Source organism: Pristis pectinata, chromosome 26 (genome assembly GCF_009764475.1).
Source record: "Pristis pectinata isolate sPriPec2 chromosome 26, sPriPec2.1.pri, whole genome shotgun sequence".
NCBI classification, from domain to species: Eukaryota; Metazoa; Chordata; class Chondrichthyes; order Rhinopristiformes; family Pristidae; genus Pristis; species Pristis pectinata.
The window spans coordinates 11,185,816-11,247,528 of record NC_067430.1 but is presented as its reverse complement, the minus strand read 5'-3'; the positions used below and the strand labels follow the sequence as shown (position 1 = coordinate 11,247,528).

General features: G+C 41.3%; 2 protein-coding genes across 2 annotated transcripts; one reads left to right on the top strand and one right to left on the bottom strand.

The window, feature by feature from the left end:
- Nucleotides 1-1,251: 1,251 nt before the first annotated feature.
- Nucleotides 1,252-41,227, top strand: rcc2 (regulator of chromosome condensation 2). Its single transcript, XM_052039205.1, has 12 exons — nt 1,252-2,015; nt 12,229-12,322; nt 15,188-15,331; nt 17,963-18,094; nt 20,258-20,346; nt 21,473-21,587; nt 27,150-27,316; nt 30,190-30,370; nt 31,919-32,024; nt 33,273-33,345; nt 35,770-35,847; nt 36,890-41,227. The coding sequence occupies exons 1-12, from the start codon at nt 1,854-1,856 to the stop codon at nt 36,992-36,994; spliced, it is 1,446 nt and encodes a 481-aa protein (XP_051895165.1). The 5' UTR covers nt 1,252-1,853; the 3' UTR covers nt 36,995-41,227.
- A 2,364-nt stretch (nt 41,228-43,591) lies between these two features.
- Nucleotides 43,592-59,521, bottom strand: LOC127583210 (chymotrypsin-like elastase family member 2A). The gene is made up of 8 exons (XM_052038979.1): nt 59,482-59,521; nt 57,460-57,548; nt 50,513-50,610; nt 49,752-49,880; nt 48,815-48,951; nt 45,707-45,852; nt 44,675-44,862; nt 43,592-43,724 (listed from the first exon to the last, which is right to left on the bottom strand). The coding sequence occupies exons 1-8, from the start codon at nt 59,519-59,521 to the stop codon at nt 43,592-43,594; spliced, it is 960 nt and encodes a 319-aa protein (XP_051894939.1).
- Nucleotides 59,522-61,713: the final 2,192 nt, after the last annotated feature.

Genomic DNA, 61,713 nt, shown 5'->3' with positions numbered 1-61,713 from the left:
CCTCTTGAACAATGCAAAGCCACAATAGTAATGCCTGAACTAATAATATAAAGGCATTTAACAAGTGAAGGAGCCGAAGAAATAAAACGTCATGTCACAAAAAAATGTCAAATTGTTAAAAGTATAAGCTTGGGTGTTTTTTCTTTTCAGATTAAAACCATGTTGTATAGGTTAGGTCTTGTTACCAGGATTTGGCATGTACCATAACTAGATTGCAGAAAGCAAAGATCCAACAGGTGAAACCACAATCATACAGTATTTGTCTCTAGATGATTCCATTCCGCAATTAACAGTTTTTTGGTGTGCAATGCTATTTATAATGTTGCATGAGAAGAATTCATAGTATGTATTGCTCACTTACTCAAGGGTCAAATATAATTTATCTGAAGACTAACTGAATGAGTACAGGGTAAGTGGGCAAACTGGCATCAATAAAACTAAATTTGATGAACTTAAGCAGCATAATTATTTCCAACTCCATATCTCCAAAACACTTTATTCCTCTCAATCTATCTTTGTAGGCCCTAACAACTGTGCGCTATCATTGATGGGAAAGCCTTTAATCACCTGGTCACATGCTGAAATCTTAACCTTAAATTCCTCCATTTCCTTTCTTATTTTTCAAATCTTTCTCAAAACCAATCTCTTCAACCAAGCCCAAGTCTCTCCTCCTAATCTCTGCCTTCCTGGTTTGGCATTTGTTTCCCTTTTGCCTAGCTGGGAAGTCCATCGGAAATATTTTTATATTTAAAAAGTACTATTTAATGCAAGCTACTACAGTCAGGAAGTGCCAAAAGATATCCTGCTGATATCCACTTCATTCAGAAGTTCTGATTGCAAGCTCTGCAACCTAAGTTGAATATGCTCTTCCCCTGACCCAGTTTTCCAATGCATCATAATCACCAATGTCATGTAAAAATCAGCAAAAAAAATAAAAGGAAGATGTTAGAAATCTGAAGTTAAAGCAGAAAATGCTGGAAATACTCTCGGGGTATTTGTATACAGAAACACAAGAGTTCAAATTCAGGGCCATAATCTTTCATCAGAAGTGCAAAATTCTGACCTTTCCACTGAGATAAAAGTAACTTTTCACTCTGAATTAACTATCATAAGACGGAGTTTAAAAGGTCCTCTCCCAGCCAGCAGATGTCAATGTCTGAGGAGCTTTCGGGATTTCTTTTGTAAAAGCTGGTTTTCCTTCCTGAGTTGTGTGTCCATGACTGATTGTGAATAGAGGGCTGTCACATCATGTCACAGACTCAGGGGCAGATTTACATTTTAACCTAACGGCGGGTGGGCTGGAATATAAAAAAAACCTACAGAAAATAACCCAGTCTCCCTCCCCCATAACACATTTGCAACAACACCATCATTTCTTCCCAATTAAACGAATCCAGGTACTTAAAGTTGATCTGCGAACGGGGCAAAGAGAAAAAAGAAACAAGGCACTTTGGTGCAGGGTTTGGAGAGAGGAAGAAAAGGCGGAAGTTTGATGCTTTAATTATTTAGAAAAAATATATATAAAAGAGGCAGACAGATGTGAGGCGGGTCCACGTGGTTTTTTTTCAGACACAGAGATCTATTGTTCAGATCAATAAAAAGGCAGAGTCTGAGGGAAAAAAGGAGACAAATCTTTGGATTTAAAACCCGGCAGAGAGAAAAAGAAAACAAAAAAAAGAATTATATTTTGCGACTTTCAATCAAGTTGGTGGATATTTAATCACCTAGAGAAAGAGCTGAATTTGCTTTTTAAAAAAAAAGCACTCAAGAAACGAATTTTTTTTGTTCAAAGGGGGGAAAAAAGAATTGGGGATTTTTTTTTGTTTGTTGTTGTTGTTGCTGCCTGAGACAAGATGCCTCGCAAGAAGGTGGAGAAGAAGAAAATAAAAGGTGGAAGGAAAAGGGAAAGGGACTTCAGCGATGAAGAGGAGCTGGAACTGGAGAACTCGGGCAAGAAGATGGGCAAGCCGGCCCTGCAGACCGTCAACGAGCCCGAGGAGACCAAGGAGAAAATAGTAAGCAAGCCCGGGGCTCGGCGGGCCGCTCGGGCTGGGGGGGAAGTAACTAGTTTAAAATAAAATTCTCGCCACCCCTGACTTAAAATAGCCCCTTTAAAACTCCCCTCAAAGTCGTTATAGGGTGGAGGGGAAGAGTTTTATTTTTAAATTTAAAGTATAAAAGTTTAAAGTGTGAGGGGAGAGGGAAGGAGAAGCAACTTTTTAAAAAAAAATATTTTCTCCCGGAGCAACAAAGGCGACTTTTGTGCGAAATGTGTTGGTTGTTGAGGGGAGGATTTGTTTTAATTTTCGGGGGATTTGGTGGAAGTTTTGAGGTCCGGGCCGAGCCCGGGGATGGGGGTTCGGGGAGGACTGTTTAATGGGAGGCTCCGAGCCGGCTGCCGTTCCGACTCGATCGGTTGTCCGGAGTCGGGGGAGAAGCGGCGCGATGGTGGTTTTATTTTGATTTGGATGATTTATTCTTTCTTTTTATTATTTTGCTGATGGGTTGCGGCCGGGTTGTTTGCGCTCCGCCGCCCGGCCCCGCGCACCTCCAGACAAAGAGACGCCCGAGGCCGGGGAAGGGAAGGGAAAGGGTGGGGGGGGGGGCGGTGGTGGTGGTGGACGGCGAGAGGCGGACAACAAGGCGGCCCGACTCGTAACCCGCTGCTCTTCCAGCCCGCTCCCGGAGGGCTGCGGGCTCTTCCACGGGCGGGAGAAGGCGCCGGATGTCGGCCGGCCCGAGGCTTGGGCTTCTCGCCTGACTAGGCCGCACGCCGGCCGGGGTGGTGGTGGGGGGCAACCCCGACCACCGCACTTTCCCCGCTGTTTAATTAAATCCCCTCCGCTTTTATTTGCACAAATCCACTCCCATTTTATTTTTATTAAAACTTTCATGTTTCCTTAACATTGTCTGGGTTTTTCTTTAAACTCCGTCTTTGCAACTTATTTGTCTTTTTGTGCGTTTACCTTTATTGTATTTTGCCCGAAGTCGTTAGAGATGGTTAATATTAACTTTTCCCATATTAAAAAATATATATTTTTTTGTCCGTTTCCGCTGCTCTAATTTCCCGCCATTTCCCCGGTGCGGGAGATGGGGGCGTGCGCATGCGCGACCCTCGCCTGTCAATCACCGGAGAGTCCCGGGCAGCTCTGTGCTGCAACCGGAGGTGAAAGCTTGCATGCTGCAAATCAGGAGGGGAGAGAGAAGGTTGAACGTCAGTACTCACAGTGAGACTGTCGTTGTGTTGCGTAGTGTGAGAAGATGGGTCGTATTTTCCGCTGGCGACTCTGAGTCAGAACTTTTACTGGCAATGTTAATCATAATACGTATTTAGTCATATTGCACGGGGTGAGTGTTTAATGTGCATCTCATACATGCAGACACTCAATTTTGTTTCAAACAAGAATTTTGGGTGCTATTGAAAGAAATCGAAACACCAGCGCGAGTATTGAACTTGGGTTTGTATTTGTTAATGCGTTTTGATGTCAGCTCGAAGGGAGGAAGAGAAGGTGGGTGATGGTGTGGAGGGCCAGTTTTGGAGCCGTGTAATTGAGTGGGCGTCACCCGAATGGGAATTTCTGTGTTTAGGTTAAGTATAGGTTGGGGGAGGAATTAGGGTGTGTTAGGATGCCAATTAGCAGCATCAAGCCGGAGTGGAGGAAAGCTTAGAAACGCGCATCAGACAGGAAAACAAAACGCATACTGGAAATACGTTGCCAGTCGGGCAACGTCTGTTGAGAGAGAACCAGACAACATTTTGGGTTGATGACCTGCGTCACAGCTGACAAAACGGGCACATTGGTTCATCATTAGAGAATTTGCATCCTTCCAGTTTATAATTTGCGTGTTGAGAATCTTTTTTTGTTAGGAACCATAGACTTAATGTGGTCCGAAACAGCAGCATTTGCCGTAGTGTGCAGGGTTCCTCTTGCATTGAATTTGAGCAGGGAGTTGGGTTGGGGGAGAAGGGTGAAAGAGATGTAATTTTTTTTGTCTTGGACACTTAAATCTTGAGTGTTTACGTCCTGAAACTCTGGATCTGTTGTCTGAGAAGCCGGAAGAAGCAGCTCCTTGTGCTTCTGGTGGAGCTATGATGGAAAGCCATTCTTCAGTCATGACACGTGTGTAAAAGGAGGAAATTTGCTGAAAATAATTTCAGATAATTCTGGATTTCATTTCTGTATTTAATAAAGGTGCAGTGCATGAAACAAAATGGGTACCTCTGTACTTTTTTAAAATTTTTGTGAATTTGCAAAAGGGCATAATAAAACGCAGGTGTGCTAAGTGCAGACTCGTGCCTCCTTCCCACTTCAGCTGAGACTTGCCTGCCATTTAATAATATTACAGCAGATCTTGCATCTTGGTTTCACTTTTCCATCACTGCCCCATCAGCATATTCTCTCCAAATGTCCAAAAGTCTCTCCATCTCAGCCATGAAAATGCACTGAGTGCCCATGTCCTACCCTGTACTACTGAGCTCCTGTGGCTCTGAAATTTCATGCAAAATGGTTGACTGCTTTAGGGTGGCACAATGGTGCAGCAGTTAGTGCTGCATAGGCGGCTGAGGCCTTGCAGAAGTTTATAAGATCATCAGGGGCACAAGATGAATAGTCACTGTCTTTTCCCTAGGGTAGGGGAGTTGAAAACTAGATTTAGAAGGAACTGGAGGGGTAACTGTTTCTCACAAGAGTGTGTATATGGAATGAGCTGCCAGAGGAAGTGGTAGAGGTGGGTACAATTACAACATTCAAAATATATTTGGACTGGTATGTGGATAGGAATGGTTTAGAAGGACATGGGCCAAACGCTGGCAAATGGAACGAGCTCAGTTAGGCAAATAGGTCAGCATGGATGAGTTGGTTCAAAGGGTCTGTTTTCCATGTTGTATAGCTCTGACTATATTTTTGGTCCTGATCTTGGGTGTTGTCTGTATGGAGTTGATATGTTTTGCCTGTGTCTGTAGGCTTCCATGAGGTATTCCAGTTTCCTCCCACATCGTAAAGAGATACTGGTAATTGGCTACTATAAATTATCCCTAGTATCAAAACAAAGGAGTGTTGGTGGACACATGAGGAAGAATAACTTGCAAAGATCAAGTAAAATCAGGAGAGGGAGGGGGGAAACTGATAGGATTGATCTGGCATGGAATCCATGGGCAAAATTGCTGTTTGTGTCATGTTAATTAGAGGGCATACTTTGCTAAGGCCTTACATTATGCAGAAGTTTCAAAAGTGGTGAACTTTCAATAAAATCTTTGGGTGAGCATCAGTAGGATATTCAACTATCAGCCTAATTGCCTGCAGGAGGGCTCTATGAACAAATGTGCATGTGGTTTTTCTGTGTCTTGTATTGTTAGGTATATACTTAAATGTGGCCCAACATAACAGAAGGCCCTGTTCCTCTGAAGTAAGCAAAATGAATGGATCTTTGTAGCAATGACCTTCAACGTGATTCTATTTAAGTTGCTGATAGTTCAGCCGTCAAAAATTGTAGTTTTATTTAAAGCTGCCTCTTATCAGTTTCTTCCACTGATGTTTTTTCTGTTATAAGCCTTCTGTACTCAAACCTGCCTTTTGCGTTGCATCTTGGAAATCATAGCAATTTTGGATTCTTAGTACTTTTGCAGATGTTCCTTGAATTTATTGTTTTTGAAGTGCTGTGTGATTAAACTGGTTTGAACAGGGTAGGAGTGAACTCTTGGCTTGTAGCAATGTGGAGTCTTTGTATGTGGTTGGGGAGAGATTTGTGCTGAAGATTCGAGGCTGACTGTCCTTGGTTGTGCTGCAGTTTGGGGAACAGGTTTGCACCTGGGGACCTGGAGCTTTTGGTGTAGAGCAGTGGTTCCCAACCTTTACCAGTCCTGCTTGCCTGCTGGTGACTTCAACAGATTGCTTTTAAGCATTTGAGCTGACCTGGGGGTTCCTGGGAAATGCAGCCCCCACAACCAAGGCAGCTTGTTTGTTAGGACACAGGAGGAGACCATTCAGCCCATCAGCTACATGAAGAAATGTAAACTTTACATGTACCTGAGGTCAGGATCAATCTGGGCTCCCTGGAACTATGAGGCAACAGAATTAACTTGCTGTGCCATCCATGTGTACATGTGCCTTATGTGAACTTTTAAATTGTAGAAGTAATTTTATATCCTCAATTTGGGATCCACAGGTACAGACCAGTATCATTTTGTAGAGGTTTTGTGGAACTGTGGTGCAATTTTCCTCCTGTGGGCAATCAGTTATGAAGGGATTGGTCTTTGTTAGATTTTATGGGTCATCCCAAGGTAGGGTCTTGGAAGTATTGTTGATTCCAGAAGTACTGGAAGAAGTTTCATTGGCAGAAATAGCCTAGCTTTTCTGTATCCAGTTTTCAGTGGGTTAAGGAATTTGAGCCATTCAAGGGCTTGGGCACATCATGCATCACCATGTACTGCAACTGGGGTCAATTTATGGCAACATGTACTTTGCCTAACGTTAAATAATGCACATTGATCGGTATCAGTGTACAGTAAAACTCCAACAATCTAGTAGGCCCAGGAATATAGAAGATTTTCTGTACTATTGGATGTTGTTCATACTAATACCAACCCAATTTTAGTCATTTGTCAGATGTTATGCTGTATTATAATGAATTTCCCAGTTTAATCATCATAGGTAATGAGACCCTGCTCAGTGTAAAAAAGAGTGCAGGAACCAGGGCCCCCAGTAAGTTGAAAGGGAGAACAGCAAACATCACCTGGTGAGCCAGCTTCCAAACCATCAGATAGCAGGTTATCGATGGGGGAACCTTTCCCCAGAAAACTCTATCAAGCCACCAGCTTGACTTTTAAAAATTCATTTTGGTGATCAGGCCAATGCTGGTAAGGCCAGCATTTAATGTCTCCTTAATTGCCCTTGACAGCTGCACATCACCACCTTCTCTTGAACTGCTGGCCCTTGTTCCCCCACAGTGCTGTTGAGGAGGAAGTGTCAGAAATTCGACCCAGCAATGAAGAACCAGCATTATGTTTCCAAGTCAGGCTGCCTTGGAGAGTAACTGGAGTGTACCTGCTGCCACTTTTGGTAGTAGAAGTCAGTGGTTTGGGAGGTGCTGTTGGAAATGCCTGGGTGAATAACTAATGCATTTCATAAATGGTAGACATTGCAGAAACTGTGTTGGAAAGGATGAATATTTAGAGTGGTAGATGGGGTGCCAATCAATTGGGCTGCCTTATGCTGGATAGTGTTAGGCTTGAGAGTTGATGCAGCACACAGCTAGGTGTAGAGTGTATGTATATTCGATATACATGGGAGGAGGAGTTGGCATTCCTCCCCTGGAGCTCTGCTATTCAATGTGATCATAGCTGATCATGTATCTCAAACCATATGCTTCCTTGGTCTTCACCCTGCCAAACACCCCCCCCCTCCCCCAAATACTTGATGTCTTTTCTCTATCTCCTTGGTATTCAGCAACTTAGCAGCTGCAGCCATCTGGTAGCAAATGATCTGGGCCATCATCTGTCCTCATTTGAGCCCTGTGTTCTTTGACCTGTAACATGAGACTGTGACCCCTCTTTCCAGGGACCCTAGTTGGGTCTAGGACATCTCCCTGAGGAGTTCCTGCAATGATGTTCTGAACCTGGGATGATTGACCCCCTGCACCACAGCAATTGTGTGAGGCAGGATTCCAGCTACTGGAGTGCTTTCGCTTTACCCATTGACTTTGATGTGACCTTGATGCCACATTAGGTCCCATACTGCCTTGACATCAAGAACAGTCACTCTCACTCAGCTTTTACAATTCTGCTCTTTGGATTACAAACTGACCAGTGATATTGTACTGCTGCTTCAATCCAATACCTCTACCACCCCCCTCCCCTCATAAACTTGAAATGTCAGCCTGTTTGTTGTCATCAAGTAATTTAATCATTTTTTTCTTTCATGCATTCACAAACTGTATGTAACTAAATCTGTTAATTGCTGTTTCCAAATTACTCTTGAATGACTTGTGTGGCCATTTTGGAGAGCAATTGAACAGTAATTATGTTGGTGTAGATTTGCTGTCACTGGTATTTTAAATTCCTGACTTACCATGGAGAATTTGAATTTGTATCTCCAAGTCATCAGTCCATTAAGATGACTATTAAGCTTTTATACATCTAATGAAGAACTGTATTTGCAAATATTGAGTAGTTTCTGATAAGGTATGTTCTCCAAACACATGTTAGCAGTCATTGTTCAAAAGCTGGCTTTGGAAAAGGAATAACTAAATTAACGTCTTTTTAAATGTAGGTGATGTTTTCATTCTACATGTGTATTAATGTTGAACAGTGTAATTCCATCATGTCAAGCATTACTGCAGTCATTTGTTTTTTTAAATGTGGTTGAAACTTGGCAACAAATTCCCTTCCACTGTGATAGTTTATAAAAGAACCAATTTGGTATAGGATTTTTTTTGGGCCAGAATATTTTAAATCTGATAGCATAATTTAGAGTAACTGGTCTTGGAAGCCTGCAGGAGATGGAAAGACCTGTCAAAGACTTCTATTTGGATGAATAGTTGCATTCCCCACAGTAGAATGGCTAACGGTGTGGGTCACAATGTTAGAAGCTGGTGACGTGAACATTGAAAATGCTTTAAATGTAAAGTATAGATCCCTGTTCAACATGTTCACTCCAAGGTCATCTACACCACTTTTGGATAGGTTTAAGACTTGCCTGTGTGGTTTAGTCAGAACAAATTAGACTCGTCATTCATCACGTTACAGTTGTTGGAAATGAAGTGAACATAACTTCAACAAAAAAAAAGTTTAAAATATTTATCTTTTGGAAGATGTTTAGAAAGAAGTGAATGTTATGGGTTTTGGCATGCAAGTGAAGTTGTAAGCAGGAGGCTTGGGAAGGTTCTCATGGCAATTTTTCTTTTAAAGCATGCTAATGTAATTAATTTCAATTTGTTATATTTTAATCCCCAAGTTTGGTCAGTATACAGTGCTACAATGGTATGTGCATTGTTCATTTTGAATTCTCTCAAATAGCAGCAGCTTCATGGTGTGACTTAAATTTCTGGCCTGTTCATAAAAAGACATACAGGTGCACCCCCACATCCCTTCTCTCCCCCCCCCCCCCCCCCCCCCCCCCCCCCACCCACCCTGCAATTTCAGAACAGACCTTTTGGCAGTTCTTGTCTCAGATTTCCAGTATAAAGTTGTTTTCTGTGCTATCTGTAGTAGTGCTGTGAGGGAGAAGATTTTTGGAATATAAACACTAGCATGTTTAGTGGTCTGTTTCTTAAGTTCTTTGTAATTCTATATTCAATCTCTCTCGCTCTCACTCTCTCTCCCCTCCTTTAATCCCTTCCTTTTAATAGTCTTTGCTTGCATCTTGCTTTTCCCCCTGCATCCCTGTTTCTATGCCTACCTTGGTGAAATTGCAACTCTCGTATTCAGATGCTAATCTTCTCACCTTGTAGGTTTCTTGCAGTTGTTGATCTACCCAACCATGTGCTCAAATGCAACTTTTGGGGTGCATCTCCACTTGCATGTGCTAAGGATGTAGTTTTGAAATGCTGTGGCATGCAGCTGATTTAACCAGATCTGGCTGGGCAATGCAAACCATTATTGGGGCCCTAGTTTAAATAAAATGATAACTTTCGTTTAAGTTGCATGTTTGATGTGATGGCAACATTATCAAAGAAAAATTGTAAACAAACTATGCAAGGAGATATCAGGATAAATTACAAAAATGTAGTCGGGGGGTAGGCTTCAATGACCACATAAGGAGGGTGGCTGGGCAAAATGTTTTAGGAGGCAATACCAGATTTTAGGTCCTTGGTAAATGAAGGTATGTCTGCCAGTGGTGGTGTGACTAAACTCAGATAAGTGAGTCCAGAACTCAAGGGGTCCATGTATCTCAGGATTGAAACGAGAGGAGATTATGAAGATGGGGGTGCTGATGAGACCATGGAGAGATTTGAAAATAAGAAAGAGAATTTTTTAAATTTTACTTAATTCAGAGCCATTGTGGGTTAGAAAGCAGAAGGGTGAAGGGAAACAGGACTTGGTACAAGTTTAGAATGTGGGCAGCAGAGATTTGCAGACTGCAGAACCAGGGGTGCAGGAATTATAATAGTCGAGCAGAAGTGACACATGAAGATTTTTGGCAGCAGAGGAGTTGAGGCAAGATCAGAGTTTGGCAATGTCAAATGGAGGTGCAAATTGGTGGTCTTGGCAATGGCATGGATTTCCACTCTGGAGAGTCTGGTTCAATTTAGGAGCTCTGTCAAGAAGGGGATGGAGTCGATGGCTTGGTAAGTTTGAGAGGTTTTAACAGTGTTTAATTGGAGGAAGTTTTCTGCTCATCTGCTCTTGGATGTTAGACAGACTGTCTGCCGATATAGTGAAAGTTGGAATGAGGACAGCAGTGAAATAAGACTGGGTATCATCAGGACCATCCTGGAACGGAAAACTAAATAAGAAAACCTCTTCCTGGCTCCACCACACCTCTGTCAGGAAGTGAGAGGAGCTTGGTCTTGATCATTAATGTAGATACTGGTCCATTGGCTGCCTCTGTTACTTCATTCATTTCCCTTATCGTGACAGACCAAACTTCCTCAAAAGATTTTTGTCCTGGCCTTGGTCCTGAATTTGCATCTTTCTCTGACTTTATCTTTTTCCGCTCATGCCCTTGAAACCTTCCTTAACTCTATGCTGATAAGCTACTGACCCCTTCCTGCCACCTCAATCTTCCCTTCCTTGGTCCCACATTAGCTGAATTGGTTCTCTCTCCTCGGGTATTTTTTCTCCTCTCCTTCAAATCTGCAGGTAGTTTCCCTCAAAATCTTTGACATTTTGTTCTTGTAAATTATATACCATATGTAGTTGCCTTTGCAAGTTGTCATGTCAAATATGTTTCTTTCCTGGAGGACTCCCTTAATTAAGTTTTCACACTTGCCACAGTACTGAAGCGACTTAGCAGTGACACCTAACTTCCTGCAGCCTCCCCCCCCACCCCCAATCTTGAACTGATAACAGCTTTGCACACTATCCTCCTCCAATGTCTCTGCATTGACATTGAACTGGTTGGAACTGCCTGTTACTGCAGCATTGCATCTGAAGGCTTCTGCTCCTCCAGAATCTATCCTGTTTGTAGATGGAACCTAGCTTTCCCCCGGGCACTACTTCTCACTGCCTCTAATATTTCTAAATTGCCTGCTTTTCTGAACACAGTTTTCCTCCAACTTAACACGTAACGACCAAAGACGTTGCCCTCAGACCCTGCCATAAGCCCCATTTCCTAGCTACTGACTTCATCCATTCCCCTTGTAGCTTTCTGAGGCAAAATTTGACTGGTTGCAGCTTTGAAGTGGTGTTTGACCTTTTGAGAAGTTCTGGTCCACATGCCGTGGCATCCCAGCAAATGCCTATTTTCACCTCCTGTAATGTCACCCATCCTTTCCCCTGAATCTTTTGCTGAAACCCTAATCTAACCTCCAATCTTAAACTTTTCTGGGTGACCTTCAACATTCTTCCCTTAAACTTGAGGTCGTCAAATTCTGCTGCTCACATCCTCCAACTCATACCAAATCTTTGCTCACCATCCCTGTGCTCACTGGCCTGTATTGGCTCCTGGTTGTGTTTAATATGCTTTCCCTATTTTCCATAGTCTTCATGGCTTTTATATTCTTACTCGTCTCTGTGAATTCCTCCAGGCCTGTGCTCAATCTGGCTTTTCAAGCATCATTATAAGAGTTACTGCACAGAGGTGGCTCTACCTATTCAGCTGGCAAGGCCTGAAACTTTAGAATTACCTCTCGAAGCTCTTTCCTCTAAGTATACTTTAACTGCAAAGTTAATCGCCTGCCATGCTACTTCCTTGTGTGGCTCAATGTCGGTTTTTTTTTGGTGACAGCAAAGAAACAGCTTGAGGCCATGTTTTTGCTGTATAAATAATGCTCTGTTTATGTGTACCGTGCTGTATAAATGCAACTTTGCTCTTCTGGGTATTTTTAGGTTCTGGAGGAGGTACCAAATGAGCCTTTGGTAAAACTGTCTTTGTCAGAGTTGTTGCATCTATATGCATCATGTGCTCTCCATACGCAGTCTTTATTATTGAAACCTAACATTATCTAATCACTAAAACCTGAGGGATGTAGTGCAACCTGCTTCTGTATCCCTGCAACTTATCTCTGTGACTGGCTTGTGAAATCTTGTAAACTGAATGTTTCTCTTTTGTTTTCAATGCTTTCTCACAGAAACTCGAAGGATCCAAGCACAAAGGTCAGCTTCTTATCTGTGGAGCCACAAACTGGGACCTGATTGGTCGTAAAGAAGTTCCCAAGCAACAAGGTAGGCCCTGCTGCTTCCTGGGATGCAGTCTTGCCCATGCCTTTCTGATCTTGAGTTACTCCCAAATATTATTGAATGAAATTGCAACTCGGCATGACAAAACATCTTGGGAACTCTTCTGCTCAACAGTTCCAGCACAGATGCTTGTGTGCAAGTTACCTTGCTGCACAATTGTGGTCTTATCCGATCAGGGTGTTGCATCATTACATTTCATCACTGTGATGTGCATTTCTTTTTAAAAGCACAGCATCTTAAAAATGAGTGTTTTCACCATAGAACAGTACAGCACAAGAACAGGTTCTTCAGCTCGCTATGTCTGTGTCAACCATAATGCCAGTTTAAACTGCACATCTGCCTGCAAGTGGTCTATTTTTCTCAATTCCCTGCCTATTCACATGCCTGTCTAACTGGCCTCTTAAACCTTGCTATTGTATTTGCTTCCACCATCTCCCCTGGCAGAGCATTCCAGGTGCCTACCAGTCTCCCTGTGTAACCTGCTATGTAAATTTCCTTTAAACTACCACCCCCCCCCCCCACCTTAAAATTATGCCCTCTAGTATGTGACATTTCCATCCTGTGGAAAAAGACTCTATCAAACCTCTCTATGCCTCTCATAATTTTATATACTTCTATCGGGTTGCCCCTCAGCCTTCCACACTCCAGAGAAATCAATCCAAGTTTGTCTAACCTGTCTAAACCAGCCACCATCCTGGTAAACCTTTTCTGCACCCTCTGCAAAGCCTCCACATGTCTTCTGTAATGCAGTGACCAGGACTGCACATAATACTCCAAATGTGGACTAATCAAGGTTTTATACAGCTATAACGTGACTTCCTGGCTTTTATACTCTACACCCTGACTGAGGAATGCAAGTGTACTGCCTTTACCACCCTGTCTACTTGTGTTACCACTTTCAGGGAGCTACAGGCTTGTACCCCAAGATCCCTCTACATCAATGCTCCTAAGGGTCCTGCCATTTAATGTATACTTTCCTATTAAATCTGACCTCCCCAAAGTGCAATACCTCACACTTGTGCAGATTAAACTCCATCTTCCATTTCTCTGCCCACATTTCCAGCTGACTCACTGGCCTGTATTTTCCTGGTTTGTCTCTAAAGCCCTTCTTAAACAAAGGAACAACATGGGCTATTCCCAGTCCTCTGGAACCTTGCCTGTGTCTAGAGAGGATACAAAGATCTCTGTCAAGGCCCCAGCAATCTCCTCTTGCCTCTCTCAATAAGCTGGGATAGATTCCATCAGGCCCTGGGGATGTTCAACTTAATGGTCTACAAGTGCCCCAACATCACCACCACCTTGATATCAATATGCTCTAGAATATCAGCATACCCCTTCCTGATCTAACTATCCTCCCTGTCCTTCTAGGTGAATACTGATGAAAATATAGTACCTCACAGACTTCTTCTGGCTTTTGGTATAAATTCCCTCCTTTTGTCCTTGAGTGGTTCTACACTCCCTCGTTACCCTTTTGTTTTTAATGTATGTATAAAATGCCTTGGGCTTCTCTTTAATCCTACTCGCTGAAGAAGTTTTCTGGCCCATTTTTAGTCGTAATTCCCTGTTCAAGTACTCTCCTACTACCTTTATGTTCAAAAGCCCTGTCCAGTTTTAGCTTCCTAAATCTTAACGAATGCTTTCTTTTTCTTTTTAACTAAATTTGCAACATCTCTTGAGATCCAAGGTTTCAAAACCTTTCCATCCTTGTCGGTCTTCCTCACAGGAATGTGTTGGTCCTGAATTCTAACCAGCTGACCTTTTAAACAACTTCCACATGTCAGATGCCCAATAATAGTCTCTCCCAATCTACTCTCCCCAGCTCCTGCCCAATACTTTTGTAATTACCCTTCTCTTCCCCCCCCCCACCCTCCAAATTTAGCACTTTCCCCAAGCTCTAGTCTTATCCTTGTCCATAACAGTTAACATCCATGCATTTAAGTACTCCATCAAATTAGTGACTTCCAGTTGTGTAATTTGTGTACTAAAGTATGGGTATGTGGGTAGCACCATATACTCTAATGCAGAATTATTAACTTGCAATCTGAACTCTGACTCCTGGGCAATTGGTCCCATTTCTAATACATAAAGATGCATTCCAACCTCTCCCTGCTCTCACCTTCTACTTCCCCTTCCAACCCACTGCTGATTGGATATGGGTAAAGCAAACATAGTTAAGAAATCAAATTTGACCTTCCTAATCTGCATGATATCTTAATTACTATCAAACTATTGAGTAACCAAGTCGACTTTTAATATTAGACCCGTGTATAATATTTTTTTGTACAAGTCATGATGTGGCCTTAAGCAGTGTTTGAGGGAAAATGCTGAGAGGCCTGTCTTGCTGTCAGCCATGTAGCTAGTCTAGTGTCCAGAGTCCAACTTGCTGTTAGCCCTATAGGTACCCCCAAAAAATTGGTTAAAAGATGGAGAAAGGTGGGCCACTTTCACAGTGTATTTGCATTTTACCTGTGTACTCTAGGACAGAATTCTGTTTAAAAGTGAATTCAAGCTGTGTTTTTTATTCTATGGATAATTTAAGTTGAAAGTATATATTAACTGCTACCAGGGGTAATAAATGAAAATGCCCTCCCATTTGGCATTTAGTAGTGGTTCAGCTGTATTACTTTTACCTGTAGCTTACATTAACTGAATAAGTCAATAGCAATAAGTTTTGATAATATTAAACTGACCTTGAAGAGTTTACATAAGTCTGTTAATTACTGAATAGTGCCAGCAATTTTGTGTTGTGATAAGGAAGTAATGGAATGCCAGCCAGGCAGTTACGTAATTTTATTATCTCGTTTTCTGCAATGACTTGCCAATAATTTATCAATCTCTTAATTCTTTCAGCTGCATATCGCAACCTGGGACAGAATCTGTGGGGCCCAAATCGCTATGGCTGCCTTTCAGGAATACGTGTGCGGACAGTGTCATCAGGATCCTGTGCTGCTCACAATCTCATCATTACTACAGAAGGAAAGATCTGGAGCTGGGGTGAGTGGCTGGAAACTGAACAAGAGTTTGACAGCATTGTGCACTCTGGCTTTCAGTTTTTAATGGTTAGGTTGGCTTAATAGCCAGTTACTGGCAGAACTTTGCTTATCAATTTTGCATATAGGTTTGATTCTATGCTTCCAGCTTGATATTTTAAAAAAAACCTTAGGGTGATTTTCACTATTACAGTGCAGAGAGCAGGAAGAAAACTGGGGAGTTTGTTTCTTCCTCATGCCTTTCTCTGAACTGTTTTTGCTTCTATCTGGTTGTGCAGTCTAGTTTTATAGAATCTGAATATCACTGTTCATTCCCAACTCTATCTACTTGTTGCATTTTGTTTAAAAAAAATCCTTGCTAATTGCTTTAAATCTGTTCCCTGATTATTGATCTTTAAGCTGTTGGAAACATTTTTGCTGTCTAAATCCTTCATAATTTCATAACCACCTCCACTCCCAGGAGAACAACTGCATCCTCTCTGGTCTACTCAGGAATGTAGTCCTTTCCTGGAAATATTCTAGTAAACTTCTGTACCTTCTGCAAAGTTTTCCTCTCAAAGTGTGCCATCCAGAATTGTATAGTATTCCAACTGTGATCAGTTAGTGGTGTGTAACGATTTGCCTTAGTTTGCTTTTGTGCTGTATGGTCATAGAATGCAGGACCACATGTGCTTTATTAATTCTTTTACTAACCTCTCCTGCCACCTTTGAAGGTTGGTGTACAAACACCACCATCTTCCTCATGTCTGTTCTTGTGTTCTCTTTCCACATTGTTATCAAAAGGATTTACCTCGCTCTCTTACTAGTCTGAATTTTACCTATTTTTGCACTCATTTCATTAGCTGATTATTGCATAATACTTTGTTATAATTGTGCTGTACATTCTTCAAGTCATGAATACAGATTGGCCAGTTGTTGTTTGTGCTGCATGTGATTTGGAACTGGCATCCATTTGGTTTAGTTGTTCACCATCACATCTGGCTGGCTGACACACAACACCTTCAGGCCCTACTTCAACAAAACAACTACTTCCATGTATTTGGTGTCTTCGATGTTCCCAGGCATTATCAGAGAACATAGTGCTTCAATCTATATGTGGTAACGTAAAAATAGATGATGAAAAGGCTGAGTTTTAAGGAACTTTTAAAAAAATAAGCTGAGTGGTTTGGGGGCCAAATGTATAGGGAGGCCTTGACCCCTAAAGGTACAGGTGCTCAACAAAGTGGTCACCTGGTCTACGCTTGGTCTTGCCAATGTAGATAAGGCCACGTTATGAACACCGAATGCAATAGACAAGGCTGGATGAGGTGTATGTGAATTTCTTCCTCACCTGCAAGGGCTCTAAGTCCCTGGATAGTGATGAGGGAGGAGGTGTAGGTACAGATATTGCACCTCCTATAGTTGCAGAGGAAAGTGCCTGTCGATGGTGTGGGAGGGGGTGGAGGTTGGTGGGGAGGGATGTGCAAACCAGGCTCTCACAAAGAGATTGGTCCCTGCAGAAAGGGGTAGGGAGGGGAAGATGTCACCTTCCGGTCTCTGTCTCTACCTCCATCCTTTCCTGCCCATCATCCCCCTCCTCGCCTCGTTCCACCTAGCACCTTTCAGCTTCTGCCTCACCCCTCCCCCTCACTTCTTTATATTGGCTATCTTCCCTCTACACTCTCAGTCCTGATGTAGGTCTTGACCCGAAATATTGGCTATCCTTCTACCTCCACAGATGCTGCCTGATTTGCTGAGTTCCCCCTGCAGTTTATTCTATGCTCAGCAAAGTTTTAGATGATTTGAAATGTGCAAAGAGTGGAATGAAACAGGCCAGTCAGAGGTGCTTGCAGTGCTGACGAAGATCTACGTGAGTGTTTTGATGGCAGATGAGCTGAGGCAAGGTTGGAATCTGATGTAACAGATGGAAATAGGTGGTCTAGAAGGTGGCTTGGATTGCCACGATGGGTTGGGTATGATGCCTGGTTGCAGTCTGTTTCAGTTATTAGGGGGAAGGATGTAGCCAGTGACTCCAGATTCTGATACATTTAGAGGTTAGAGTTTTTCCATGATTGTGCTGTAACTAATGCATAGATGTAAATGATACACATGCAGCCTGTATTCCACATGCATCTTCTCCTTCCGTCCATTTTAATCTAGTCTCAACAGCATAACCTTCTATTCCTTTCTCCCACGTCTTTATCTATGCTATTCTTGCCCTGAAGTATCGAGTTCCACATTGTAACTAATCTCTCAAGAAATTTCTGAATTCTTTATTGGCTACAATTGTGACTTGCATTTATTTTCATCTATTTTTCCTTTGTCCTCCCTTTCCTGCTATTTATGATTAACCTGAATAGGGTTGCCATCTTGGATACTGCTGTCATACTTGTAATTAAGCTGCAGGTTTTGGTACTGCCTTATCAGTTCTATTCATTCAAACAGTCAACTTGCATACCTTGAGTGCAAACTGTAATGTTTTGATGGAAGACAATTTTAGGACAAACCACTCAATGCATCAAATCAGGAAAGGCACCTGCAAATCTTGCCCATATCAGCTCCAGTGTGATTCATGTAACATTTACTGCATATTGTAAGGCTTTTATTTTAACTGATTTTTAAAATATATTTCCTTGTTTGTTTTCTTGCTGCTCAGGTCGAGGTGAGAAAGGACAGCTTGGACATGGAGACACAAAGCGAGGAGAGGTCCCCAAACTTATTGATGCTCTCAAAGATCAGACAATAGTCGCAGGAGCTTGTGGACGTAATCACAGTCTCTGTTTAACAGGTAGCCTTTGGATTGTATGGAAAACTCTTCTGTTGTCTTTGTAACTTTTTATACTGAGAAGGTGCTCTATTTTTCTATGTGGGCAGAACTGGGCTAGTTGGTTTTTAAGGCCGGAGTGCCATATTCTACCTCAAATTAGCATTTAACATTTTTCCAAAAACTACCATTGTGAAGAATTTTAATGTTTTTTTTTCCAAATGAGTTCTGTACTTAACAATATGAAGGATTATAGTTTTGCAGTAAGCTACAAATGTCTATTTCTATGTATAATATAGCATAAAAAGAACAAATGTAATTTCAGGACACTACTTTGTTATCTAGACAGTTGACACCTGCACCACCTTGCATTGATGAGTGCAGTAAAAATGCACATGCAGTATATTCTGGGGAAGGGATGTTGGGCCAGATACTTTTGCTCACTAAATGTAGTAATAATAATACCCTGCTCAAGATGGGAGAGGGGAAAATGTTGAAACAAAACACCACATCCTAGCCCTGGCTCACAATTTTTCAATTGGAAGACCTAATAAGTCTGAGTTTGTGGGAGAAAATTCTGTTAAGGTCATTCTAAATATAATTCTAATTGAGTCTCCTGATGTGTTCCATTGTTTGCTGGAACTTTTGGACTTCTGCATGGCAAACTGCTGTCTAATCCCTGATTTTTTTTTGAATTAATCTAAATCTTGTGAGTTTTAAGATCTTCAAGAAGAGTTTATAGGTGAATGACTTCTATGTTTAGCACTGATCTTCATGTCATTGAAGAGGAAGTGAAGCAGAGCCTTTGATTGGGGGGGGGGGGGGGGGGGGTTCCTTTGGCTGATTGTTGACAGGGACTGCTTTAATTTCCTGCTTATTTGAAGTGACTGGCTGTTTTTTTGGTGCCACAATACAATTCTCTGACTATAAATTTCCAAACAAAAAATGGTTTAGTTGTCTGATGAAGAACACACAAGTCTTGCCTATTAATTCATGAGCTGTGCTTCAAGTTTTTGTTCATGTGTCTGGCCTTTAGCTTCCAGTTTGTAGATCTCAGTGCAGGTTAAACCATTCCAGTCCAATTGGCCCAAGAGATTGCAGCTCTTGCTTCTCTGCTTTCATTTGGCAAGGTTTGTAGGATTGCTGTGTTTTCCCTCCCTGCTTGGGTGTGGTAATGGAAATGTTTGCAGTTGCTCACTAATGTTCAGTGATTTTTCTACTGAAAAGTGGTTTAGTGGTGCAAAGGTGGGTTTGTGGCCACCTGACAATATGCTGGAGATGGAGAGAGTTCAGATCAGAAACAGCAAATGGTTTCCTGTGGAACAGCTGTATTTAGTATAACACCAGCACCCTAATGAAGTTATTGTGAGAGCTTTGAATCTATTAAACCATATGCAACTTCTGAACATTTCTTAAATGCATGCCATTTGTCATTGTTGCATAAATTGTTATCTGACTAACTTAAATCAAAATGTCTAATTACATAAGAATCCCATCTGGCTACACTGGAGTATAATCAAAAAAATAATTTCCCTCCTGCAAAAACAACTTTATTTTTTTCATCTCTCCTGCTGAGCCTGGTTGGTGGCGAGGCTACAGTTCCACTGTAGATAAGTGTTGCTCTTCATTAGTGTCCTGACATGCTGCTGAGGATAGGTTGTCAACTTGTCAAGTGTACATCTGATCTGTCATCTCTGTTAATTCCAAATAGCTGAAGTTACTGGACAGACTATTAAAATGGTGAACTTGTCTGCTTGTCTTTCACATTGCTTGGCAATGTGTAAGTCAGTTGTTCTAACTCGAGCAGATTTATCTAATTGACTCATCCCAGTCCTTTAAACCCAGGACCAGAGCCCCAGTTTTAACCTGAAATGGATCAAGTGCTGAATGTGCACCAACTTCAACGTGAAGCTGTGTAGCAGAGCAGAATTCTGCTCTCTGCTTGGTTAACTGCGGGCCAGTGGCTGGCAACTTCATGGTTTGGAGCCAGAGAGCAGTTTGCCAGCAAGAAGATATGCTGCAGGCATTGGGTGATATCAGTCACAATTTTAATACTGAAATTCCAAGCGAGTGTCATGAAAAGCAGTAGTTCTTTTGCTCCCATTTGTTGTAGAGTGGTTTGAAGGCTATGGTACTTCTATAATTAACAAAATGAGTTACTAGTTGTCCTACTTGTTTAATGTTTAGAAAATGGAACAGTTTATGCATTTGGTGAGAACAAAATGGGACAACTTGGCCTTGGAAACCAGACCGAAGCAGAGCCCTGCCCTGCACAGGTAAAGATTCTGATGTACTTTTTCTGACAGATACTTCCCATCCACCTTGCCCACTTCAATTTTTTTTCCTCTCTCTGTCATAATTGCTTGGTACAGTGGATCACGTTTCACAGATTCTTACACGTGTGGCACACTCTGCCATGCACGTGATAAGAGCCTGTGAAATGTGATCCAATGGCACACTGTGCACATGAACCTGTCTTCACGTGTGTTTATTGAATGTTTAGCTGTTTACATATGATGGAGATTGAGGGTTGAAAGGGGTACATTGCATCCTGGTTTCTGTGTTCATGTCTTCATAATTTAGCAGAGGCACTGAATAATCAGAATCCGGATATCTTGGTCCTTTTGCCTCTGTCTTATTCACCTTCTCCCCTCCTTCTGTTGCATGTAGATTTTGTATAGTTGTTTAAAAGTGTATACTTGTTTGTAACCAAGTATCTAAGATAAATTTATGCTAAACTAGTGCTCTGTCATGTGATATTAACAAAGTGTAGAGCCATTGGCATTAATTATTTTCTGACTTTGCTGGTGATACCCACCTATATTAAAATGCTGTTAAATTGGAAGTACACAGCTGGTTGCAGATTTCTGTATTTACAAAGGTTGGAACAGTGCATTCCTAAAATGTACATTCTTTGTAAAGAACTTGAGTTGCATAATACTGATGGTGTTTGGAGAAGTGTCTTCTAAACCACATTGCGCAGTAGTCCTACATTAATTTTAATAGATTTTGCTTTGGCTTTTCCATGCTGCTTTTGACTTTCCAGTGGATTTTGCAATAAGTATATTTTCCCACAATATTTATGTTTTGCTTGTTCATAGGGCTGAGGGTGGGGTGCACGAGAAAAGGTTTGCAGAAGTCTGTAGTGCACAGTCAGTTATGGTCACAAGAGGGTGACTGAAGATGTCACTAAATTTATATTTGTCAGCAGATAAAATATGCATGCTCAACAAGGCAACTGATCCACACCACAGAAAGATATGTTTAGACTATTGTGGCTGTAGAAAGGAAAATAAATCTTGTGCAATTTAAAATGGTAATAATTTTAATACTAGAGGTTGTCTAACTGTCCAGTGGACTGATCAATTAGTTTGATTATTCTTGTCATTTTTCTTTCTTCAGATTATGTACAATGGCCAGCCAATTGTGAAAATAGCCTGCGGTGCAGAATTCAGTATGATCGCTGACTGCAAAGGGAACCTTTATTCTTTTGGTCATCCAGAATACGGACAGCTTGGTATGTCTGTGCATTTGTAAAATTCAGTGTTTTTTTTAAATACTTTTCCAAAGCTCCCATTTTACCACATGTTCAAGTTAGGAACTTGAGTGAACAAGATAAGTTGCTGCACATGACCTAAAAGAAATCCCCACATATTGAACATGCAGAATTGTTCATTAGATTTCGCTGTGTGCAATTAACTGTTCATTTGGCAACATGTTTTCCAAATTTAAGTGTTTAATTGATTATGAAGTGTTTTGAGATGTCCTGATGGAATGAGTGTTTGAAAATGCTTTTATTTCCCCATGATGCCTCAGTGCTGAATGTCCCATGGAAATTGACACATTGTCGCATGATGCATTGCATTGCATTCTTGTTGACTGATGGAATATAAAACAAATGCAATGGCAATCTGAAATAAAACCAGTGTTCAGGAAATTTTTAGTGGTCAGGAAGTATTTATGGACAGCAAAGTGAAGTTTCAGATCCATAATCTTTTGTCTGAATCAAGAAGGGTGTTCTGATGAAAGGGTGTTGACTTTAAATGCTAGCTTTGTTTCTTTCTCTATGGATGCTGCCTGAATTGCTAGCATGTCCAATTCCTTTTTGATTTTTCTGCATTTTCTGACTTCTGAGCATTTTTCTCAGTGAAAATTAATAAATTGCCTACCCTAAAACAGGGTGGCTGACACTATCTCTAGGAAGATGATGTGGGAGATTTTGGGGAGTTGAAGGTTCAGGAATGTAAATGTTGAGAAACTGATATCTCATAGTCTTTCTGTCAGTCTTGGCTTAGTGATGCAAGTCTTACTTGGCAGGTTCCAGGTTCAAACCACTTGATTATGCATGTAGGTCTCCAAGATTAGCACAGTTTTGCAGAAGAGTCATAGATTGATACATGCCAGAAATAAGCCTGTCTACCCAATGAGATCAAGCTAACCATCAATCATCCATTTGCAGTAATCCCATTTTATTCCCCCTATATTCCCATAAACATCTTGAGATTCCATCACTTATCTACACACCAGGGACAATTTACAATGGCCAATTATTCTAACCCACATGTATTCGGGATATGCAAAAAAGCTGGAGCACCTAGAGGAAACCCATGAGGTCACAGGGACAATAGTCGGCATTCAAAAACTTGCAAAGAAATCATTGCTTTTTGTAAGTGCTTCATACATGATCAATGGCACATTATGGCATTTGAAGTCATTAGCTGGTGTTAATGTTCAATTTCCTTGTGTTGGTAAGGCATTTTTGAACTGTAGTTTGAACTGGAAAAGGATTTGCTGAGTTTCAATTTACTGTGTTAATGGTTATCACTTTCATCTTTCAGCCTCTCCTAGTCCTTTTAAATATTTTTTCCCATCCTGTATTTATTGTGTTTTCAGGCATTGTAATGTAAATGAGAGGGTGTTGATGTCTGCTAGTTCATACCTTCTGGTATTTTTTTCCCCCACCTGTTTTGTTTTAATGCATTGCTGTTGCTGGGCTGAACTTTCTAATCGTACAAACTTAGAATTGGGTTTCATATCATTGCTGTAATTCAGGAAGTGCAGTGGCCATATTGGACATCCAAGATCCCACAAACAGTACTGTGACGACCAGATGATCTGTTTTTGGGAATGTAGACTTTAACAAATGAAAATGTACTAGAACACAAGGGATAAGTCAAAATAGTGTCATCTCGACGGAAAAGCAGCACATCAGTACTGCCTGTAATAGATGGGCTGAATGGCATTTTTCTGTGGTGTAGTTTTCTACATTTCTGCTTTGTGCCAGTTTGTATTTGATGTTCATCATAAGCTGCTTAAGATCTCTTTTTTTGCTAGATCATTGAATTCTGCTTCAACTGAGCAGTTTCAGATCCTGACCAGAGAGGAAGCAACATCAGAAAAAGTGAACTGGGCAGAGACTTGTGTGAAGGATAAATAGCACCAAATGGCCTGGAGGGAGGGAGGGAGAGAGATTGGGGAGAAAGAGAAGGGCTGATTTCTAGATGGTCCGCCTAACATTAGTGGGATAATTATCGTAAAGAAAAATAGGACAATTTAATTCCTCATTCCACAGAGGAGAGATTTGTATAGGAAAAGATGAATTTCAACAAATTAAGACTGAATCTTCTTGAAGTGCCATTGGTTAGTGTAGTGTACTCGGAGACTGTAGGGAGTTGATTGAGCTTTTTGACGAGAATCCACGTGGTAGACTGATCAGTAAAATAAAAGCCCATGGGATCCAAGGGAAAGTGGCATTTGATCCAAAATTGGCTTAGTGGCAAGAACAAAAGGGCAATGGTCAGCAGATATTTTGACTAGCTGTTGGCAGTGAAATTCCATACTCTGCTCATTTGCTGCTTCCAGTGTATTTTTGTATTTTGGATTTGAATATAGAGGCCATGATGAATGATACAAAAATCAGTAGTTGGGTTTATGGTGAGGGGGAAAATGTTTTGGGCTGCAGAAATCTTATCAAATGCTGGCAAATATGTGGCTAATGGAATTCAATCTGGAGCATTGTAAGGTGTTTTACAAGGTCAAATGAGCTGCGGAAATTCCTGATAAATTAGGTTTTTGAGAAGTATGGAGGAACAGTGGGTAATTGGAGTGCATGTTTGCATTTCACTGAGGTAACTGGACTGGTAGATAAGTATTCTGTATGGCTTTTGAAAAAAAATCTTGTTTTTGGCTGGAGCATTAGAGTAGAAGAGCATGGAGTTCATGCCAGAATTGTCCAAAATGCTAGTTATGGTAGAGACTATTGTGTAAAGGATCCCATCAGATTATGAGAAGGATCTGACTGTACTGGAGGAGCTGCAGAAGAGATTTGCAAAGCTGTCATCAGGGCTAGTGAAAATTGGTTAGAGGAGAGATAAGAATAGGCTTTAGTTGATTTCTCTGGAACAAAGGAAATTTGTGTGAGATTTAATCAAGATGTATTTTTTTTAAAAAATGAGAGGCTCAGAGGGAATAAACAGGCAGGACCTATTTCCCTGGGTACAGTCAATGACTAGGGGATATAGATTGGCAGAGGGATTAGAGAGGAGTTGAAGAAAAACTTCACCCAAAGGGTGATGAGGTGAATCCTTCTCGTATTTAAATTTAGCATCCATTAGGATCTGGATGAGTACTTGAAATGATGTGCCTTATGGGGATGCAGACGAGTGTTGTGAAATGCCCTTACTTGGCTGCAAGGGCATTGGGCCGTGAGATGTAGGAACAGGAGTAAGAAATCCAGTCTCTCAAGCTTGCTCTGCCATTCAGTAGGAATGGCTGATCTGACATTGCTCATCCACTTTTCTGCTCTTTCCCTATAACAAAAATGTATCAACCTGAGCCTTAAATATACCAGAGTGCTCTGCCCCCACCGCTTCCTCTGTTTAGGAGTTCCAGGACTTGCAAACCTCCAAAGAAGAGATTCTTCCTCATCTCAGCCTTCAGTGAGCAGCCCCTTGAATCCATTTCCTCTGGTTTCAGACTCTCTCTTATGAGATAGGATATCCTCTCAGCAGTTGCCCTCTCTAGCCCCCAAATAATTTTCTGTTTTAATAACATTTGCATCATATTTCTTCTGAACTCCAATGCATAGAGACTCAAACTGTTTAACCTTTCCTCGTAAAGCAATCACTCCATACCCAGTATCATTCTAAGGAACCTTCTCTGAACTACCTAGAATAAAATGGTATCTTTCCTTTTATAGTGGAACTAAAATCTTTCCCAATACTATAGATGTAGTTTGTATGGTGCGGTAAGATTTCACAACTTGTATACTCCCAACCCCATTGAAATAATGGTCCACATTTCATTAGTCTTCCCGATTTACTGCTGCACTTGTGAGCTGGCTTTTCTTGTTTCTTGCTTGAGGACCCCAAATCCCTTGTGCTTAAGCTTTCTGCAGTTTTTCTCCATTTAAATAATTCTGTCCTGCCTTCCAAAATGAACAATTTCATAATTTTACCACATTATATTCCATTTGCCAGCTTCTTGCCCACTCACTTAACCTATCAATATATCTCTATAAAGTGTTATTCTCCTCGCAACTTGCCTTCCTGCCTATTTTTGTGTTGTCTACAAAGTCAGTTACCATATTTTGCTTCCTCCCCCAGTTATTTTTTTTTAAAACATTTGTGGTCCTGACACTGCCTGTGGCACCCCACAAGTTTCCCACCCTGAAAGTGATGCTCTTATCCCTACTTGCTGTTTCCTGTCTGTTAGCTGATCTTTTATTCATATCAATGTGTAGCTTACTGTCTTTTCTGCAAACCTACTCACCCAGTGCACATTAGTCAGGTTTATCCTAATTCCATTGAAATTCCCTTTTTTTTATTTAAGCAGAACACATATATTTCTGACAGCTTTCTGCCCCTCAAACTGAATATAATATTCTCTCATATTATGGTCACTTCTTCCTTGGGGATCTTTTACTCCAAAGTCATTTATTAAACCTGTTAACGTATTTAGGATGGCCTGTTTCCTGGTTGGCTCTATGATGTATTGCTGTAGGAAATTATCCTGAATGCACTCCATGAACTCATTGTCGTAGTTGCCCAACTTGATTAACCCATTCTACATGAAGATTAAAATCTCCCATATTCATTGAAATTTACTGCACTACTTTTTGCACAACCACCCTCCCCACATTCTTGTTTTTTAACTCCTACTACCATAGTCTTCTTGCTCTTGGCTGTTTAGTTAACTTCCACCTGTGCATATCATCTCTCTCAGCTGTATCAATTTCATCTGTTATAAATGGTGCTATTCCGCCGTCCTTTCCTTCCTACAAACTCTTCCTAAAACTCATATCCCTAAATGTTTAGTTCCCATTTCTGATCCTCTTGCAACCATATTTCCATAATGGCCATCAGCTCATGTCTGTTCACCTCCTATCTGTGCTGTTAGATCACATACTCTGTTACGAATGCTTTATGTGTTAAGGTTGAAAGCCATTGGGCTTGCTTCTCTCCACCACTTTTAATCATACTTTTTTTTTTGCACTGTTCTATTTGCTCCTCTTCCTTCATGATGGGCCAAATGTTTGCCTCCTATGGCATATATTTTAATGATTCCAAAGTGGTGAGCATTCAAGTGTATGTGGATAAGACTTTGTTGTGAAGAAAATCTTTGATATGAGTGCTGGCAAGTAGTCTTGAATTCTAAGTATATCCACAACCCAGGGATATTTTATCTGGGATTTGGCTTAACTGTTTTACTTGCCTTCCATTGGAGGTGGAGTAGCAACTAAAACTACCAGTTATTCTAGGTCTGAAGTGCTTTTCCTTGTTGGTAATGTGTTGGGTAGCTTGTGCTGATTATCCTTGCAAAATATTTTAGGGAACTCATCAAAGCTTTTGCTAACATATAAAGCTTAACTTTTTGTATACAGTTGATCTTGTGTATGTATGTGTGTGTCTATATATATATATAGAGAGAGAGAGAGAGATAAAAAATATGGCCATTGGTACTAAATGATTATTACTAAATGATTATTACTAAATGAATTCCTGAAAAAATCATCTTTACTTGGAATGTAGTTTCTTTTTTTTCTTCTAGTAAAATTCTGTCATTTACTATTTCCAAACAGGTCACAACTCTGATGGAAAATTCATTGCTCGGGCCCAGAGAATTGAGTTTGACTGCGAGGTGGTGCCACGGCGGGTAGCCATCTTCCTGGAGAAGACTAAAGATGGTCAAATCTTACCAGTGCCAAACGTTGTTGTCCGTGAAGTGGCCTGCGGAGCAAATCATACGGTATGTATTTGAGATTGTCCTGCTAAACAAACTTGAACAATATGCCCATGCATTGGGAATTCATTTTCCCTAGCAATAATGGCATCACTTTGAGGTGCCTATCAATAAGCCCTTTTATTTGGCATAATCTGTCTTGTAGATTTAGTCCAGGAAAATAATTTAAGTGGAAATTGTGATTAAGGGACTATTTCTTGTTTTCTGTCCCTGAGGCAAGAACAAACTAGGATTTGAATTCATTGTTTTTATTTCTTCTGCAAGGGTACATATGAATTAGGTGCAGGAATAGGCCACTTGACCTCCACGCTTGCTCCACCATTTAATAAGATCATGGATGATTTGATTGTAACCACTTTCCCATCTACCCACTGTAACATTTCAACTTGCTTTTCAAATATGTTTATCTGCCTTAAAATATCCCAAGACTCTGCTTCCTTTGAGGAAGATTATTTCTAAAAACCATCAACCCCTGAAAGAGAAAATGTTACCACTGTTTTTAATGGGCAAGCCGTTATTTTTATTCAGTGACCCCTAGTCTAGATTCTCATGCAGCACATCCTCTCCTCATTGACAGTAACGTCTCCTTGGGATCTTGTGTTTCAATTGAGTCCCCTTTCACTCTTCCAAATGCCAGTTGAAATAAGTTAAAACTTTCCTTAAAGATAACCTGCCCATTCCAGGTCTTAGTATACTGAACTTTCTCATAGCTGCTTCTAATGCACTTGTATCCTTAGAGATCGATAATCTCCTAATTTTGCATTCAAGTCCCCTCTCAATAATATTCTATTGGTTTTCCTAATTACTTGCTGCACCTGCATATAACTTTTCTGAGAATCCTACACTTGGGTATCCAGATCCCTCTGCATCTGAGAGCTCTGCAGTCTCTCACCAGTTAGATACTATACTTTTCCTGCCAAAGGGGGCATTTTCACTCTTCCCACATTATACTCCCATATTCCAGATCTTTGTCCACTTGTATAAACTATTTGTCTCCCTTTTTTTTTATAGCCTCCTTGTCATCTACACAACTTATTCTAGCTTGTGTCATCAGCCAATTTAGGCACGACATCTTTAGTGCCTTAAGTCATTTGTATAAATTGTAACAAGCTTTGGTGCTAATTCCTGTGGCACATCACTAATTACACCTTGCCAACCAGAAAATAGCCCATTGTGCTGCTTACTGTTTCCTTTTAGCCAGCCAATCCTGTATCTAAGACAGAAGATTGCCTCTGACACTGAGTTATTATTTTTTTTGCCCTTTTTGAACCAGCACCTTATCAAATGTCTTTTTGGAAATCAAAGTCTAATACAACCACTTGCTCTTCTATTACTACTTCAAGGAGTTCCAATAAATTGGTCAAACACTAATTCCCTTTCACAACCATGGTGACTATGTCTAATTACATTTTTCCAAATGCCCAGACGCAAAGTCTTTAACAATAGCTTGTAATGTTTCTCCTTTGATGCCTGTTGCTAATTGGCCTTCGGTTTTCTAGTTCCTGCCTCCCCTTTTGAATAAAGAGGTTATTAGTACCTTTCCTGAATCCATGGAATTTTGGAAAATTAAAATCATTGCATCAGCCGTCTCACTGAGACACTAGGGAAAATTCCATCCGGACCCAGGGACTCGTCTGCCCACATCTTAACAATTTGCTCAGCAGCATTCCCTTGGTGATTTGTAATTTTTGAGTTCCTCCCTCCCTTTCAATTCCTGTTTTTTTTTCACATATATCTGTGATGTTAGTGGAAGTATCTAAATTTTTGAAAGATCATTTAATTGAGGACCAGTCAGAACTGGCACAGAAGAGGAAATGAAAGCTGGGGCAAATCGATCGTGATCAGATTCTGTGATGAGGTAGGCTTCAGGGGCCGAGTGCTTGCTCCTGCTTATGTTGTCTTGTGTTCTTGTATAACTTTATTATTTTGAAGACTGATGCAAATATCTGTTTAATTCACCTGCAGTTGCCTTATTTTCCATTATTAATTTACTGATACATTTTCCATAGGGTCATTGCTCACTTTAACTTCTAAATATCTGTGGCAACTCTACCTGGCTTGCTATCCTGACTACAGGATTCACTATTGGGCAGGACCTCCACCACGTCGATGAACAAGTACAGCAACAAGAAAACGCTATTCTGAGTCAAACATGTATTGACATTCATTCCCTCAGCATTGCTGGGTCAAAATCCAGGTCAAATTATCATTGTGGGGAAAAGCAGCACATAGACTGCAGCAGTTCCAAAAGGCCTTTTGCCATTTAAGCAGTGATGGACATTAAATTGCCATGGAATGCTATTCAGCCCTAGCTCTTGATGTCCTGCAGCCAACCGGACAATATATTCCTTGCCTGCCCCATTACTATTCATCTACCTGAAGAGAGTTTCTTTTTTAGTTTCTCTTTCGTGCAGATTTTGGCCAGCCTTGATGTTTTGGGGAGAAAGCTGTCTGCTTTTCCATAGGCTCATTCAGCAGGCAGCTGTTTTTTTTTCAAGTGACTTCTGGTCAAGAGGTTGCTCCTGAAATGTTAACGAGTCTTTTCTTCCTTTGTTCCCAGCTGCTGACACACCTGCTGTGTCTGCTCAGCGTTTTGTATTTATGTTAAGTACGTTTTTTTTGGGTCGCTGCTCTGTTCTATCCCGTGCTAATTTTAATCACAGTTCATGTAGCCTTCTCCGTGGTTGATGGCACCTGGCCTTTTCTCACTGCCACTGTGAAGTCAGATTGGCTGCTCCCCTGTCAGTCCTCATTGCACATGCCTTTGAAGGTTGTTCTGGTGTAATCCTTGGGTGAATTAACAAGTGTGCAGCTGCTACTGCAGCCTCTCAAAGATAGAAGAATGGTTCCTTTTACTAATCAAGATGTGTGTTCCTTAGATTGCTCTTGATTCTCAGAAGAGGGTGTTCACTTGGGGCTTTGGAGGGTACGGTCGCCTTGGGCACTCCGAACAGAAGGATGAGATGGTCCCACGCCTTGTTAAACTGTTTGACTTCCCTGGTCGTGGTGCTGTACAGATCTGCGCAGGAAACACCTGTTCATTTGCAGTAAATGAAATGGGTTCGTAATGTACATTGTCTTCAGTTTATTTTTATGGACTAGTTGTAAAGTGTCTATTGCCTCTGTATGTAATGTTATTTAACTGGTGCCACAAGGCCATTTCTACCACACTATCACCCCTGTGGATCTCGAGACGTGTTGTTCCATGTGGCTTGCTAATCTCGTTGGCTTTTTTTTTCTACAACTAAAGATGTGTTTTTGGTTGGAGTTACCCAGTTTCCACTTAAGAAGTGAAAGGGGCTTAATTTTTTTTTTAGAAAACACTTTTAGTCCTGTGTGGTTGCTTTTCTTTGAACACAATGTCTTGTGTCCATTTGTAAGTGAAATAAAGTACTTGGATTTCTAGTGCAGACTTGAATTCCTGACTATGCCCTTGAGAAATTTAGTAAATTGTGGCATTTAACAATAGTGAATAATGTGTGAAAACCCTATGTTAGCATTTTGCCCTGTAGTGTGTGCCTGCATAGGCTTTGTGCTTTGTTTCCATTAAGATGTAAGTGGTTGCCATATTAGTTGTGCACTTTAAGCTTTCAATGTGATGAGGGCGACATGTTTTGGATTTTTATCTTCTTGCTGAAGGTGCAAACTTGGGCATATGTTTCTACTCGGCCTTGCGGCTTTGTACTGTTAATTGGTGTACTACATCAGTTAGTGTGGAGCGCCTGAGTGATGAGCTGCATTGTTTTAGCTGATCCAATCCAGTCAGGGCATTACTGTCAGTTTCCTTTGCAAAGAGATGTCATAATTGAGTACTGCTAATTATATTGACTCCTCCTATGTGTGACTGGCTGCAATGTTTGCCCACATACCAGGGACTACAGCTCAGAAGTAATTCTTGTGGTATGATGTGCTTTGAGATGGTCAATGAATGCAAGTGGTCCTATAAAAGCTAGTTTACACTTTGACCAATTGTGATAATCTAACACTGCATCGGAGATTGCAGGCTTTCAGATTAGCACTTTGGTCAGGATGTGTAAGAAGGTTTGTTATTTACAACATCCCATCTCCTCCCTCCCCAACAGTTGGAGGGACACAGGTAACATTCAGCCACTTTTTGAACACTCCTAAGTTACACTGATGCCTCTGTGCTTTACAAAGTAATACTGCATTCTTGAATGCCTAATCATTTGAGATATTGAAGGAACATCTCTTTTGTTGCACTTGGTAGCTGTGAATAATTCCACAATGTTATTTGAAGAGCATTGAATTCTGGGACCAGTATCAGTTAAATAATACCAGATCAATTCACCTGGCTTCATTGCATTTAGTGTTCAGAGCTCTTCCTTTGTATAAATGTATTGCATTGTTTGCCTACATAGAAGTGATTACAGTTCGAGAGTAATTTGTTTGGCTTTAAATGGCCCAATATTACAAATTTTCAACCCCATTGCCATATTTTGGCAAAAGCTGTCCTCTTGGACGCACACGAACTTTTCCCGACTCCTGTAACTCTGTGGCCTGTTTAACAAGATTGGAATAAACTACTAGGAAGGTTGGATTCACTTAATGTTAATCTTTCTTGTATTTACTTTTTTCTTTCCCCCATAGGTGGCTTGTTCTTCTGGGGTGCAACCAACACCTCTCGTGATTCCACAATGTATCCCAAAGTGGTGCAGGACCTTTGTGGGTGGAAGGTTCGAAGCCTTTCCAGTGGGTGAGTAGGTGGCTGCAGAGCAGCCAAATCTCAGTGAAATGTGGATTCTCACTTGTAGCTTCTTGTGTATGTGGAGTAAAATCATTTTTTTAGCCACTGACCCAGAAGTTGTAGCTGAATGTTGAATCTGGAACCTGATGGGTTGGGAGACAAGGACCAGGAAAGCACTGTTTTTGCCCTGTCCAAGAGCAGACACAAGTGTGGAAAATAGACAAGATACAGTCGGGTGCTCTGTTCACAGTAGTAGAGTGGAAGCCAGGGTTGAGGAAGAAGGGAGACTTTTTTTGAAGGTGCCTGTGTGGAATGTTTTGTCATCTGAGAACATGTGATGAAGATGGAGAAACTGGATGGGAGGAAGTATAATCAAGGTAACTGGGAGTCTGGTTTTGTGGTGGATATTTGGGGCTGGTTATCCCCTGAGAGGGAGGCAGAGAGATGGACCATGTGAAGGAGCAAGCAGCATGGAAATTAGCAGCAAAAGTGAAATTTTTGTTTTCTACTTGAGTTGCTGGAAGAAGAGTTGGAGTACATCTCTGTGACGCCCCCACCCCCGAAGTCTGGAGCATCTGTTATACTATAAGGGCACCCAGTGAGAATATTCTCCTCCGTGGCTGTTGGTGCACATAGGCCATAAGTGTCCTGGAAACAGTGAAAGAATGCGTGAGTTTTTCTGTGTAGGTAGAATTTAATTTCCAGCTAATAAGGATGTGACAAATCACAAAAAAAAAAGGAAATTTGGGAAGAAGACAAATGGGTGGCACAGTACTACAGCAGTGGAGCTGCTGCCTCTTGGCTCCAGTAACCTGGGTTCAATCCTGACGTCTGGCGCTGCTTGGGAGGAGACTTCGTGTTTTCCTTTGGCCATCTGGGTCTCTGCCAGGTGCTCTGGTTTCCTCCCATATCCCAAAGACATGCTGGTCAGTAAATGGACTATTGCAAGTTGCCCCATGTGTGGGTGGGTGGTAGGAAAATGGAGGGGAGTTGATTATCAGGTGAGTGTGTGTTGCAGGGAAATGAGTGGGGGAATGGGATTGCTCTTGTGAGCTGGGATAGACTCAGTGAGCTGAATGGCCACGCTATGACAGAATGTGAAATGTGTTTAAGGCAGAACTTGGTCAAGTAGCATCTGTAAAATGAAAAGACTGTCATGCTTCACCTTCTGGGTTGGTTAATATTGCTTGATAAGGGGCTAGCAATGGAATGTTTTGAATACTGTGGACTCTGTTGTTTTATCTTTTTTGTTTTCAGGAAAAGCAGCATCATTGTGGCAGCTGATGAGAGCACAATCAGCTGGGGACCGTCACCTACCTTTGGAGAACTGGTAAGAACCGTGGTGGCAGGAAGGTAACTGTAGCTTGAAAACCTGAGCTTCATTCCAAGCTCATCACACACAAGAAACTTGTCGCCCTCTGTTTTGAACTCTTAATTGCCAAAACTGAGGTTCGAGTTCAGTGAGAACAGGAGGGAGAAATGTATCTATTAAATGTTCATTGAAAATGAAATAAGATTGGTGATTGAATATGTATAATCATTTTTCAGTTTACTCCATTTAGGTCCCATTGATTGTGGAACATGTAAATGGGAACTTTGTGCAGGAGAAAGGACTTGAATCGTGAATCAGTTATACCAGTGCGGTATTTATTGGAGGCTTTACACTTGGTTCGAAGTGGTTTTAACTCTCCACCTAATGTGGAGTTGAGGTTTAAGCTGATTGTAGAGTGGGGCTGAGCCTCTGTACTGCAGGGAGGCTGGACTTGGTTCTGGAATCTGGCTGAGACTCTAGGCTTATTTGTCCTTTACCTTTCACCACAATGTTAGTGTAAAACTATTATGCCAGTATTGCAGTGTCTGGTGTAAGTGTTTCCATTTTCTGATACAAAATGTTAATTCAAGGCCATGGTATAATCTAAATGTTTGCAATGAGCTTAATGTGAATCCTTGGAGTTCTACTGTCTGATCCTTATAGGGAAATGTTTCTCAGTCTCCCTTTAGAACAAGTTTCTTTCTTGGATTTCGCTGTTACTTGCTATAAATGATGCTAGCACCTTTAATGCAGAGTCAACCTTTATGGTTGTCACTGTGGAGGTTTCAAATTAAGCAGGGACATTGATTGAGGGGATCGTTTGACTTGGGAGAATGATCCTGGCCCAAAAATCAGTGCCACTGCAGGGTGGGGTGTGTGCAGAGGTGCTTGGTGTTGTGTTAGTGAGGGAAGGATAGACCACTGTACCAGTGTTGGGTGCAATGAGACAGGTGGTTTGTAAACAGAAAATGCTCAAAGTACTCAGGTGATTGGGCACCATATCCTGAGAGAGTTGTTTTAGCTTGTTGAGCTCCTGAGGAAAGATTATTGCCCTGAACTGTTAACTCTGTGATTCTAACCGTAATGCTCGAATTGCTGAGAATTTCCAACATTTTCTGTTTTGATTTTGGCTTTCCTACATGTATTCATTTTTGCTTTTGTAAGAGAGGATGGCAAGATTATTTGCTGGTCAGTGCAGGGAAAGGAGGAGAATAGCGAGAGCATGTGCAGGTGTGAGGTCGTTGTGTGCATCTTTTGTGTCCTACGGTGGAAGTTTTCAAACTGTGGTAACTTTTCCCAGGTGGTTTGTGAGGGTTCAGTTATGTGGGACAAATTGTAGACGGAGAGCTTTCACATTGTGCAAGGCCACTGATGTGGGTACTGAGCGACTGGGTGGTGTCTTGCCAGAGTCGCATCCACTGCTTCTGCTGGCCCTCTTGGATTTTGTCAGTGTGGCCAGAAGCTCTGTACTGGGCTCGTAGGTAATGCTTTGCATAGTACACGAGGCCTCAGCTTGACAAGGCAAGGTTGACTTGGAAGGTTAAAGGGAAAGGAGTCCCCTAATCTCATCTTGCTTCAGACAGAGTTAACTTTTTATAGTGGCCTACAGGTTAATGTACTGCAGGGCAGAGAGTTGCTGGGTGTAAAAGGAGGGGTGGTTGAGTGGGGAGCAGTGACCCTGGAGGATTGTCTCCCCGGGCATCCTCTGGTGCCTCTTGCCTTGGCTTCCAAGTGCTAGCAGTAATAGTGAGAGTTTGGAGTTGGTAAATCTGGAAGGGGAGATGAAACAAGAAATTTGCCAACCTCTGCACTGTATTATATTTGAAGCAGGGTTGGTAATCATCTCCAAGTATCCTGTATTATTTGTAAATTTTGAAATAACTTTACCTTCGGTGCTACAGCAGCCAAAAGGTGTTTGAATAGTTTGAAGAATTTGATGGAGATAATTTTAAATTGACCTAGCAATAATGCTATGTTGATGGCAAAGGAAGAAGCTAAATGTTGAGCTATGTTCACTTACAATAGAATAGGGGATATTGCAGCTTTGGAGACCTCCCAGTTTGTTGCTTTTCAGGAGCCATCTGGTGGCAGATGTCTGAAAAGGCATAACAATTCTCATTTTCAAACTAATCTCCATGATAGAAATGTGATTGTAATGTACCATTTTAAATCTCTTACAGCCATTACTGATGCTACAGCCAATTACTACCCTCCTTAAAATGGATTTTTTTTTTGCGACGACTCAAGCTAATAGAATTCTTCATTAGATTTGGCAATGGATGTTAAGTGTGTTGAGGATGGACCACTTTAATATGCAATGGGTGTTTTTATTTGACGTCAGATATGCCCTGTTTATAAACAAATGTCTTGGTAAGGTACCCTTCCTGGTGGGGCGACATGTGATGGTCCTAGTATAATTTTAAACCATAACTAATGTTGCAGGGCTATGGAGACAACAAACCCAAATCCTCCACTACTGCACAGGAGATAAAGACCTTGGATGGTGTTTATATTGAGCAGGTGAGAGAGTCTCTTTTTATTTTCATCTTAAACCATCAGGAGTACTAGGGTACATCACTTAAACTGTCTAGAATGAAGAGTAGGAACTTTTAAGGAGCGCCTGCGATCTTCCCACTCGTAAAGAAGCTCCAGTGAAGTTGAAAGTGCATCTTTCACCACAAGGTGATTGATGTATACAAACTTCTAGAAAATGTTTGCTTCTGTATTGTTGACATTGCTTTTTTTTAAAAAAAAGGATTTGCTCTTTACCTGTTGGAAAACCTCATGGGTGTAGGGTGGGGATCTGAAGGTAAGTGTTTTTTTTTCCCCCACACAGAGTTCTGGTTATCTAGAATGAGCTGCCATAGGTGACAGAGGCAGATACAATTACGATGTTCAAAAGATACTTGGACAGGTACGTAGATAGGAAAGGCGCAGAGTGAAACAGGCCTAATGCAGGCAAATGGGATCACGGTCGGCATAGACTAGGTGGGTCAAAAGGGCCTGTTTCTGTGCTGTATTGTTCTGATTCTATTGTTTGAGTCACATGGGTACCAACCGAAGAATTTAGCATTAATCATGGCTCATTACATAGCACTCTTGACCACTGTGTCAGAAAGTTGTGGGCTCAAGTCCCATCGCAGAAACTAAGTAGTACACAACCTGGTCTGACACCCTGTTATAGTATGTTGCATTCTTGGGTGCCATTTCTCTGATCAGACTTCAAATCGAGGTCCCATCTGCTTTCTCCATTTACATAAAAATTACCTAGAGCTATTTTGGAGAAGATTAGTGGACTGTTTATCCCTCTGCCAACAATTTTTTTTTAAATTTAATTATCTCATTGCTGTTTCTGGGGTGCTTGCTGTGTGCAAATTGGCTGCAGCATTACCTGCATTATGTGACTGCACTTCAGAAGTACTGAATTGTCTTTGGGACAGCCTCAGGTGAAAGGTGCAGTATAAGTGCAAGTCTTTCTTTCTGGAGATCTTTGCCAGTCACCACCTTGTGCCCAGTGGCACTTTATGGGGAATACATTTTCATTTACTTTTTCTTCCTGCAGGTTGCTATGGGCCATGCTCATTCACTGATGATAGCAAGAGATGAAAGTGATGCAGAAAAAGAGAGGATTAAGAAGTTGCCTGAATATAACCCACGGATTATCTGATGTAGCCTGAGCAGCCACACATGAAAGCTTCACTTGAACAAAGGCAGCTGAAGTTTACAGTGCACTGGTCAATGAGATAAAAATCCACACTGAACAGGGAGCCAGGCAATGGACAACATCTTAGAAAGAGATTTTCCAATTCATAAAAATATTAGTGGTACTTACACGATCACGATTACAAACGCAGCTATGTAGTGTTTCCAGAGCAACTGATTTAACAATGCACGCAGATAGTTAATTTTACTTGTGTTCTTTGGCCAATGTGTTGCCATTGGTTTGGTAATGGCCAATTCCTATTGATGTGTTGGAACTCCTTGTATTTTTTTTAAACCCAGGTTTGGCTCTTTTAATTGGCCAGTAAGAGTGGCGTAAACAAGCTGAAACATTTGGAACCATGACCTTCAATTGGCTGCACTAAATTTAATCAAGCTGGCAAGTTGTATTTTCTACCGTTTTAACTCTGGGCTGGCCAGATGTAATGGCTGATGGTGATATATTGGTCATTTACTAAATTTCTTCCTCATTATTTTTGGTGGGTGCAGGAATTCTTCAACAATTCAGCGAACTACTGTAGTCTAAAAATGCAAGTCCATGTTTTCTAACAGCATTTCTGTAGGGCAAGACAAGACCTGGGTAGTTAAGTTGAGATTTGGTGTTTTTTTAAAAAAAAGGGCACTTCTGCACTGCCCATGAAGTTTTTTTGGAGGAGCTGTGCTCCAGCAAAGACCCCTGATCACTTTGAAAACCACTTGCTCTATTTTGATAAACTGCATTTTGATGAGTTCTGAAGAGAAAAGTTTGCATTCCATGCTTCTGACTGCTATACTTGGGCTTCTGTTTTCATTGAGATCATGGGTCATGTTGTATTGCTGCTGAAGGCAGGAGCACAACATGCTTGTTGTCAACAGCACATAGTGTGAAGCTGCCTTATTGTTCCCAACTCTGGCGGATTCATTACCAATAAAGATTTAATTTGGATTTGGTGATTTGCTTAGTACAACACCAAGTAAAGTTATTTCTCTTCCCATTCCTGGTCTATTTAATTAAACCTCGTGTTCGGTTACAGTTCTATTTCTGATAAGCTAATGGTACAGTTTTTCTACCTTAGGCCATTTCCCATATTTTTCCCCTTTAAGGGGAATGGTGGGGTATCTAGGTCAAATCTTTGTGCACTAACTTTATCAGCTCAGATCCCCACTGTTTAGGATATTTTTGTTAAGTCATTAGAGCTTGTTTGAGACTTTTCAATCTGTCATTTATATATGCTGGGATTAAACCATTCCTTGGCTGTTTTCCCCATTGGGGGATGGAGTGAAATTGACACTACAGTCAGCAAGAGTTGGAAGGTCCCGAGGAACACAAAGCAAGGAAACTGCCAAGATGATGAAGAAGTGGGGTCCCATTTTATATTGAGTACTAGTGGCTTAACAACTTCATTATCTGATATCTTTGCTGTTCAGAGATTGGATTGGAGCATTTTTTTAAATAAAGATGTTTTTATTAGATACAGAACAGTTTGTTCAACTACAGGCTGTTTTGAGAATGTATCTGTATTCTCTGAATTCAGCCTATACACTTAATGGCAAGGCTTATATGGACGTGTTGGGTATTATAAACATGTTGACTTTCTTGTAGCATTAGTCAGCAATTTTCATGTTAAAATTTGAATGCTGCAGCCGTGTTACTTTGTTCTAAATTCCAGTGTCCTTGGTTTGTCAGAGGGATTTCTCATCCATTAGTACTGTGCTGCACGAATGAGACCAAACAAATAGATGAACCTTGTACAGTAAATGCAAAATGGCTTTCTCATTTCTCTCTATTAATTACCAGAGTTTCAACACTTGTCCTCCATTGGCAACCCTTCCATTACTTTGTGGCCTGACCAGCTGTAATGTGTGCAATATTGATCATTTCTCAGTGGTGCCAATGCACTGAAGTTACAGCATGGCTGTATATAAAATCTCTTAATAGTGTGGCTCTTGCTCGGGTCATTCAGAAAACCATGCATCTGACTCCACCTATGCAAAACTGTGACTCTGAGATTTTAAATCTGGTTCTTGCAGCCTTCTTTGAACAGGATAAAAAGTATTCCCCATAAAGCATTCTTTTTGGAGATGATACTAGAAAAATGGGGTTACTGCACAAGATCTTTCCAGCATTTGGTTCAGCTGCTGCAGATCTAAAATGACTAGTAGTTTCCCTATTTTTCGTCTTGTAACCCTTAAAATACATTAAGATAAATTTTAACTGATTTGGTATTCTGATGCCCAAGATGAATGTGCTGGAAGAACCTTAATAGTTTGGTTATATCACTCTATAAGCAGAGCTGGCAAGATGAAGGATTCAGACGTGAGTAAACCAATATATTTAACAATTTGTGGTTTAACTGATCCACAACTTAGTCACCATTTTGTACTACTGTTAATGCCCCATGATCTCTGGGGCAGTGGTGGTGGATCCTCCTTTTATGTGCAGCCTCTGATTTGGAGGTGGTAAGACATCTCGGTGCTAGCAATGCTGATATGATGTCTTGCGTTACCTTTAGCATTGGGTGTGCTTCAAGCTGCACAACCTTCCTTTGAAGAAGCTGAAAATTGGCTGCCACAATAACCAAGAATCTAAACTTGCACCAATGTGAAAGTCGTGCTCAAACAATCGCATATTTAAATCTGATGTAAAACGCATCTGTTTACAAGTTTCCTAATTTCAGCCCTTGCAGGAGTGGAACAGAATTCTGTCCTGTGAAATGTTGAATACATTTTCCTAATCACTTATTAATTATTTTTTCCTCCCCAGTTTTAATTTGCCAGCTATTTTGTCCACCTTCATGCTGGACTGTCTGACTTTAGTTGTCCCTGTCTTGGGATTGTGAAACCCTGCTAAGCCTCTGTGCTGAAAGCTGATCGTGCGGTAATGGGGACTGTGTATTTTTTTATATTGATCCTTTTTCTACAGTGGGATTTAATGACCCTGTGTGACTCTATTATGTTCATGTCTTCCTGTAGCAGCCAATGTTTAAATATCCAAGATGGCAAATGTGAAAAGTTGGCCCAAATTTCACTCTTCTTTTTCTTCTGGTTTCAAAGGTCCAGGCTTTATAGCATTGGGTATAGATGTACCACAGAACTTTGCAGGTGCAAGTTGCACAGACAGTGTATTGCACCAGTAGCTGTGAGTATGCACTCTTTTCTGTAAGTGTTGCATGGTATTCCACCAGACTATCTCAAAAATAAAGTAACTTGATTAATTTCGGAGTCGCTGCTATCTTTCGAATGCTGAGCTGGCTGGAATTTGGGTATAAAATGATTAGCATAGTTAGACTTAGTACAAGATAACAGTGCTGTCCTCTGGGAAGTTTGAACCTGGTTGTTTTGTTCTCTTAAATGTTTCTCCTTGGGGTAAACGGCAAGCTGTTGGTGCTGTTCAGTGTCTTATGCCAAATGGCCTGTAATCAGCTGCACTTGTATTACTGAACGTGAGTATTTCTTGTGCTTGTACAGATTATTTCTAGTTATTCACTCCAGATATCTACAACATGATTGTGTCCATTTAATTTTTAATACTGTAGATGGGAGTCCAGCTGGACTTTAAACAAGACTCTTGTCAATTTCAAATTTCCAAATTTGGAAAGGCATATATTCAGGTAAAGTAGTAAGTTGTTCATCTTACTTTTTAAAAACAAAATGTTTGTGGAAAAATGTGTTGACCAAGACTTGAAGCTATTGTAGTTTAAACTCTTCTCACTAAACTTCACAACAGCATAAAACCCTTTTCAGGGGAGGGGAGGGGGGAAAGAATTGTTGGGGGGAGTAGGTGCTAGAATTTTGCTGTCCTCCATCAGCTAAGTTACCCCAAAGGAGAACGATTCAGAATTGTTCATTGTGTAACTATTGTGCCTAGGGAAACAATTCCACTGCAAACAGAAAGAACATCTATTTGTTGTGTTAATGGTTTCCCTGTCATCTCAAAACTAATAATAGAATTGAACATCTGCAAATTTTTGACATTTTCCAAGTAGAGGTGAACTGTCAGCTTGTTTTAGTAAGATGGGTGGAGAGGGAGCATCTCCTTTTAATGCTGGTTAATAGTGACTAGCTTCTTGGCATCATTAGGTTAGGAAGTGAATTTTGTAGTTAATTAGTTGCCTGTTCAGTGCTGTAAACCTTTTTTCTTTTTTTTACTTTTGTATTTCCTGCAATAAATTGAATAAATTTTGCCTTGTGTTTCCTTCCACTGTGTGAGACTGTGGATTTAGTTCTTGAACTGGTTGATCCATTTGCAGCTGGTGAATTTGGAAGGAGTACTGGTTTATCACTTCATGAATCATCATCCTTTATCTGATTATTGTGCAGTGGAAACACCTAGTATATGTTAATATGCAGATGTTGCTGTCTCGATTTGTGCTCCAAAGATGGTTGAGGATTTTTACGATTTTCTAAAATCTAAAGTATGAAGGACATTTTTGTGTAATGTTGTCCTGAACTTCTGACTCGATTGGAAATATTGGCCCACATGTTGTTATGGAATAAGAGAATCCAAACACTTGAGTGCTTATCTAATATTGTCTTCAATCATTGCAGGTTTTAAAAAAAAATACATGTTCATCAACTTGTGAAAGCTGAGCCCAATTTGGCTGCTGTGTTTGAACAGGAAATGTTTTAATTGATTGTAATGCAATTTGAGACATCCTGAAGATCTTCTGCACCATCTCCAATGTTATCTTCAGTTGATTGATCACCTTATTGCAGAACAAACAGTCACACGGTTTTCATTTTTCTCTGGCTCTAAATTTTCATAAAGCGAATGGGCAAAACCAATATTGACAGTGTGCTAAAGAATCAACATGAGGTTTGTTTTTGGATGGGGGAAAGACTGAGGTGGCCAACCCTGAGAAAGTCTAATACTGTACCAGAAAAACTGTTCTAGGACTTGGTGGTTTTAGGTAAGAACATGCCAGATGTACAAGCTTGGTAGAAATGATTTTTGGGTGGGCTAATTATGGAAGGTCACTTTGTATGCACCCAAGGTGTCGTTGTGGGTCACCCCTGGGATATCAATGCTGTGCAATGAAGTGAACTGAAGGAGACTTGCAAACCAGCTGTTGTGATCTGCAGGACAGCAAATCAGTCAATGGGTGATGGTTTGAGAGATTGTGGCTCAGCATGAGATTCGTGTGGGTGTTTGATGGAGAAGAGCCAATGTAATTGGGTCATTGCTATGAAGAAAATAATGCTGTAGTGGGTAAGCAATTCTGGTGATGGAACAGAGGGGGCTGTGAGTACCTCCAAAGATTTTGTATTTTTTCATGGGATATAATATAGTTATCAAGGCAGGCATTTACCCATCTCACTTGGCATTTGGAACTGAGTGGCTTGCTAGGTAATTTCAGAAGGCATTTAAGAATCAACAACATTGCTTTGGATCTGGAATGATGGTTGGACCAGACTAGGTGAGAATTGCAAATGACCTTAAAGGACATTAGTGAACTTGAAGTTTTCCTGGTAACTTGGGGAAAGTGTGTAGAAATTGTTGGGGAGCAACTTTGGATAGTAAACAAAGGAAGATGGGGGGAGGGGGGTGGTGGGGAGATGGTGCAGTTTGGGTGACTGAGGTTTGAGATGGGAATTGAAATGCCAAAGGTTGAGGAAGATAAAATACCAGTGAGGGAGGTTCAGGGCTGTCAGTTGCATGTGGCCATTCTGAGATTTTAAGGGGGAAATGAAAGAATTGTGTGCTGTCTCTTGCAATACAATCTTTCCTACCAGGCATCTGAATAATGAATGGAATTTGAAAAAAAAAATCCCTGGCTACCTTCTCTCCTAATTGTAAAAATAGTGAATTGCAACTGTTTTATTAAACCAATCAACAATAACTGATTTGAATGTGAAGGTGGTGTGTTTTGATACTTATGAGTTCCTGAAGCTGTACACGCTACATGTTCTAAATTTAGCCTGTTTACAGATCTGCACCTGGTTGGATTAAAGAAATTCCCTGAATTATTTCCAGTCTATTGGATATGAAAGCTGACTAAATGTTAACCGGTGAGACTATCTCCCTGTAGTTCAGATCTATCTGCATATTATCATGATGTGTGTGACCAATGTCTATCAATGCATAAACTATGAATAAAAAAAAAGGACTAAAAAAAAGTACAAGCAAATGTTTTTATTGACTTCTGGCAGAAAGCCTGTTTGAATAATATATTTCATCCTCGTGGACTTCAGTTGTTTGCCATAATCTGTGGAATAAAACAGATGATTACTTTGAGGTGGCTAATGAAATGCAGCTCGTTCCCTGAACAGTCAGTTGCTACAGAATTTAGATCGCCACAGAATTTTGAGTCTCCTGCATCTGGAAAATGAGAAACAGAATGGGCATTCATTCTGTCAGCAATCCATTTTGGAAACTAGGAGCAAACTCCCAAACCCTAATGAATAATTCCATGTCTGAACTTTACAGACACTATAATTGTGCTTGGTTTGGCTTCTGAACTGCATTAGCTGATTGATGTTGTGCCTTTAATTGCTGCGAGCCATCAACCAAGGGTTCTGCTCCTGGTCAGTGATGCCTGCTGATTAGTGAGTGGGACTGCTGCATTTAGCTAGGCTGCAATGTGCTTTGTGGTTGAATCCACTGCCACTTGCTCAATGACTTAACCAGTGCATGAAGGGTGAACACAGGGCTGTCTTCCATTTGTGAAACTGTACTTGAGCAAGAATCTGGTTCACAGCTATGACAAAGGGAACAGGAATAAACATGACTGAGAATCGTGACATATTTAGGTTGGGAAACTTTAATTAGCTTGAGACTTGAAATGATGACTAAATAAAAGCAGAGATAACATTCCCAGAACTAATTTTCTATACTGGCACGTTTATTTTTCCAGGCCATCCTGCTTGAGTCTGTGATTTTCATAATGTATTTTATCGTAGTTAATGTTTGAGTTACAGTATTTAATTTGCATATTGCTGTCATCAAGTAAAAAATAGATGGAGCTTAAAATTTGGAGCTGCAGATTCCTGGGTTGCATTTAACTTTACAATATTTCTACCTTGATTGGACCATATACCCTGATAGTCTGCAGACTTTTTGTCCATGTTGGAAGTGGCTTAAAGTAAGCAAGTGCAATTGTGTATTGCATAGGGTTATGTACATGGATGGAAGTTTACTCTGGCACACTATCCTCAATGACACATGACTAAATTTGTCAGTAATGTTTTAACATAGAACAGTATAAATTAGTTGCAGATGAATTTACTTGGGAACACTATAGTTGCACAAAAGATTCCTGATAATTCTCTGCCTATTTTCCATCTTCTACCTATTCCTACAAATCTCAAACGTGACAGATAGTATAACAAGCTACAGACCATCTTATTGAAAGAAAAGCACTTAACTGTTCTGTGAATGCACCCTATGTAATAAAATTGTGGTTTATCCTGGACCGCCCTACTTTTTAAAAGAGATTCTGGTGAATCTTGTTATAGGTGGTTTAAAAACTATTCTGGTTGTCTCATACAGCTACATATCATTGTGGGTTAGTGGGCAGAGGAAAGGTATCATTCAGTCCACATTCTCTTATACAATATGACTGGAATTGGATGAATGAAATAGGGTAAATTAAAGCAACCATGGATATTCAGTTTATTATGGTGGCATCCAAAACTGGTGTATTTGTGCCTCTTATAATGGCTATTCATTAAGTGGCAACGTACCTGTGCAATCCAGTTATTGTAGGCAGATACACGGGTGAAGACTGTGGGCTTTCTCTTAACGTTGCAACCCATTTTGGAGACAAAGCTGGTAAGACCATGCACTTCCCAGGTTCCATCAGCAGCCTGGCAGTTCAGGGGTCCACCAGAGTCCCCCTGTTAAGAAAAGATGAGCTTCTTAAGAATCATATCTGAACTTGCCAGCCATTCAGCTGTTTAAATGACAACTGAGGCCACCTCATCCCACAAGCTCATGACAAAGATGGATTGGTGTTGTGTTAGTTATTCCATTCAAACCTACCACTTGAGTTTGATAGCTGCTTCTGTGTCCCTGCAATGACTTTTTTGGTGGTCTTCGAGGTTCCTTGGTAGTAAATGCACAAAATCTGGTCTTGGAATAGCTTTTAGTTTTTATTTACTGGTAGGTAAAAATCTACAAATGACCAGTTTGTGTTCTGATTATGGTAAATGCATTTTCACATGAGTGGAGGGGGGAGTAATATAATCCAGCTGTGACAAACCTTGTCAGAGCAACAACTTGATGGAATATATTTCATGTTTACCACTTCCAGGTGAGATGTGATGGATCAAATGGCACCCTTCTGTGTTGTAACGTTCTGATTCCACAGTGACAACGTGCCTGTCTTCTCTCTGGGGACTATTTTGGATCCTGCCTTAATGTTAATTTCACTTCAACCCGAAGCAGTGTTCCATGGGCACTTTGATTAACTTGACATCAATACTCAGTACAAAACATTACCATTTTAGCTCTTCCTTCCCTGGAGCTAAAAATTAGATTTTTTTTTTTGTCCTCGTCTCCCATTGCCCTCAGTTTTAAAAACCAAGCAGCATGCATTTTGTGTTCCAGTCCTTGCTTTTTTTTTTGGCTGTGTGTGTTTGTCATTTTGGGAGCTGGACTTTAGGCTCCCATCACTTTAATAAAAAGCTATTTCTAAATTGTCCAAACATGCAGTTAAAATTTTCACTTCAAATTACTCACATTGCATCCGGCAACACTACCATCTCCACCAGCACACACCATTGTCTTTTTCACAGTTGAGCCCCACCAGTCACCTTGGGAACATGTTGCATAGCCAACGACAGGCATAAGTGCCTGCTGGAGTTTGTCGGCAATGGGGCCATTTGCTGGGTTGAGAATGAAACAGACAAGTGAATTAAGTTTAACGATTTGGAAGAGGAGACCAAGGGTAGCATATCTAAGTTTGCAGATGACACTAAATTGAGTGGAAAAGCAAATTGCACAGAGGATGCGGAGAGACTGCAGAGGGATATAGATAGGTTAAGTGAGTGGGCAAGGGTCTGGCAGATGGAGTACAATGTTGGTAAAGGTGAGGTCATCCACTTTGGAGGGAAAGATCAGATTTTTAAATGGTGAAAGATTGCAGCATGCTGTTGTGCAGAGGGACTTGGGAGTGCTTGGGCATGAATCGCAAATGGAATGCTGGCCTTCATTGCTAGAGGGATTGATTTTAAGAGCAGGGAGGTTACTGTACAGGGTACTGGTGAGGCTGCACCTGGAGCACTGCATGCAGTTCTGGTCTCCTTACTTGAGAAGAGAGAAACTTTGGAGATGGAGGTTCACCGGGTTGATTCTAGAGATGAGGGGGTTAGCCTATGAGGAGAGATTGAGTTGCCTGAGACTATACTTGCTGGAATTCAGAAGAAAGGATCTTCTAGAAACATAATTAGGAAAGGAGGAGGCAGGAAAGTTTTCACTGGTGGGTGAGACTAGAACTAGGGGACAAAGCCTCAAGATTCAGGGGAGTAGATTTAGGATGGAGAAAATGCTTTTCCCAGAGAGGAGTGAATTTATGGAATTCTGTACCCAGGGAAACAGTAGAGGCTACCTCATTAAATGTACTTAAGACAGTTAGATTTTTGCATAGGAGGGGAATTAATGGTTATGGGGAAAAGGTAGGTAGATGGAGCTGACTCCACAACCAGATCAGCCATTATCTAGATGAATGGTGGAGCAGGCTTGACAGGCCAGCTAGTCTACTCCTGCTCCTATTTCTTATGTTCTAAATTTTAGGATAAATTTACTCATTCTCACTCACTGCTAAAAGGTTTCCTCTGGATATAGTTTTTGGTTTCAATGACAATCTTGCCTGTGAGTATTGGTGGTGTATTTTATAGTGATACAAGGGGAGTTCTTCACCTCCACAGTGGAATGAAGAATCCTTGACACCACTGCCCCCCCCCCCCCAACCCTGCCAATTCACTAGCTTGTACCACATGATGTAATCTTGCTTTCAACAGGTGGGGGAATATGAACGTCAAAGTGTGGGCAGCACTGGCACAGATGATAGAGCTGCCGCCTCGCAGATCCAGCAACTTGGGTCTGTGTGTAGTTCACGTTTTCCCTGTGACCACATGCGTTTCCTCCCAAAGAGATGCGAGTTGGTAGGTAAATTGGCAGTTGTGTGTAGCTGAGTGGTAGAATGTGGGATGTGGCTGGGAATGTGGGGGGAACAAGTTACAGGGAAAATTAGTGGTAAATAAGATTGCTCCTTGAGTTGGCATAGACTTGATTGGGAATGAAATGGTCTATGTTGTAAGGAAATAAGGGGCTTTTCCTGTGGGGCTTTAGCTGTAATCCATTAGGCAAAAATAGATTTGTTGTTCACTTTTTGGGATCTGGGCATCCCTGGCAAGATAGCATTTTTCCTCTCATGGGTAGTGCCCTTGAAAAGTTGATAGTGAGCAAGCACCCTGACTCACTGCTGTCCTCGAAGTTACTCCTACGTTGTTATTGGGTAGGGAGTTCCAGGACTCCCATCTACGGAGGATGAAGGAATAGCAACATAATTTCCAAATCTGGTTGGTTTGTGACTTGGGAAACACATATGGGATGTTGAATCTGATGCCCTTGGGTGTTGAACTTGAGTGTTCTTGGAGCCTGAAGAAGGGTCTTGACCCAAAATATTGACTGCCTGCTCTTCATGGATGCTGCCTGGCCTGCTGAGTTCCTCCAACATCAGTGTTTTTCAAGAAGAATTTATTTCCTGACTGATCCAATGTAAGAGGAAGATATGAGATAATTTTATCGTTCTGGCTTTGGGATTTTGGGAGGGGTGTCATTTGTTGCAAGGTATCCAGCCTCTGAGTTATAAAAGGTTCTGCATATTCAGTGTGAGGCTCTAGACACTAAGAAGCAGAACCTCAGAAGGTGATAATCTGTAGATTGTGTTGCAAATTGGCAAAGGTCCCAACCTGGCACCAACCTGTCACTAATTGATTGAATGTGTGGCTCAAAGACTGGTGTTAGAAGTTGGTTTGGGCTGTTGAGCTTTGCCACCAATGCTGGGAAAAGTGGAAGCTATCTTTTGGGGCAACCTCCACTGGTTCAAACAGGGGGTCAGCTGTTCTAGCAAGCCACATACTTAGCGAAGTAGAGAGGATTTTGAACTAATGTGGGAAATGTAAATCAAAAAGCAAAGGCTTGGCAAGAGTTAATGGGAAATGATAGACTCTGACAAGGGACGGTGAGTATAAGTAGACAAATAAGCCATCAGATAAAGCCAGAGGTTACAAGAATATTAAAAGGGGAAAAACTTGAGGCATTGTATTTGAATCAAAAAATAAATGGAGCGTGCAAACAAAATTATGATTTGATAGCCATCAAGAGGTATGGCTGCATGGTGACAGGTTGGGACCTGAATGTTAAGGGGTATATGATATTTAGAAACCTGGAAAATAATGGAGTGACTCTTAATAATGCCGTTAGTTCAATAAAAAGGTGTGTAAAATGGTTTTGGTAGAGAGATGAAATTTTAAAAAAAATCACGGGTGGGAATGGAGTACAAGCCCTTGAAGAGTAACATCTGGTAAGATTTTAATCTACTGACAGGAAAAATAGCCTAGATGAATGTTTTCAGGATAGTTCCCTCAGTACTGTAAGTTCTGTGTATATAAATGACAATGGACCTTAACACTTGTAACTTTATATAAACATTTAGTACTTTTTGAAAAAGAACAACAGCTCTTTTCCACATTAGTGTTCATTTTGTCACTTCAGTAGCAGTAACTACAGTGTGTTTAAACAGCATTTTTGTTTTAAACACAAAACATTTTGTGCATCACTCACTGTAGAGGAGGCCCCATCCTGTGATGTGGCAGGGATAATTGTTGGGAAGCAGAGTGCCAGATTCAGGAATGCAGACCGGATTGATCTCCCTCCCTAGGGTCACAGGGCTGGAAAGCTTGATGAGCGCAATGTCACTCCTGTTGTTGAAACAAGCGTTTACACGTGAACATTTAGAGTTTCAGGAGCAGAAATCTGAAGACACCAAGTTAAAGCATGCACAATTTTCCAGTACGTTTAACATCAAGTGTTTTTTTACATCATTGGAGATCTCCCAGGAAGTACAATTATCAGGCATATCCTGCTGTTAAAATTTACTAATCAGAGGTAGAACACCAATAGCTCCTGTGTTTGTACATGATGGTTGGTAACATGTGAGATCCTGTTGGTCCATATAACACACCTTGGCATAAACCAGGTCCCTTCAGAGGGGATGGGGTGGAAAAGGCTAACAGAATTAAAACCATGTAGATTCTCAGCCTTAGTCCATGTAGACTGCCCTATTCACTGATCTACAAAGTTGCCAAGAGCAGATTGGGAGGAATCTTGCTCTCCAGTTAAATGTCAACTCTCACCATTACTGAGCCAGGTTGGCTGATCAACCATTGCTGTGGCCAAATGTCTGTAAACGAGCATTATTTAGTGACATTATTAGCAACCTAATTGAAATTGCAGCTTTGATAGCAGATTTCAAGATGATTGGGCAGTATCTGTCAAGCCTGACGATATGAAGCTTTTGCCCCTTTTGTGACAGAGGACCCCTTGAACTGAGTTTTGTCAAAATGTGACTGATATGAATTGCAGGTCATCAACTTGAAATACTGCTGCTGTCTGATCTGCTGAATATTTCTAACATTTTGCTATAGCTTCACTGAAATTGGGGTCAATGCACATTTGAGATCTAATTGCATACCTTTCTTGTCAAGATGTTGTTACTTACCCAAGAGAAATTGGGTTCCATCTTTTGTGGACAAATAGGTTCTCTGGGGCAATTTCAACTGCAACTGATTCCGGTTCTGAAGCCTGGAGTTTGTGTTTGCCGAGCACCACCCGGTATGTATTGCGCTTGCTTAAGATGGGAAGAATCAGAATATTCAGTCTTCTGGGTAATCATTTTATTTTAAACCAACAAAAAGCTCGGTGAAGGACATTGGCTTGCAGTGCAGGGCAGCACCAACGTGGGAGAGTGTAGGAGAGGAGATGAATAGAATAGATGGTGAGAATAAGTTTGAGATCTGGATTCCTGTAGATTGTAGTGGCAGTGGAGAGGGTTGAAGGAATACTTTACACTACAAGGTCTCGTGAAACGATGAGGCAGTACATGAGACTGCATTCCACTGGACTGTACCTCCTCTTTGAAAGGGGTGCCTAATTAGTCCCCCTTTTGTTCCCTGCTTTCATTTCTTTCTCCTTTAAGGATAGATCAGGTTTCCTTTTAGAAATTATTATTGTCCTATTCTCCCCTTATGACCTTTCATTGTCATTCTAGGTGTCGTGATGACGTGTTTGTACAATGTTGAGGGCATTGTGGGTGGAGGCAAGTTTAGTTAGAAGATGCAAAATAGAGTGAACTGTACCACTAGCAGTATTGGAAAATATCAAAGCAAGTAAGACAGCAATAAGGAAAGGAGAGATGAATTACTTATCACACAAGAAGTCTCAGCTGATCATTCAGTTAATTTGTTCTATTGGATAACTTACTTGATGCAGTGAGCAGCAGTGATCACCCAGTTGTTGGCGATAAGGGATCCTCCACAAGTGTGAGCCCATTTACCCATATATAGGTATTGGAGAGAGACCTTGTTGAGGGTGGAACAAGAAAAAAACACCATTAAGATGCTGGATCTGAAGTAAAATAAATTCCCTCAGCCAAACCCAGATCTGTCCATTGTCACATGTTGTAATTTTGAAGTCACTCTAGGATTAGAAAGCCAGAACTATAAAATTATCTTGTATCTTCCTCTTAAGCAGTTCCTCCTAGTGAAGGTAGACTTGCTTTCATTCTGGGTCAGTGAGTTCCAAGGTGCCTGAGAAGTGGGAAGGTATCATAAGACCTGCTTCATCATTCAATAAGATCATGCCATCCAACTTGTATCAATTTTCCCACAAACTCCATATAACCCTTGATCCCCTTACTGATTTAAAAAAGAAAAATCACTCAGTTTTGAATATGTTCAAAAGTAAAGCCTCCGCAACTTTTTGGAGCAAGGAATTTGAAAAACGCACGACCCTTTGCAAAAAGAAATTCTTCCTCATTTGCCTTAAATGGGAGCCATCTTATTTTGAGGACAAGCCCTCAGGTCTCAGTCTCTCCCCTGAAAAGGAAGCAGCCTCCTAGCATTTACCAATTGCTCAAGATGTTTGACACTGACTGACTGGGTTTACTTCCACTATACGAGTAAATTGAGGCCTTTCATAAGATTGCCTCTGCCTTTCATCTTTGAAACTCCAATGAGTGTCTATTGCTCCATCCCTCTACCTTCCATGTGACCTGATTTTAGGACAACAAGCTACAATGAGTTCAGGCTGACTTTAACAGTATCCTCCATGTCTGCACTAGGATCATCCTCATAAATTGTAGAATAAAATTGTAACCCACAATGTGCATTTGTCAATTCTTCTACAACCACTTTGATGGAGAAAACGTCCCACTTATTTAGGGGTTTGGCAATGACTTTGCAAGCTGCAGCTTTTGTACAGCAGAGAAACTCAGCTGGAGAAATGTGGGTGAAACAGTTCTTGCTCACTTTCATCAATATCTTGCTCACTTTCATCAATAATGCCATTGCGGAGTCCTTCAGCATCAATATATCAATGTCACTGTTAGCCAGAAGCTAATCTGGACCACAATCTACATGGTGTCTACGGAACCAAAACAGAACCTGTGCAAACAGTGGTTCCGGTAAAGGTCATGTCAGCTGTGATGGATGGAAGCAGCTCTGCTATTGCTCAAGATGTTTGATACTGACTGACCGGGTTTACCTCCACTACAAGAGTAAATAATTGCAACTGCTGTAACCTGAAACAATAGGAAGAAAATGCTCAGCAGGTCAGGTGCCATATGCCTTGAGAGATTTGGAGTTCACCGTTCAGGTCAATGAGCTTTCCTCAGAAAGTTAAAACCAATGCAAAGGTGCTTGAAGTTACAGAGCAAGGCCAGAGCTAGAGAGAACCAAGGAACTGTCTGGTAGGGTAGAGATGAAGGAAATCTGAATGACAAGTAGTGTTAGTGCTTGCTGAGAGAGGGTGTGGGGAAGGATTGTCAATCCTGGCTACTCCATGTGGAGGAGAGGAATGGAAGAGAAAACATTCTGGAACTGAAATATAGAGCACAGAAGTGACTGGAAACCTGAAGTAAGTGGGAATGCTGGAAATACTTAGGTCTATAGAGGGAGAAACATTGAGTTAATGTTAGAGGTGGATGATCAAGACCGTCCAGTCCTCACTCAAACTGGAAAGCCTGGTTAACTGAAATTTGTTGAATTCAATCCTGTCTTGAGGGCTGTAATGTGGGTAGATGGAAGATGATAAGCTGTTCCTTGAGCTTGCTTTAGGCACCAGTGGAACCATGCAAGTGGCCAAATGCAGAACCGTCAGAGTCAAAGTGGGGTGGAGAATTAAAGTGACAAGTAACCAGAAGCTCAGGGTCACCCATGCAGAACAAAAGGAGGTATTCTGCAAAACAGTCATCCAATCTGCATTTGTGTTCTCCAGTGTTGGGAAGCTCACACCATGAGCAAGGAATGTTTAGGTTCCTGTGTGGTGGCAAGGGAAGAGGTAAAAAGGCAGATGTTGAATCTCCTGCAATTGCATGGGAAGGTGCAGTGAGAATTGGAATGGGCGTTGGTGGAGAGGAAAAGTGACCCGCAGAGGGGGTAATCCCTCCAGGAATGATGAAAGGGGAGGAGAGGGGCAGATGCCAGGTGGTGGGTTCCCTTTGAAGAAGATAGAAGTTGTGGAGGATGACCTGTCAGATGTGGAGGAGAAGTTAAGGCAAAGGGAAGGCATCTCAGAAACAGCGTATGGAAGCTCAATATCAAAACAGAGCCAGAGAAACAGGAGAATGGGATGGGGTCCTTACAGGAAGCAGAGTGGGAGGAGGTGCTTTCAGGAAAGCTGTGGAATTCTGTACTTTCAGCTTCTTTAATGGATCATTCTGATCAAAAGTCTTCAACCTGATGCATTAGCTCTGTCTACAGATGCTGTGCGTGTTTCCAGCATTTCCGGTTTTTATCACTCCCCATGTAACTCCCTCCATTCAGCCTCCTCCAGAAAAGGAACAGGACAGTCATTTTCTTAATTTCTATCTTCAGATGATATGAATACAGACAGAGCCACCATTTGTTAACAATCCTTACTTGCCCCCTGGAACAGGGTACCTTGCCAAGTCATTTAAAAATCCATTCAGGTCCTGATGGATCTGAAGTCACAAATTTCCTCTGAAATGTGACTGGGTAAGGAAGACATTAGTGAATCAGATGCTGTGTTTTTGATAGTCCAGTAGTTTCGTGGTCACTATTAGTGATGCTAGCTTTTTCAAATTCCAGATATACTTAATTACTTGAATTTAAATTCTCCAGGTGGGATTCAACCACACACCACCAAATGAATTTTCAAGGTCCCTGGAAACTCATTGAGTAAATGAGTCACTGTACTACTATGCTGTGGGGGCCTCCAAATTGCCCATGTCCTGATTTTTTTGTTGTTGGGTCAACATGTTGGAATTCTTGACTTAATGGCAATAGCTCTATCCTCAAGGGTTTCAATGATACCCCAATGAAGCAGAAAGCTTACACAACCTTTCAGGAAATATTGACATGGACAATATATTTGGCTTGGTCAATATCACCCAAATGTCACAAACAAATATAAACAAAGATTAACATTGGAGCTCTTTACTCTCGCACAATAGAGATGTTTGCCTGTAGGGGGTAGTGTCACTCCTTGTTGCGCTGACTTCTTGCCTTACACACCACCAGATGGCGGTGTTACTCTTCTATATACTTACACTTATTTACATGCTGTATCAACAACAGGATTACACTATCACAGAATAATAATGATGGAGGCCATTCAGTCTATTGCATTCTTACTGCCTTTGTCAATTACTTAGAGCAACCCAATTGATCCCACTTCCAGCCCTGCAAGTTTCAGATACTTATTCAGCTCCCTGTTTGAACACTACAATTGAATGTACCTGCACTACAACCCTAGGCAGTGTATCCCAGAACCTTAAGACATCCCTGTGTAAAAAGCCAAGCTTTCCTCCTTTCAGTCTTGGTTCTTTTTTGAGTCACCTTCATTCTGGTTCTCACCCCTCAGCCAACGAAAACAATTTGTTTATACCTGCTGCTTCAGTGCCCACCATGGCTTTAAATACCACTACCAGATCCCTCACAAGCTTGTGTTCCCAGGAAAACAACACAACTTCAAGACAACGTGCTATTTCTGTCGCACCTTCACACATCTGAAATGCTCCGCGGAAGTGTGGTGACACTTGCAGGCTGCCCCAGAACACTCAACGCAAAAGATGCATTTCACTGTGTTTCAATGTACACGTGATTAATAAAGATATCTAAATATGGAAGAAGATTGAAGACCTTGTCGTGCAAAGATGGGGGTTCAAAGGCTTGGTTAAAGCAGGAGCTTTTATGGAGCATAAGAGGATTAAAACCAGAGGAATGGAGAAGATTTGATGAAGGAATTCCAGGGAAGAGGGGCCAGGCTACTAAAGAAAATAGGGAGTAATGCTCAAAACACTCAGCATGTCAGGCAGCATCTGTGCCAGAAAGAAACAAAGTTCATATTTCCAGTCAACAAACTTTTGTCAGATTTGTTTCCAAGGGGATTACAACTGAAATTCCACCATTTGCAGTTTTGATTCACCACACGCATGTTTCAAGCTATTCAGCTTTCTTCTCAAATCACTATTGTTCCTTAGCAAATGAAGGGGATGTACAAGAGGGCAGAGGGAGATGAGAGAAGAGAGCTTGGGGGCTTGTTATGTTGGAGGAGATTAGTGTGATGGGGAAGGGTGGAGCTGAAGAGGGATTGAAGGAGAAGAATTAATGTGGAGGAACTGCATGGTAGATTTATCCACTAAAGTTGAAGCATGGAGAATTCTAACAGGTTTAGTTGACCTCTGGTGGCAAAAGACCAGGAGCAATAGAGTCTGTGGATTTTTTGGCCATTTTACAAAATGTGTGATTCTGCTACCGGAGAAATCCCAGAATCTCCATCATATGGCAGTAAACAGGAGCAGATCCTGCCACCTGGATAGTCCAAACTCCTTACAGTGTTTTACAGTCACAGTTCCCACCATTTGATGAAAACAGACCTGTATTATCGTGTGCTCTTTTGGCCACTTTCCCAGGGGACCCGTATACTTGTCATAGAGACAGGGCGACAAGGGCTGATTCACGGGTGAAGGAGTTACCATACGCCTCAAGCTCAGTGAAGCCCACGCCCCAAGCCTTTACAGCCTCTCTACAATTTCTCATCCTTTGAAGTTCTTGAGAAGGTGGACGCCAAAGGAGATGTAAACCCTGACTGGGGAGTTTAGAAGGAGAGGTCACAGACTCCAAATGAGGAATTGGCCATTTCTTTTTCAAAGGATCACGAGTCTGGAATTCTCTATCCATATTTACTCAGTTGTTGAGTGTATTCAAGTTAAGGTCAATGGGTTGTTAAATCACAATAGATAGGATATTGTGGTAAAGTGGGTGTGGTGTGATGCTAACTAGAGAGGCAGCTCAAAGGGCTGAATGCCCTGTTTCACTTTCAAATATTCTTAAACTGCACACTTAAGTTGTGCAAATGATCACTCTAGTAGAAAAAGGAGTGGAGCTGGTGCCAAACTAAGTTTACGAGGAGATACTAGTTATACCTACAAGGCAATGATACGCTGGGCACTGCTTCACCTGTAAAGAAATGACCAGAACGCACATCTTCTGAAATTCCAACAATCCACTAGTTCTCCCTTATTTATTCTGCTAGTTTCAGCCTCAAAAAAATTAATGCTTTTGTATAAGATTATTTTCCCCTTCATAAATCCACGCTGACTCGGCCCAATCCCACTTTTCTTTTCCAAGTGCCCCATTACCACTTCCTGGATTTTCCTTGCTGCTGATGTCAGGCTAACTGGCCCATTGTTCCTTGCTTTCTCTCTCCCTTCCTTTTATAAATAGTGGGGTCATCTTTGCTACCTTCTGATCTCTGGGAACCATTCCAGAATCAATGGAAGTTAGGAAGATGACAAGCAGTGCCTCCATTATCTCCACATCAGATCCTGGGCATTCAATGGCTTTCAGTCCCATTAGTTGCTCCAATATTAAATATTTACTAACATTAATTTCTTTGAGCTCCACTAAACCTAAGGTTCTCACTAATTCCGGTAAGGTTTTCATTGTCTTCATGAAAAAGTGCACAAAACATTTATTTAATTCCTCTTCCATTTCTTTATTCCCCAATATAATTTTCCAGTCACAGTCAGTGGGGAACCTATATTAACTTTAGTTAGTCTTTTCCTTATTGCATATCTTTGGAGTTTATTCGTCTGTTTTAATGTTTCTCACTCACTCATATTCTACTTCCCATCTTCTCAATGCCTTGGACCTCTTTTGCCGAATTCTGATCATCAGACTTACTTTTTTGGGGCAATATTACAAGTATTTTGCTTTGACATAACGCTGTTAACTTTTACAGGGGAATAACTTAATCAATAGCATTGAGGGACATCAAGAAGGTGGCTCACCACCAGCTTCTAAAGCAGAATTAGAGATAGACAATAAAAGATGGTTTTGCAAGAAAAATCCACATTCTATAAAGGAATTTAGGAAAGGTTCCGAAGATATTTCTTTTCCTAGAAATTGGAATTCAGTCCCAGATTGTATAAGGTGAGTGGCAGAGATGTATACTGGTGGAAGCCATGCAAGGGCATGAAGGAGCAAGGAACTGATGGTTATGTTAAATTTGATGAAGTTGCTGGGGAGTAAACTGGAACAAAGCGATGAAGTGCAGCACGAGTTGATAGGCAAAATGAGCTGATTCCACTGACTTAAAGCCTGAGCTAAATTTTAGTAACCTGAATTGTAAATTACAGAGCCATTGTTTAATGGGGGCTAATTTAGGTAGGAAAAAAAACTGCTGAGGCTGCTCAGTTGTGACAGACCCTAATGAAGTACAGTTGGCTTCTAGCTTTAAGCATCTGTCGGTGATGTTGTTTATAACTTGCACAGAAATATCATGTGGAAGTGATTATGATGTGAGTAAGAGGGCTTCTTATAATAAAGGAATGAACTTTGTACACATTAAACACATTTGGAAATTCAAAATTCTCAGTAAACATCTCTTGGGATGCAATCCTCTGTTGATCTCAAAGTTCAAATTAGTTGGGCATAGTAGTTTCTGTATTCATGCTTGAATAACAAGATCAGTACTGTGCTCCTCTGTCAGACAGCAACACTAAAATCAAGACAATCTGAATTAATTTGGTTGGAATTCCACCACCTTACTCACTGACACAGTTGGAGGAAACATTTTTGTTTGGGACTAGCTTGGTCGGCACCATGGACAAGTTGGGCCGAAGGGCCTGTTTCCATGCTGTATTACTCCACGACTCTATGATATTAAGCAGTTGGATGTCTTACCTGCCAAGGCCAACTGTGAGGCACGGCATCCACTCCGCCCACGACCTTGGGGACCACAGGTGGAACGGATGGAACACCACATCCATAGGCTGCAAGGTAAACAACAATTCAGTCTGCATTCGGATTAAATACATCTTTTTATACATTCACCCTCTACATCCACACTAAATCAGTCAAAACTGGAGTTCCCACTGATATATTTGAGCATTTTCAACTAAGTCACCCAGATAGAGTTACAGGAAAATCATAGCATATATAGTGATCATTATGCTCTAAGCACAGTAAAATCATTATAAATCACTATAAGGTCACACATCATTGTTGAATATGTTTTTGACCAATGTATGGATATTTAGTTATCACTTCTTGACCAACTTGAGGTGAGACTCCTGCTTCTGGACAGTATCTGATCAGAACAAAAGATCCCTTTGATTCGATCAACACATCCCTCCAAAAACCATTTGTTGTCTGCAGACCCGTTATTAGTAGCCACATTTCCTTTGCTCACCTTTTGTGTTCACAAACATATCACCTTCCCCACATGCCTGCAGAGCTTAACTACTTTAGAAAAAATCTTATAGCTTCTTTTATATCTTTTCCGTCCTATAGGTATTCTTGAGCATGTCCATCTGGAACCAACAGGTTAATTAACTCTTTCCTAAACATTTCCATCCATATTGCCATAGATGTTACTACAAAGACAGCCACCACCCTGTGACTTCATTGTCTTCAAGAGAACATTCTAATGGGATGTTTGTTATTATTGTACTCCCACCAAATCTAACTTGTTTAATAGTACAGGGACATTAGTTCTGCTACAACGTGCTTTTTGTGTCATGTGCCATAAAAATAACCTCTAAGCATAGTCTATAATGTCCTCTTTTGGTATTTGTCAGCTCTCCCAAATATACCACTACATAGTCCTGTCCCGATTCCTCTGCCCCGCTGTGGTGATCAGTTTGGAAGAATCCAGGCTGTTGGTATATGAGGAAGCAGCTCAACTGGAGCTCTGTTAACTGGGTTGCTGGGCTGCCCAAATGCATCACCTTCTCCTGTCTCTGAGTGGTACCAGCACGTGGCAATATAGAGCAGCTCTTCATTTTCACTGTTGTTTTCAGAGGGACAAAACAACCGTGAGAGCAAACAAGTAGTGCTGAATTTTCTCAGTATTCCTTATGACATAGGAGAGGATAATTTGGCCGATTGAGTCTACACAGAGCAATCCCATTTTCCAACTCATTTCCCTGTAACCTATTCTCTCTCACTTGCCCATCAACTCCATCCTGAATTCTCCAACAACCTAGCTACATGAGGGGTAATTCACAGCAACTGACTAACTTACCAACCCTCACGTCTTCAGGATGTGGAAGGAAACCGGAGCACTCAGAGGAAACCCATATGGTCACATGGAGAGCACGCAGACTCTGCATTGGCTGCATTGGAGGTCACGACTGAACCTGGGTCACTGGAGCTGTGAGGCAGCAGGACTACCTCCTGCCTCACCATGCCGCCCTGTAAATTTTCCTCTTCATTTTAAACCAACGTATACACTTGCTGAACACTGAAGCTATGAAATCTAAAATACAAGGTCTGTTTCCTTGGCATAGGGGGTCTCTCTCCCATTATTTCTTGCCTCAGGATGCAAAAGACAATTGGAAACCACTTCTGTTTTAAAATTGAAGGCACCATCATGTGGCCTACACTCATCCATTGCATGGCATTTGGTTCAGCTCACTGAGATCTCTAACCATGTTCTATGATGCTGCCTGCCCTGCAAATGCTTCCAGCATTTACTATGTCAGATTTCCAGTAAATGCAGGCTTTTGTTTTCAGTTTTCATTGTGGAATTCCCCCTTCCATTGAACGGTTGGCAGACACCTCCTGAGTTTTCATCCTGCTTGGGCGAGCCTCCAGTTTGTCGCCATTGGCATTCCCCAACAAAGAGGCAACACTTAGTAGTGAAGGGAGAGCAAAAGAGAACAAGCAAAGCAACAAGAAGTACTGAACTATGAGATATCCTACCACCAGCCAAGAGCAAAGCTGCAACCACAAGCGAAATCATCTCTTCGTCACTGATGCACAAAGCTGACTGGAGTCAAATTTATAGAGAGCCAGTTGTCTTCTTCTCTGACAGCTTATTAATCTTGGTCTCAAATTAACCCCAGAAGAGAAAGGACATACAGGAGATAGATAGGTTGTCCCTGAATATTTAACAGCTGCTCAAAGTTACACTGAGTTTCATTGACACTGGTGACCCCTTACAACTGAGAAACCAAGGCCAATGATGTTGCATATCTGAGATAAGAAAGAGTAGAGAGGTCAGAGATAAGGAGGGGTGGAGAGGTCACTCGGTGCATCCAGAGCTGCCTCTGTTTTAGGCTCAGTGCCATTCTGGCCCCTAATCTCTTACCTCTGATCCACGAGCTTCCTCCACAAGTCCCCCAAACAAAATAGACCCCAAGTTCATTGAGGTTTGTTTGTTGCAGAGGGCTCCTTGGTCTCTGGCCTGTCTAAATGACAAGAAGAACAATTGGCTACCAGTAGTCTTGGTTATGCTTAATTATCTTGTAAAAGAAGCTGAAATTCTCCACTCAAAACCTGCAATCCTCCCTGTCACACAATCCAAATAATTTTGTATGTTACTTTAATGTTTGCCCGTTACCTGACCCAAGGGTTTTAATGACACAGAAAGTGACCATTTCAGCGCACCGAGTCTCTGCCACCTCTCAGATCAGTCCTATTCCCCCATTAATTTTCCCTGTAACCTATTCTTCCCACATCCCCATCAATTCCCCTTAGATTCTACCACTCAATTATGCACATTGCACAGTGACCAATTAACCTACCACCCTGCACGCCTTTGGGATACAGGAGGAAACTGGAACACCCAGGGGATCACAGGGAGAGCGTGCAAGCTCCACACAGACAGCAGCCAAGGTCAGGATTGAACTCAGGTCTCTGGCACTGTGAGCTACCAGTCAGTTCTACCAGCTGTGCCTCCCTGCCGCCCACAAAGATCTTCCAGAACTTGTCGTTTACCATTTCTTATGTATGTGTTTGTGTCCTGTCATCAGCTTTTGTCCTATAGTCAGCATTAATCTTTTTTTACTTCCCTATTTTGAAAGTGTAGGATGATATGATGATGATATATCTTTATTGGTCACATGTACATTGAAACACACAGTGATATGCACCCTTTGCGTAGAGAATTCTGAGGGCAGCCCACAAGTGTCGCCACCATAGCATGCCCACAACTTCCTAACCAGTATGTCTTTGGAATGTGGGAAGAAACCGGAGCACCTGGAGGAAACCCACGTAGACACGGAGAGAACGCACAAACTCATTACAGACAGCGGCGGGAATTGAACCCGGGTCACTGGCGCTGTAATAGCGTTATGGTAACTGCTACACTACAGGAAAACGATTATCAGGTAGCCACTTGGATACCCAAACAGTGGCAGCTGTGGTTTGGACTACTGCTCACGTGTAAACAAAAAGAGGTTTATGTTCTACATCGGTCAGGCTTCAATTAGATAAAATTACACAGGAAACATGGTAACAATAACAGGTTGCTCACTGCAACCAGTCAGTGCAGATATTTATCTTCCACACAAGCAGTGGCTCTGATCCCATTTATCTGATCTGTTCCCTTTCCACACCCCCCCTCACCCCACCCCCCCCCCCCCCTCAACCACTGGTCCTTACTGTCTTGTGCTCTGATAATGCTCTCCACAGCTAAACTGAGTGTCAGTGAGTAGATTATTGGTGCACAAGTACAGTTTGGTAATACTGTTGCTTATGCCATTGACAGCACTAAGCATAATCTTCATGCAAGCTAGTTACACGTTGAAAGGTAGAGGTAATTTCATAAACCAAGAAGATTACATTAAAAAATAGGATCAAGGATTAGATCATGAACTCAGACCACATTCCTCGCTGGGCAGCTTTACCTCAGGCACAGTTTGAATGAATGGTTAAATACCTGTGTTGACAAAGGGCAGAGAACTGGATAACAGCAACAATTGCGAAGACAAGGCTAAGTCTAATTCTACCCCAAAACTGCAGTAATTTTCAATGATGACAAGCCTTATATTATACTGAAAATCACCATTCAGGAACCTGGTTAGGAACATAACACACAGTTGCTAAAACAATCGAGCGTTATTCTCATTCTTTACGATGTCTGCTAAGTCATTCGTCTTGCAGCAATTAAAAAGAAAGAACTTGCATTTACCACATCAAATCCTCATGCTC

Bases quoted from the DNA above. Each gene is read 5' to 3' on its own strand.
- rcc2 (XM_052039205.1), top strand. From the start codon at position 1,854: ATGCCTCGCAAGAAGGTGGAGAAGAAGAAAATAAAAGGTGGAAGGAAA. The intron at 20,347-21,472 runs GTAAAGATTCTG...TTCTTTCTTCAG, and splicing joins CAGAGCCCTGCCCTGCACAG to ATTATGTACAATGGCCAGCC. The intron at 21,588-27,149 runs GTATGTCTGTGC...ATTTCCAAACAG, and splicing joins TCCAGAATACGGACAGCTTG to GTCACAACTCTGATGGAAAA.
- LOC127583210 (XM_052038979.1), bottom strand. From the start codon at position 59,521: ATGATTTCGCTTGTGGTTGCAGCTTTGCTCTTGGCTGGTG. The intron at 44,863-45,706 runs GTGAGTAATTTG...TTTTCTTAACAG, and splicing joins GTAGTGTTGCCGGATGCAAT to GGGGACTCTGGTGGACCCCT. The intron at 43,725-44,674 runs GCACAAATACAC...CCTTTGTCATAG, and splicing joins ATGAATAGCCATTATAAGAG to CTGTGAACCAGATTCTTGCT.